The sequence below is a fragment of the Scophthalmus maximus genome, chromosome 16, assembly GCF_022379125.1.
Source record: "Scophthalmus maximus strain ysfricsl-2021 chromosome 16, ASM2237912v1, whole genome shotgun sequence".
In the NCBI taxonomy this organism is placed as follows: Eukaryota; Metazoa; Chordata; class Actinopteri; order Pleuronectiformes; family Scophthalmidae; genus Scophthalmus; species Scophthalmus maximus.
Window position 1 is genome coordinate 503,434 of NC_061530.1, and position 72,089 is coordinate 575,522.

The 72,089-nt window shown below is 41.7% G+C and overlaps 2 protein-coding genes across 5 annotated transcripts; both read left to right on the forward strand.

Annotated features, from left to right (window-relative positions):
* Positions 1 to 1,113: 1,113 nt before the first annotated feature.
* On the forward strand, positions 1,114 to 12,866 carry pxdc1b (PX domain containing 1b). The gene is made up of 5 exons (XM_035611637.2): positions 1,114 to 1,657; positions 9,335 to 9,426; positions 9,560 to 9,677; positions 9,788 to 9,899; positions 10,368 to 12,866. The coding sequence occupies exons 1-5, from the start codon at positions 1,402 to 1,404 to the stop codon at positions 10,489 to 10,491; spliced, it is 702 nt and encodes a 233-aa protein (XP_035467530.2). The 5' UTR covers positions 1,114 to 1,401; the 3' UTR covers positions 10,492 to 12,866.
* A 1,371-nt stretch (positions 12,867 to 14,237) lies between these two features.
* Positions 14,238 to 54,169, forward strand: LOC118287539 (protein disulfide-isomerase TMX3). 4 transcript variants are annotated; one of them, XM_035612837.2, is made up of 18 exons: positions 14,238 to 14,391; positions 14,564 to 14,621; positions 17,308 to 17,347; positions 18,401 to 18,524; positions 20,989 to 21,034; positions 22,531 to 22,611; positions 22,978 to 23,077; positions 23,269 to 23,346; positions 23,668 to 23,734; positions 28,421 to 28,519; positions 30,881 to 30,938; positions 31,149 to 31,202; positions 35,431 to 35,520; positions 35,710 to 35,766; positions 41,534 to 41,663; positions 42,985 to 43,053; positions 43,317 to 43,363; positions 52,802 to 52,941. In XM_035612837.2, the coding sequence occupies exons 1-17, from the start codon at positions 14,358 to 14,360 to the stop codon at positions 43,332 to 43,334; spliced, it is 1,203 nt and encodes a 400-aa protein (XP_035468730.2). In that variant the 5' UTR covers positions 14,238 to 14,357; the 3' UTR covers positions 43,335 to 43,363; positions 52,802 to 52,941. The 4 variants fall into 4 exon arrangements, with proteins under 4 accessions (XP_035468730.2, XP_035468729.2, XP_035468727.2 ...); XM_035612836.2 differs by lacking the exon at positions 43,317 to 43,363 and having other exon boundaries at positions 52,806 to 53,010; XM_035612834.2 differs by lacking the exon at positions 43,317 to 43,363 and having other exon boundaries at positions 14,240 to 14,391; positions 52,802 to 54,169.
* Positions 54,170 to 72,089: the final 17,920 nt, after the last annotated feature.

Consider the following 72,089-nt stretch of genomic DNA (forward strand, 5'->3'; position numbering starts at 1 on the left):
TCTGAAGGAGCTCATAATGTAATATGATTCCATTCTCGCTTTAACAACCACTGACATGAGTGATCATGTCATCTTGTAATCATGCATTGCTTCATAGCATTTGAAATATTAGTAGGACATTTTCAATAAACTCAACTGTCATTAATTGGGAGTCTAGCACCACAAAAGTGAATGCAGAGATCACATTTTGTCACACCAACCAAATAACACTGAACATATGTTTGAAACTTAGATTTTGTGTTAACACGTTACTTCAGACATTACTCGCATAAAGTAAAATGAAGATCTTCAATTTCACTATTTATCTCATCTCTATTAAGAACACCATTCACCATCATAAAAAAGAGCCCTCAAACGCTGGCCGCGTGCTTTTCAAACACACTGTTATGTATATGAGAACCCTTTCACTAAATGGTTTACATTTTCTCAAAAGGGGCATGTGGGAAGATAAAATGCATTGTGCCCATCCGAGCTAGATCTGTTTATCTGATCTCAAAATTACATGTGGCACAGATTTTCTGCATTCATACCAACACATTGACTACTAAACTAAACCAGTAGGCGACATGCGTGCATTTGTTCGGTTTACAGAGCATAACATTATTTCCTGCACTGTACTGCTATATGAATTATTTTAACAGAACTGTTTGCAGACACTGCAGTAGTTATTTATCCTTCGGCTGGATTCTTTCACTTCCTGTAAAGCGCTGTAACACCACTAAGGGAAACTGAATCTGGAGACAAATTGTACTGTCTACAGTGCATGTTTTCACTGTCGTGATATTAGGCCAACAGTTATATGAGGTCACAAACCACTGATCCTGATTTCAGTTGTTGGACGTGTTCTTTTCAGATTTTTATTTCCAAACATCTTATTTCAAGATTAAGTGTATCCTACTGATTTTAGGGATCTTCTAAATACAGGCTCACTAGCTGTCGGTGAAAAACCAAGGGGGAAAGGAGAGTGAAATAACCTCTTTCCTCTTCTGATCATAAATAAGGAGGACGACAGTTTTGTTTTTGCAGCCCGTGGCAGTCTGTGCGTAATAATACCCTGTTGTCAAGGAGGGAGGAGGGAGGAGGCAGGGGAGGGGAGGGGAGGGGAGGGGACGTTGCTTCTTCAGACAGTGTAAAGTGAAATACTGTGGAAACATTCGAGTGGTTCTTTTTAATCATCGTATGGGTGCTGGGGGAGACAGATACTGTCACGTTCCCTCTGCGTTATGCCACGTTGAGATCGTGCTGCCTTCAGGGACCGCTGCAAGCTGCGTTCACGGACCGCTGCAGACCGCTGGAGAGGACTCGACAAGAAGTTACCCAAGTCCTTTTTTATCTGTTGTAATGTTCCAGTTTGTGTGCGCCTGACCCCCTCGGCCCCCGTCATGCGGGACTGAGGGGCGAATGGCATCGTCTGTGTTCCAGGGGACGTCGCTGGTCAACATGTTTGTCCGGGACTGCTGGGTCAACGGCATCCGGAGACTCATCGTCAACCAGCGGGGGGAGGAGGAGGAGTTCTTCGAGATCAGGACCGAGTGGTCTGACAGGAACATTCTCTACTTGCACCGGAGTTATTCCGATCTGGGCCGGCTGCTGCGGAGGCTTGGAGAGTCCTTCCCTGAGGACAGAGGGGACCTCACCAGGTCTCCACTGACAGAAGGTCGGTATGAAGGGGAAGGCCATGGCAGGGACTGATGCAGAACGTTGGTTACAGAGACATCTGTATCTAACTGATCATCAGGGGCATGAGAACTACAACTTGTGGGGCCACATGTTCTCCTGGGCTGCAACTAATGATGGTTCATCAAAATTTACCAGAGCTGATGTCAAATCAACCTACGTGCTTTCTCAGGCTAGACCATCAAACTTTAACAAAAGAACACTTTGGTCAAACTCGACCTGGACCTGCTCTGGAACACCCCTGCATAATGATCCTTGTGTTGACATAAGCTGCAACAGCTGCTGATTTTCCAGATACATCAGCTCTCTGTCCCATGCAGACGGAATTTGGCACAATCGCATTATTACGAGAGCCTAAAGTATTGAAATGATGTCACTGATGGTGTTCGAAGAAGCTGCGTGAAAGATGGAAAGACGTACTTAACTAAATCAATAGGGTTTTCGGGCTAATCTGAACAAAAGTGCTTCGGATCCTATGTATTGGGTTTTGTTTGGATAGCTTAATAATGAACAAAGTCCCCTGTGGGATGTTACATTAGCAGAGCTATCACATACCAAAATGCTGATGGCATGTTTTTAATCCTTTTAATCAATATTGAGGACCTAAAAGTCTGGGGCATCTGGAAAATCTGCTCTTTTTTTCATGCCTAAAATTTGGATTCATGAGGAATTACTAAAACTACCAACACCGATTTCCATGTAGAAATTTACTCTCTGCGTCATAATCGTTTGGGCTTTTCGCACAGCTATACCCTGGTGCTCAACCCCCGTTCTGAGGTCATTACATCCATTAAAGGGGAGACATGCATATTTTGCACAGAAATGACCACGGCTCTGATAAACTGCATACCCAGTTGTGAACTAACAATTATGTGTGCTGCCCCAGGGTCCGACTTACCCTCTGTCCACACTAATGGAGACATTTCGCAAAACAAACATTTTCCTCTGCGTTTGGGCCTCTCATCGGCATGCAAACAGCCTTTTAAGTAACTATAATAGATTATTTTTCTTAAACAGCTTCTAAAGTGCATCCATGTATCCATGTTTACATGTAAAACAGAGTTTGTGATGATGTCACAATTTACATCATGCATACCCATTGTTGCATTGTGTAATGGGCAACACAGTTTACCTTCTGAGAGTGGCAGACCAGTAACAAAGTCCATAGCTTTGTGTGACCATGAATGGCTGGGAACAGGCAGGGGACGCAGCAGTCCAACTGGTCACTGGTGGGATGAAGGAGCAGGTGGACATGAAGGCTTGGGTGTCATGGGACATTGATGGCTACCAGGAGTGCTGTTTGATGAAGGGCAGCAGGACGGCATGAAAGTTTGGAGGAGCTGTGTTCTCTGCCGCAGACCTTCTTTTGATTTTGTTGTTTCTGTACCCTCTAAGTTTATCCTTGAAAAGAACAAGAGGGGAATTTGTGACTTACAAACGGAACGCGACTTCAAGAAACAAGCAATACAGGGCAGTAGGCTACTAGACGGCACCAGCCACCGGCCAAATGTTGGTAAAATATTTGGAGCTTGTTACGGGTGAGCCACCCCAAATCTGGTACAGCAATACAACTCTACCGTGTCCACTCTGGCGTCCTGGGTCTACTGCCCCACAGAACTGCCCAGAAGGCCTTGAGCTTGATTGGTATAATTACCTTGTTCACTGTGTCTTTTTTAAATGAGGAAACCCTTCACTTTATCTGAGTCTTCTTTGTCAGGATACTATTCCTAAAATGCCACCAAGTTGTCCATATGACAAGACTCCCAGTAGATGTTTTCTTGGGCTTTCATCACCTATTGTAATGTCACTCTAAGTAGCAACTCCACCACATCATCAGTCAACACAAAAAAACACATTTGCCTTTCGCCATAGCACTTAGGACCTTGTGCAAGAAAGATGTTGAATAAATTAAGATGCCATAACAGATGTTATATGAAGTTACAAGCACCAAAGGAGAATAAGATCACCACGCATGCTCAGAATTTGATGTATCGTTGATGTAGACCTTATTGGCACCTACTGGCCTCATCTGGATGGAAAGATTTAGTAAAATCAAGACACGTGAATAGAAGGAGCAAATATCTGCTCAAAAAAATCTGTATTAGTGTGGACAAATGTAAGACCACTTGACACTGCATCAAAGTTACCAGCAACACATCATTCTATCCAACAACACATGTACCCCTTTTTTTTGGAGTTCTCCCTTTTTTGAGATCTGAAACTATTCAACATTCATTTCCTTTGTAAACTGAAGAAACCACTTCTAAAGTCACATAGACGGTTTAAACCCCACCAGAAAGGGGATTTTAAAAGGTACTGCATATAAACTGTTATCTTTGTTCAGATATTAAATATTGTGTCAAGATGCCCAAGTCATTTTGTTTAGGGCAAATAGAATATTATCCTCAACCATACCTGAACAATAAATTCCTTCACAAACTGACATCTACTAGTGCCATTTGGTCCATCTGGTTGAATCCTGCAGCAGAGTTTAAAGTTCAGCTTTGTTCAGGTTTTATGTTGAACTGATGGCCCGCACAATTTGATTCTGGCACTATGGTGCCCTGGCATTGCCCGTGGGTTTGGCAGTGCTCCGTGCTTCTTCTGTGGGTATGACCTCCTTGGCCCATCCCTTTTTGTTTCTATGCTCTTAGCTTATATGAATGTTTTGTCATCATCCTTAGAAATTTTTGCGTCTACCCCAGACACAGAAATAGCTGGCAGGTTTGTTGACAGCTTGCTGCTTTGCCTCTGCCAGTACAGTGTGCAGTTAATTTTGGAAGGACACATTTCAGATCTCATGAGTCACTTTTCACTTCTTTTTTTGTCAGTCACCCGTCATATCATTACAGCTAAAGGATAAACAGGACAGTGATGTTATTTAAGTAGTGACTCAAGCAGGTTTGACAGTTTCATTAATTGATAGCAAATCAAAGGGTTAATAACATTCTCCGAATGGCATTTCCTTAATTCCCACCATTTAATTTGCATCCCTTCTACTTGCCACTCAGATTGAAAGTCCAAAAGAGTCAAAAAATAGCTTTGGCCTTTCTCAGTCCACTCTGCTCCACTCTTTGGGTCTGCTCATGTTTTCCTGTTCCTCTTCTGCACCCAGGCAACGGAGAGGGCTCGCAGTGCTTTTAGACTTATGTCACGATGAGAGGGTGGAGGGACGTGGACTTCCCATATTAAGTCCCTTTGGCCTGCAAAGGCCTTGTAACACTCACTTTACATGTGACCTCAGTGAACACACACGGGAAGGGATTGCTCACATGCAATTCCAACCAATTATTGGTGAGGAATGTAGTAATGGAATTGGACCGTGATCACTCCCACTTCCACATATTAGTTCTCCCTTAAAGTCCCCCTCCACTCAAACAGGTGTTGTTCTTCTGTTCCTGTCCCCTAAAATGTCTGACATTGACTACAGGGACTTGTATCTGAGCAAATGTTGTCACTATAGAGGTGTTTTGACATTCCTCTCCTGGAGGAGGAGATTTCTATGTCACTTCTCTGAAATTTGAAATTCAAGCTAGATTTGGTACGTCACAAATACAGAAAACCAATCGCTGTCGAATATGCAAATGTAGACAACAAGGCTCCAGACTGCAAGAGGTCTGTGAGTGATTAGTCAACAGTGGGTGTCACGTCAAAGATCTCAGTCACTACGATTTCTGGTCTCCACCACCTCCTCTGCCGTGTGTGCGGTTCTCGTCTCCCGCCTTGCCTTCCGTGTTCTCTTGCACCCGTAGTCGGCCTCCGGGCTGGTCCTTGTCCTGGCGCTGGTGCGGTTTAACCAGAACAGCGCGCTCTTTTAACACTTCCACCGCGGCTCCGTCCAGACCAGATGACTCTGTGTCGCTCCTCTCCTCTCCTTCAGTCCAAGAGTCGCACCTTGCCGGCCTGTTGAGGCGAGGGTGTTGAGGCGTTACAGCACAGCACAGCAGCAGTGGGGTAGGCGGGGCAGGCAGCCTGTGTTATTTGCATATCATGAATATTCTTAGTCTCAGAATTCCTCAAGGAGGGAGAGAGTGGATGGTTTCCAGCCCCATTTCAGAGGGTTTTTAAAAAACTTTTTAGGCATAGCAGATTATTTTAATATACTCTTTAAGAAATTCTTGATATTCTACACTTGAATGGTAATGTGATGTGATTCTTCTTTTTTTTCTCGATTGACATCTGTTTGGTTTCTGTGCGTTCAATGGAAAGACAGGACAGGGAATTATTACGTATGGGACTTCTGGAGAGACCCATGGAGGTGTAGGTTGAGGTGTAGCGTTAGGGGTGCAGCGAGGCATTAGGGAAAGACTGACACTTCACATGGGGTTAATTCCCTCTTTGGTGGACAACTTGGCTCACTTGGCGGTGGTCCAGCACATTCAACAGGGACACTGGAGGAGCAGCAGGGCATCTAACGGATGGTGACCCAACGATTCACCAGTGATATAGAACTCAGGAGACAGAAACCCAGAGCATGGCTCTTTCCTCCTCACTACTTTACCATGCACGGGGATACTTCCCCACCACTTCTGAATGAAATGACAGTGTCTGAGCTGGCCAAGCTAAGAGCCTGGTGTGGCTTAAAGACCGCGTCGTGGGTAAAGGACCCTCCGTTGGAAGACGTTGGGAAGTTCTGCTGGAAAGTATGAGAAAAAAGTGTAGATTCTATGCCAACACAAGACAATTTCCTGCTAGCTGTAATTTTACAGAGATGAGTGGTATTAATATTCTCCTCTAACTCTTGGCAAGGGAGTTAATATTCTGTGGTGTTTATTCAGCTCAAAATTTGCACACATAGTATGGGTGCACAGAATATGAAGGCCAAAAAAATGACATAAGTATAAATAAAAAACTAGATAAACAAACGCAGAATAAAAATTAAAGGCATAAATAAATTACTACATTCATTCATTCATTAGGGTTCAAACCCCGACAGGGGTAGAACCCCATTGCTTTTGTGTTGTCTATAGAAATCATTTTTAGTCCTATAACCTCAAATTCAAGTCAGGTGGAATAAGCGAAATCTACGAAACTTTCGCTATAACTGGAAATGATGTGCAGTAGCTTCTAAAAAGGTAATCATCGAAATCGGCTACATGGTGATGCTGTAATAAGGGTCCCAAATTGTTGATTTTGGAAAGACCACACCCCTCACACTGAGAGTCCGATTGACCTGAAAACTCCACACGCATCAACTTCAATGTGCTCTACAAAAGATGCTCATGGACCACTAATGTGCCAGTTGCAAAATGTTGTGCTAATTAGCTTCAACTGAAAAACATTTATATTAATAGAACTTTACAAATTTTGACTTTATCAACACCAAATTTAGCACACAGCATTACGGGATGATAATACAAATTTCTATTATTATTAATTTTTTATTAATTTTTTGACTTGCTTATTAATTAGCAAGTCAAAAAATTATTAGTCAAAAAACATGGTTGTTGCTAGCCGATAGCAGATAGCAGAGAGTTTGAACCCCTCCAATTGCTGCTTGCGGCTACATTTTATTTATTTATTTCTACATTTATTCCTACATTTATTTATTTATACAGTTCTACATTTATTAATTTCTGTATTTCTACATTTATTTATGTCTGCGTCTGTGTGTTTCTGCATCTGTCTATGAATGGTAATTAGGTAGGCAGGCTTAAATCAGCCAGATTGGTTAAAGCGTTGTGACCATCTAATCAAATACCTCTGTCTTGATTTCGTCAGTACGAGGGAGCTGCCTTTCGCTCAGTATTAGCCGCTTAGCTAAAGTAAAGTTGTTGATTATGGATTGCATTGTCATTATGCAGCTTGATATCATAACCGTGTTTGATCAGCCTGGTGGGGGGATGCTGAGGGTCAATGATGACAGGGTGTATTGCTTCTGATGCAACGTCATTTCTATGGCGGAGACGGCGTCCCAGTCCTGTTGTCTCATCAAGCTCGGGGGCGGGTGACATAAGGGGGCTGGATTTCGCCACTGGTTTACCTGCTATCTGGAAAGGAGTCTCTCTGTGCCTGTCTCAAGGCTTCCAGTTCAGCAGCAGCATAGCCTTCAGCTGTCACATGGAGCTGCTGAAGAACTGAAGTAAATAGCACAACCACAGCAGGTTGTCTCATCTCACTCTGTGGCCTGTTATGGGGTGAGCACAAAGGTTGAGGCCACTCCTCTGGTTGCTTCTTCAGGAATGCTGGCCTGTGGGCCCATCTGCTACCGTCACCTAGATCCTTGAGAGGGAGTCCCCAAGTGATGTCATCTGTTGGGTTGTCTCCTGATGGCACGGATCTCCACATAACAGATCCTGTTAGCTCTTGGATCTCCGCAGCTCGAGTGCCTACAAAAACCGAAAAATGGAGCCATTTTCACACAATTAGACATCAGAATTCGCCCCTCTTAACATGTCTGCAAGTTTTGTTAGCTTCTAAGCATCCCAAGTCCCTAAACTACATGACACAAAAGGGCCGACTTTCTGTTGGTCAGAGGTCATGGCGGCGGGAGGGTTATTTGTAGGTCTTGACATGATACATGTGCCACCCAAATTTAGGGTCTTCACTTTAGGGGACGCTATAGATGCATCATAGTTAAGCATGTTAGCATGCTAATAAGAACTAAATACAAAGTGCGATTGTCATTAGTTTTGCAGGTATTTAGTCTCAAGTATTGGACAAATCTAATTAATTTTGACCTGATGATAGATTGATGAATGATCACCAATGTTGTCAAAATTCAGGGACCAACATAATACCAAAGTGCCGAATTAAATGGCAGTACATCCGGAATTTCCCTGTTAGGGATCAATAAAATACATTCTCAGACTAGAAAAGCTCTCTATATATACAGTTCATTTACCATTTACTGTCTATCTATGCATCCACCTATCTATCTATCAAATAATAGTTTAGACACATCATTTGGGCAACGTTGCTATTGAGGATACATATGACACCTTTAAGTTCAATTCAATTCAATTTTATTTGTATAGCGCCAAATAACACTCTTCTATGTAAAGAGAGTGATTTGGAGCTTTATAAATAAAGTTGAATTGAATTGAACTTAAAGGTGGTCGAGACCTCACAATATCACAGAGAAAACAAAACAGTCCCACAATGAGCAGCAATTGGCCACAGTGAAGAGAAAAAACTACCTTTTAACAAGAAGAAATCTCTAACAGAACCAGAAACATCTACTGTGACCGGTTGGTGAGAGGAGAGAAATGAGGGAGAGAAGTGAGAGAGAGCGAGAGATGCATGATGGGAGATTCCCCAAGCAGTCTCGGCCTGTAGCAGTATCACTAAGAGATGGTTCAGTAAACACCTGAGCAGCTCTAACTATAATCTTAATCAAAGGGGAAGGTTTTAGAGATGTCGTCTGCCTCTCATTCTACTTTTACAGACTCTGAACCACAAGTAGTCCTGAGTTTACAGAGACAAGTGATCTATTGGGATGATATGGAACTATGAGCTCTGTAAGATCTGAATGAGCCTGATTATCAAGGGCTTTGTCACTATGACAACAAAACCTGAATATAATAAGCTTCACAAAGATATGGTTGATTGCAGATCTGTTATACTGAATAAGACACTTATACTTGATGAACTAGTAAATTCAGTTAATCTAAAAAAATAATAATATCCCATCCCTGTATTTGTTTGTGTGTTTCAGGGCTGGTAAAAATCAAAGAGGCAAATGACATTGAAGAGAAACTGAATGAGGTGGAAAGACTGCTGAAGAATGCTATCAACATGCCATGCAAGGTAGGTCATTCAACTGTTACCATTCAAATAAAATCCTATATCAGTACTTTATTAGCAAAAAGGTGGATGTTTGGAAACTTGCAGCTACGTAGACTATGTAGCTACGTAATCACTCAAAATGACAACTCTGCAGTATTCCAGGTCAGAGGTGATGTTGACATTCTTCGAGCGGTCGCCACTGGACCAGGTGCTGAGGAATGACAAAGTCCACAGAATCCAGCCGTGCTTTCAAAGTCCCATCAAGATATCAGGTTCATGTCTGGTAGCCTGTTCTATTGTCACACAAAGTTGTAGACATTCAGGGTGTCATCATACCTGATGTCATGCTTCATGTCACAATGTTGCTCTTTGCACTTCTCAGAAATCATGCGGTCGAATGGATTCTGTCTGGCCAATACAGAAACCATCGTATTTGACCACAGCCTCCCTACAGAGAAGGAGCAACCTTCATCCACACAATCTATGGAGCATACGTAAGTATTGCGATTCCTCCCCAACCTCTTTCTAGTTTCAGTCACTAGTAGAGCACATTAGACCCTGTAAGATTAGTTCTAGAAATTTGATAAACCAAATCACATAGGGGTCACATTTGCACTTAACTCTTGAAGCATAATGCAAATTCAATGCTTGTTTTCCACATGTGCAATTTCCTTATTTGCACTTGAGTGTTCAGTAAGTGCTTTGTTGAGTGAAGAATTCTTTCAATGTGAAACAACCCCAGGACCATCCACCCCCTTAATGCACCACAGGAAGTAAGTCTGTGCACCGCTTCCTTCCCTGGGTGTGTAGGAAACAAATGAGGAACAAATTCCTCTTGGTAATTCACGCAAAACAACAATGTGTACTGCTACATTCCTCAGACCAAGTGGATGCTCACAGTTAGCACAGGGTCCTGGGTTAGACCGTCCTTGGATTGATGTGTCCTGTCATTTTATTTACAGGTATGAGAATGGAACAGAGTTTTTGCCGATGGAAGCAGACATGTGTGATGAGGAAACAGAAGTGTATGTCACCAACCTCTCCTACTACCATCTGGTCCCGTTTGAAACTGACATCCTGGAATGAGGAATTCACCCCAGTGGACAGTTGATGTTGGGATTGTGGAATGAACTATGCAATGCTGCACATTGCAGCTCAGAGTTAATGCTGCTGCCAAGTTTAGCATCCTCAAGGGTTGCTTCAAGTTTTATATCTCATTTTAGAGTCAGGCAGGTGGATAATATGCACCAAAATATTGAAGGAATTCAACAGCCAAACCATTTAGTTTTACCATTTTCCGAGACATCACCAGTGTGCCTCGTCTACAGCCTTACTTAAATGTATTTAGACAAATTGAAATAAGATAGATGCATTAAGTCTTCAGAGGCGTTCAGGTGATGTATCCCACCCTGTGGCAGCCACTGTGGAGAGTCCAAGTCCTCAGCCATGTTTTGAAACATCCCGAGCGTCATTGTCTGAGGTTTGGAGTATGACTGCAACCAAGGGGTGAGAACCACATATCAAATTAACCTTATTGGACCATTCACTGTTACTCTTTTCTGAATTCACCAGCTCTCTTTTCTTTACAACTGAGTTATTTTATTTTCAGTGTTTGACGGTGCACAGCCAATTCTCCAGACGACTTCCGTAATAGTGCTGTTCAAGTGTACTAGGTATCTGTCATTTAGCTTGGTTTATTATCTTTCTTCCAATTGCCACCAGGAAGTTTTTTGTACCAGCTAAATACTTTTGTTGTTGCTGTGATAGGCAGTAGAAACTACCTCTAAGCCAAATGAATAGGAAACAAAGAAATTTAGATATCTTAATTTAAGATAAAAACAAACTGTTGTGTCTTAAAGTTGCTGATAAATTCAGCAAAAAATTAATCAGCTTATGATATTGATTCCTTTTTTTGTAGTTGTAGGTATGTGCTTCTTTTTGACTTGGTTCCTGGACTACTGTCAATTTACAGATCACGAAAGTATTATTGTCACTCTTTCCAAAGTGAGAACTTAATGCTTCCTTTTGGATGTTGGTGGGAGTATTTAGACAAATGTTGTCTTAACAATACATTGGAATGTTTTATTGTAGTCTAGCATGTAATGTTGCTTATTATAAAATAAGTTTGTTAACCAATAATGTCATGTATTTGAGCAGAGAACGATAACTGAATCATCTCACTGCTGAGGAGTGATTTCAAAGGGCAGTGGGTAAGTTCTGACCCGTTCTGTTAGATGACATGAGTGGGTTGTGCAGCTCGGCCTGCGGAGGGGGAACAAGCCTCTCTTTTACTAGAGAGACAAATAATCTTGCTGTACTTTCTATAGGAAAAGTGACTGAGTTAAAATTCTCGTCTTTTGAGTGTTTTATTGTTCCTCACACAATAGGAAAGGTGTTCTCACTTCTGTTACTGAAGTTGTGGAAATCAGTGGAGCATTACATAGGATTTGAATGCAACTAAAATGTATTAAAAAAAGTGTTGTCAATGCGGAAGTCCTTGTGGCCTCACGATGTAGGCTAACAGCTCGTGGCGAGTTTTCCAATCTTGGCACACAGGACTTCAACGGGACAGTTCTCTGCATGAGTCTGCTTTGTAACACAGTCATGATCAGTGTTCACCCAGTGGGAAAGCAAAGCTCCTTCTCAGGGTGGGAAACTAATTCATGCACCTTTTTTATGTCTTTTATCTGAGAACAATGTCTTGAATTGATGACATCACTTGGACAAAAATGGACTGTATTTATATAGCACTTTTCTAGTCTTATTGGCCCCTCGAAGCTCTTAATAATACCAGTCACATTCATACAGCGCTGCTATACACAGAGCTTTTTCTATCACACATCATTCATACACTGCTGGCACAGCTGTCAGGGCCAGTTCGGGGTTAAAGGTCTCTCTCAAGGGGGACGACCATCTCCACCTCCTGAGCCACACCCGTCACTAGAAGTTTAAATATCACAGAATATTTAAAAATTGCCACTCGCCCCTTTTGCAAGCTTATGCAGTGCATTATAAATATTCTGCCACAGAATATTTCCATAGGGGCCTAAAATGGTACTCAGCTGACAGGAATGAGTAACAGAATGCTGGTTCTCCAGTCTCAGTAGTTTCAGTGTGGTTTGGCTTTTTCTTTTTGTGGTTTGTTTTAACCATATCAATCTGTGTCAGCCTGGGCTGTGAGGATTCAGAGGAGGTGATAATGACAGATAATATGAAAATAATGTATTTTGTAAACTCCAGTCACATTCTATGCAACCATCCATTCTGTCTTGTAATGCTTTGTATGCTTGTGTTTCTGTGTGTGACGTGAGTGGTTCTGGTGTGTACTGACTGAAGAGGATTAGAAAACACAGTGTATGTGGCCAGATGTTTGACAACTGTAAATCTATTGGGACAGTATTAGATACAAATAATTATTTTCAAAACTTCACAAGACAAATAAATATGTTTTCAATAAAAAACGTGTATGGTGTATTTGTGATAAGCATGATACCCTTGTTGGACAGATATTGCGGAACATAACTAAGATACTTGGAGTTTAAATTTTATTATAATGTATTTCTGTTGATTTTAAAGGGACATTCTGTATACTTACCTACATTTATCTAACATTAACATATTTTTTTCAAATACGTAGTATATCTTATAGTACAGTACAATACATTGATACAGATAAAACTACTCAAGAAGCACAATATGCCCTTTGCTAAAAAGAACTGCTGGCCCCATTTGGGTCCCTGCCCCTGAGAATATTACTTTAGGTATAGTAATTTAAAATAGACAGTGATTTTAGAACATGCGCCATAAGAACAACATTGGTATCCTTTTACTTAAAGATATAAATAGGTTTTTGCTGGTCAAAAAGCAGCGAATGGTTTGACCTGTTTCCCATTGTATTTGTCTCAGAGCGCCATCTAGTGGTGAGAGTCGTTACTCATCAAGTCTCCTCATTAAGTCAGTTCATATTTATTCAGCCCACTAACATGTTTTATCAGATTATTCTGTGGTAGACTATTTAGATGTAATGTAAGTACATATATAAATAACGTTAAAAATTATAGGCTTAACAATTAAGATATGCAGTTTTTAAATTCATTCACTGAACGATGCAATTGAAAGCACAGTAACAACTCATGTTACTCAAGGTTGAGTGTTTAATGTATTAGGAGAAAAAAAGTCAGATTGATGCATATATATATATATATATATTGATATACAGAAGTTTAATCTAAATTTGACATTCAATGATGATTATCCGTTTAAACAGTTGTAAGGCGTGTTGTAATAAGAGTCAATTCATAATAAGAAGAAGAAATTGTATTTATGGGCGCCTTTTAAGGACACTCAAGGACACCTTACATGTACAAGATAAAAACAAATGCACAACAGTACAAACAGAGCAGACATAAATACAGAGCAATAAACAACAACAACAGACCAAAAGAAGCACCGTTAAATACTAAAGCATTATGACCTTGTTGACACCAACTGAACTTTAACCTTTATTCGTCCCACACTGGGGACATTTGGTCGTTAGAGCAGCAAAGTGGACAGAATATAGAAAGAAATAGGTATGTACAAAATATAACAAAATATAAAAATATAAATACTATATACAGAGCAGTAGCAACTAACATATAACCTCTGTGCAATATTTTCTGAACACATTTTCTAATACACAATAAACATATGACATAAATACATAAATACAACAGACTTACTGTCACCTGGGTGACGTCATGTTTATACATCTATTAGCATCTATCATTATGCTATGATGTCCGATTGTTCCATTTCTTCATCCGTCCAGCTGACAGCCACCGCGTCGCCACGACAACACGGGGAGAAGATCACGCGTCAGCGTGAGGCGGAAGTCTGCGTAACGCCGCGCATGCGCAGGAGGACCCGATTTAGCCGCTGCATTTCCTGCTTGCCTGTTACCAGTCGGAGCGATGGCAGGAGTGAGAGCTTCCCTGCTCGGTGGAGGTACGTTCCCTTCTTGAATGTCCACGTGTAAGCTCGACCCCGCGTGCTAGCAGGTGGCGTGTTATCGGCGGGGGACCGGAGTTAGCCCCGGGGAGCCTCGTGTTAGCTGCCGAAGCTGCGGTCATGTGGTTCTCAGGAGCGATGTGATGTGATGTGTCTGTTTGCTCCACAGTCGCAGCGGCCCTCCTCGCCTCAGCGGTGCTCGCGTTCGTGGAGGATCTGGACGACACGTGAGTGACTGTCCCAGCTCCCTGCACAGCACTGTGCACAGTGTGTGTGTGTGTGTGTGGGGGGGGGGGGCTCTGCTCCCCTGACCCTCTCCATGTTGAGCATCATACAGGGAGACCAGATCACACAGGCTCCCAGAAGAGGAGATAAAGTCAAACGAGCTTTCAAAACTGTGCAAATAGCATCAATGTCTTGTCAGCAACACGTCCTCCGGTCCATAGAATGTTTTGCCATATGCAGAACAGTCAAGCGTCATCAGTAGAATCACTCATTTGTTGATGTCATGATGTCATGTTGGTGCTGATGATGGAACGCTGTGATCACAAGGCTCCGTTTCATTATAAGATGTACTACAGAACACCACGAAGCACATTAGAGCTGAATCAGCCGTTTGAACACAAAGTGGCCATTCCAACAATCCGAAGGCGGGATCTATTACAGGACCACAGGTCGTACGTTCTGTTCGAGCCAGATGTACCGAATAAACTGACTGCTGAGTTTATTATCGGGGTCCAGGCAGCTTGTTTCTGAAGAAAGAGGAGGGAAGCAAGGAGGACCGGTGACACCAGAATGAAAGGTCTTCCTTTCTCAAAGTCACAGCCAGGGGGTCACTGGTAGATCCAGTCAAAAGGTGACTGTCTAAAGAGTGAGGAACCAAAAGTACGTCGTCAAGTTATTGTCTCAGCGGAAATTCAAATTCAAATAAAAGCCAAAAGAAATGGCTTATGTTCTCTTCAACTTGAAACTAGTCTCCACCTTGTTAATAGCTATTTTCGTTCTTGGTTGTTGTCTTCAGTGCGACCTTGATACTGGAATTTGACTTAATCAATCTGCCACGGACTGATCTCTGACTTGTAATAACCAGGGTTTTCCATCATTTTTCTGTAATCAGCAGCAAAATGACCACAGCGCATCTCTATCCTCCACAGTCTACAAAAGAACTCTCACCAGTGCCAAACATTCCATCTCTGTGTGCAATTCAAACAGCTTAGGCCAAGAATGCAAAAAAAAAGGCCTTTTTGTGAAATATTATAATGCCATTTTGATGTAATATTGTCGCTGATCGGCAGGATATGGAGCAACATGCTAGCTGTCACACACTGTGAATGGCAAACATCGATGGTTACAGTAGAGAAAGTGAACATTTTCCATGGGCAAATCTGACTGCAAAACATGCCTACTATAAATCTGAAGATAAGCACCAGCTGTTTGAGGAATGTAAGTGAGATACGTGTGCTGTGACAATCAACATACACATTAATGGGTTTCCTCAACGCAACCCTTCAGTAAGGCGTCATACAGGCTCGGACCTGGTGCCTCTTTATTCTATCGGGTGGAGCCTGATCTATTTCTTCCTTGGTCCCTTGTGCATCATCTTTTTGAATATATAAAGTTACATGTGATAGCACAAGCCTCGCCAGCCAGACCTCACATCCTATTTCTTTTGTGAGGATAGAGGAATTTATTTGTAATTATAATCTTTGAATTATTTTTATTGTTACTATTCCACAACGGGTGATGGGGACCTCTGCTGGTGACTTTGTAGATGTTCTTTTTTTGGGTAGGGAATACTAAATCGGGTTTCCACAGTACTTATTATTAACTATGTATGATACTAACTAAATTGACTACTATTACTTTTTCTTAATCTGAAGCTGCAGGCCAATCAATTATTCGCACAGTGCCCTGTTCTCCTGACAGTAACATTCTCATTAATGTTTTTGTTTTGTGATGGTTCAAATTTATTACCGTTTGGCCTCTTGGCTTTTATTTAGAAATGAAAAGCCAAGAGCCTTCCGTGTCACCTGTCCGCCTTTCTTCATTCAACAATTCAATATGTAAATATAACAAAAAGTTTTTATTATCATTGTTGTTAAACAAAAAAACTGCCTGAACATAAGCTTTAGTTAAATGTAGTGCAGTAAAAAGTAGAATATGTGTCACTGACATTTGGTGGAATAGAAGAACCAAAGAAGCCTAGAATGTAAAGTCTCAATTCCCTAAAAATTGCACTTAATCACACGACGTGAGTAAATGTAGGGGAGGAGGGGATTCGTCTCCGGTGTCCTGATGCCTGTGGTGGGAGGTCTCTGGAGGTTATGTCTCTTGTGTGTCTCTGTGTTTGTGTTGTTGTTTGAACACTATACGGCTTAATATTATTCGGTTGGAGGGGAATGATTCTTTCTTGAATAAAAAGTATTTGTAAATCTATACCCTTATCTTCTCACCAAGAGAGAAGGGAAGATTTAAGAATTTTAATGAGGTAATTTTTTTTGTGGGGAAACCATAATAGAAACAAATTATTGTTCCAGGTATTTTTGTTGTATGTCCAAAAAAAATGTTAAACACTCCCTGATTCCAGCTTTTCAAATGTGAGGAATTGATGAATGCCTTTGTCGTAGAACATAGTGAATTCATATTTTTGTCTTCTGGACCGATGGTTGGACTAAACAAAACATTTGAAGACATCACCTTGGATAATTGGAGCATTTTCTGACATTTCATAGACAAAACGATTAATTGATTAAATAATGAACAGAATAGTTGATAATGTAAGGAAAATGTATTTGAAGCCTTGATGATCATTATAGTGTTTATATATCCACATCTACTTGTTATTCTGTCATAGCTTTTATCTTGTAATGTGTCTAGTGAACTGTTATCAACCCCTTTGTTTCTTTCCAACAGATTTAAAGAGACTAGAGTAAACGACATCTGGCTGGTTGATGTAAGTCTGACATTGGGAGCACAGTGTTGTGAGGTGTGGTCTGCACCATTCTTTTGTGACTGACAGAGAACTAACAGGTAGCGGACCGCGAGGAAATATTTTTACAAAAAGTTCAAAATCGCTCACTGCCCCTTTAACCCTGGGATTTCCTCAGGTTACGAGCGCGTTCATGTGGAAGAGAAGGGGCTTTAATTAAAAGCAACAACAGGGCCAAGAATAACGTCTTTAATATGATACGAAAATAAACGGCGATACGTGCACACATGAAAAGTCTGGAACAGCAACATGATTACCTTCATTCATAAATGTCTGCTGTGCTTTATTATTTGTCAGGTTACTCTAAACTCTTTTGTCCCAGTGAGGATCCTGTAGAATGACTCTGTTCTCCAGTGATCTGATTAGTCAGTAGTTCGACATTTGACAGGATGGACGACCCAGAGTTAAACCTGAAGTTACCCCGATAACCACAATTCCTGCTTCGTAGTCCAGGCCCCTGACCTATTCATTACTTCACTGTTCTGATCATCCCCTGAGGAAATGGCAGCAGTTGGGTGGGATGTAGCAGAGCGGGGGCTGGAGCCAGGGTGCAGACTCTCCTCTGTGTTTGTGATTAGTGAAAGAGAAGTCATGCATGCCAGGCAAATCCAGGGGACTATAACAGAGTGGAGTCTGGGACAAAGCTAGCTCGAACACCCAAAACTGCTTTCACTGCTGGTTGTGGCTGCAGGAATGTGACACTGGGGAGTTTCAGTGTGCTGATGACTGACTGATTCACAACCACACAACTTTTTGGGTCTGGATCAATTCACCAGAAGAGGAAACTGAATCCAAATCATGAACTCAGCAAGTTTGCTGTATTTTGAATAACTTATGAGTGAAACTTCACAACTTTGTATTTTTAAAGCTCCACTAATCAATATGTTGAATAATTTCTTATAATAGTTACAATGATGAATCATGTGGAATATGAACGGGGTCAATTCCCCAGCCAACTCGGCAGCTGTCTTGTATGACTGTATCTAAAGATTGCTTTCTTCTCCTGCTCCTTTTCAGTTCTATGCACCTTGGTGTGGTTACTGTAAAAAACTTGAGCCGGTATGGAACGAGGTGGGACTTGAGCTGAAAAGCTCTGGGTCGCCGGTGCGTGTGGGAAAGATGGATGCCACTGCTTACTCTGGTTAGTGAATGATTCTTGGACCATGTCTGTCCCCATGTATTTTCTAATGCTTGAGAAAAAGGTTCAACATAATTGACTGTTTTGTTAATAATCATGATTAAAGCCAGAATGATTTATTTGGTTGGCCGTCTATGTACACAAAAGGCTTATTTCTCTCAAATATTGTTCACAAATCTGTCTAAATCTGTGTTAGTGAGCACTTCTCCTTTGCCGAGATAATCCATCCACCTCACAGGTGTGGCATATCAAGATGATGATTAGACAGCATGATTATTGCACGTGTGCCTTAGGCTGGCCACAATAAAAGGTCACTCTAAAATGTGCAGTTTTATCACACAGCACAATGCCACAGATGTCGCAAGTTTTGAGGGAGCGTGCAATTGGCATGCTGACTGCAGGAATGTCCACCAAACCTGTCGCCCGTGAATTGAATGTTCATTTCTCTACCATAAGCTGTCTCCAAAGGCGTTTCAGAGAATTTGGCAGTACATCCAACCGGCCTCACAACCGCAGACCACGTGTAACCACACCAGCCCAGGACCTCCATATCCAGAATCTTCACCTCCAAGACCAGCCATCTGGACAGCTGCTACAATCGGTTTTAATAACCATAGAATTTCTGCACAAACTGTCAGAAACAGTCTCAGGGAAGCTCATCTGCATGCTCGTCGTCCTCAACAGGGTCTCGACCTGACTGCAGTTGGTCGTCATAACCGACTTGAGTGGGCAAATGCTCACATTCGATGGCGTCTGGCACTTTGGAAGTGTTCTCTTCACGGATGAATCCCGGTTTTCACTGTACAGGGCAGATGGCAGACAGCATGTATGGCGTCGTGTGGGTGAGCGGTTTGCTGATGTCAACGTTGTGGATCGAGTGGCCCATGGTGGCGGTGGGGTTATGGTATGGGCAGGCGTATGTTATGGACAACAAATACAGGTGAATTTTATTGATGGCATTTTGAATGCACAGAGATACTGTGACGAGATCCTGAGGCCCATTGTTGTGCCAGTCATCCACGACCATCACCTCATGTTGCAGCATGATAATGCACAGCCCCAAGTTGCAAGGATCTGTACACAATTCCTGGAAGCTGAAAACATCCCAGTTCTTGCATGGCCAGCATAATCACTGGACATGTCACTCATTGAGCATGTTTGGGATGCTCTGGATCAGCATATACGACAGCGTGTTCCAGGTCCTGCCAATATCCAGCAACTTCGCACAGCCATTGAAGAGTGGACCAACATTCCACAGGCCACAATCAACAACCTGATCAACTCTATGCGAAGGAGATGTGTTGAGTGAGTCAAATGGTGGTCACACCAGATACTGACTGGTTTTCGGACCCCACCCCCCCCGGACCCCACCAATACAGTAAAACTGCACATTTTAGAGTGACCTTTTATTGTGGCCAGCCTAAGGCACACGTGCAATAATCATGCCGTCTAATCAGCAGCACGCTCCGACCACATTGTTCACAAAGCTCTCGGCCCTTCCCGAGAATCTTTGGTCACAGCTAGAGTGTTTTGCAGATTCTCAGCGGTGTATTCGTGTTTCCACAATCACCAAAACAACAATGTACTTGAACTGCAGACTCTAACATGGTTTATTGCATTTATTTTATTTCATTTTTACTCCTCATTTGATTTATAGAATTAACCATATTTTAATGTGAAGCCTCGTATTGACCCACTCTGGATTCAACCAACATGTAGAAAAGCGATAGTTTCAACTGTTTAGTCCATAGTCTGCTGCAGACATGTTATACAACCCACAGCACGGCAGTTAAGCCAATAGCAAATTGTTATGGAGAAGCTCAAACGAAAGCTGTCTGTAGTCTGAGTGATTGTTAGTTTAACATGAATCTGGTAAACTCTTATAAGGTGGGGGTCTCTACTGTCTGAGACAACCCACCCCCCTCCACCAGCAGTGAGAAGGGGAACAGAAGACTGATACTGACCCACGTCTGCTCTTCTTTCACTATAAACTTCACTCAGGAATATTTTTTTTTCCAGAGACATTAAAACAACAACATGATTCATTTAATTGTGACTCTGCTGTTGCGAACATTGCTGTTGCTCCTACCGGAGCATACTGGAGGACACCGAGAGAGACAAGCTTTCTCCAGAATCACTTACTAAGTGTAATGTAAGACGCTGACATTCAGTGACCTTATTTACGTTCCACTGTGCTTTTGAATTAATAGTTCAACATTTTGGAAAATGTGCCTGTCAGGTTTTAGCAGAGGGTGGGATTGATACCACTGTTTAGTTGCCCATTGAATTCAAGGCTACAGCTGGAAAGACTGTCCCCTTCTATTTCCAGTTTTTATGCTAAACCAAGCTAACTGGTAACTTACTCATGTCACAAGACTATTCCTTGAATCACAATTGTTTCAGGTCCGTTTTTATTTGAACCCTTTTCACTTTCTGTTTGGGATGATATTTCTTGTCTACGTTGCAGGAATGTCATCAGAGTTTGGTGTCCGTGGTTACCCAACAATAAAACTGTAAGTGTCTCTTAAATTTTGTACAAATTAGTGTTGTTTCAAATCTTTGTTGTTTTTTTAAACCCATAAACATAATTTTGAAATTTGAAGGCATTTAGTTTGACTGACACTAACCTTGAATCACATTTGTCCTTGCACCTTTTAATAGGCCTAAAGAAATCAGGTTAAAGGGCAGACATACAGGATCTGGTCACAGTAATATAATTAGTCCAATACAATATTTCTGCGATAAAGTCATCAACGTGAAGCTTCTAATGTTTCAATACTTAGAGGGGCTTACTCCTACACTGTTGAGACTAATTTTTGATTTAGTCATAATATTATATTGTGTATTGTCATTTAGACTTTGCCCCCTACTTCAGTTTGAATTGTGTTGTTATCGAAATCCTTCTCCCCACTGTACTTTTTCCCTTGAGGTTTGGCCTGTTGAGATGACTAATTCAGGAGAGATTCATGTGTTGCTGCTGTTTGCTAAATGCATAACTAAGTGACGAACTGTATTCACACAGTTGGGACTAAAAAAAATTTATGTTTGACACTTGGATGCTGTTAATGACACATTCCTTGGGTGATAAATTGTGTTTAAGATCAACTTTAGCAATGTAGCTTGTTGCTTATGTTGGTCTTTATCAGACATGACTCCAAACCACTTTAGTGGTCTGTGTGATTTCTTCTTCCAACACTGAACTATATCATCTAATATTCCTCCTGTAACTTGTTACAAATAGTTTCTTCCAGTGCTAGTGACATTGTATCTTATAAAATGAATGAGCCTAGGTAGATGCCAGCTGCTCAGCAGCAAAGCTCATGTTGACTGGAGAGAAAGGATCATTTCACATGACACACACAGTTTCCTCCATAAATTTGATGCCCAATCATTCATCTTCACGCTGCCATAATGGGCTCCCTATTTGGTTTCATCACATTCATTTGGGAAACTGCCACAGGATCACGGCAGGTTTCATTACATTAAACCAAGCAAGTGATGAAATATCCAGTGAAGAGCACGAGATACCTCCCCCGGTGACAGAGGGGGACTTGATTTAGACTTCTGTTTCCCCCTGAGTTCATTAAACCCCACGGGCTGATGCAACCTTAGCAATCCTTAAAACATTCTGCTTGTGGTAGGAGCTCAACACGAGCCGTCTCCCTGGCTCAATTATTTTTTTTTCTCTCCCCCATTTGAGCTGCAACAATTGAGATGAAGTTGACCTTTGGTGAAGGACCTTTTCTTGTTTCAACAGAACAACTTATAAGAGTCGTCATGTTGTTGCCATGCTCAGATGTCAAGAAAGACTAGGACAAGCTCTGTCTTTTTATTCCTTATTATTTTAATTATTTACTTTATTATTATTAATCTGTCAATTATAATTTTGAATGGTCATTAATTGTTTAGTCTAAAATGTGAAAATGTTTCTAACACGTCATCAATCTGCAGACTGAACTGTACTGAATGCTTCTACAGTGGAATGATCCGCCTTTCACTCTTGTCTCAGGTTAAAGGGCGATCTCGCCTACAATTACAAGGGACCAAGGACTAAAGATGATATTGTGGATTTTGCAACCAGGGTGTCGGGGTAAGTCACAGCCTACAGTCACCACTTCAAAAAGAAATGACATGAAACTGCTAAATTAGTGGAACATCCCCTTTTTTCACAGGAACACATGCTTGTCGATGCAGGCCATATGTGTTCCTGCCCCTGAGGCTCCAGTTTAAGCCACTGTATCAACTGAGCCTGACAGATGGGCTCTTGCTTGAGGGAAATCAAGTTAGATCCATGACAGAGGGGTTGATCAAAAGCTTGGCTCTGATTTGAGTCCAGGGCTGCAAGTTGTTGAATCCCCACTGGGTGGAACCAGCAGCACACAAATCAAGACTGGAATGGGTGACCTTTGAATACTCATTTCGAATCAACTAATCTCTGTGAATTGTATTCACCCAGACCGGCCGTCCGAGCACTTCCCAGCAAGCAGATGTTTGAGCACATGATGAAACGACATGACGTGCTTTTCATATATGTCGGTGGGGAGTCTCCCATCAAAGTAAGCACGATTTATGCCACCCAGACACTTCAATTAATTCTTTTTATTCCAAGCACCCAGCCTTTTCAGAGCAGTGTCAGTGCTAAAAATTTATATAGATTGAATGATCGAAAAAAAAAAAAGGTTGTATGTTACACCTTGCAGAGATTCAGCTTTTAGTAAGTATTAACATGTGTAAATTGCCTTTGCAGGAGAAGTACTACGATGTAGCCTCTGAGCTCATTGTCTATACTTATTTCTTCTCGGCTTCAGAAGAAGTCTTACCAGAGGTAATGCCATGCATTCTTTTTTGTCTTTTCTGACTGACATTGAAAGCATTTGTATTTTGTCATCATATATTATTGGTACATTTGTGTGTTGTACATCCAGTTTCTATCCTTTCCATTGTTCTACCTTGAAGTAAAGTAAATGGTTACATTCTTTTAGCATAGTTGTCTTCCTGTAACTGCATACAAAGATCCCTGGCTTGCATGCTGTCTTTGCAGTATGCAAAGAGGTACAGTAGTGAAGATTCCCAGTTCACTGCAGTGCCGTTCTGCCAACAGTCCTGTTTTACATGTGGAAGTAAAAGTCCTTTTTTTTTTCACCAGTCAGTTACTTTGCCAGAACTTCCTGCGGTTGTAGTATTTAAGGACGGAGCCCACTTTACCTATGATGGTGAGTATGGTTTTCTCTTCATCTACTATTGTCTTCAATTAGTCCAGCCATTGTGGCCAGCAGGGTGCCATGTCATCCACTGTTCTTCCGTGTGTTCCCTCTTCTCTAGTACTCGGGTATAATCCCTGTAACTGGAGCTCTGTAACTTACGTTTTCCCATCCCTGTTGTTGTTCTTTGATCTTCCTCACCACACAGAGTGGTGGTGTGCCTGGTCCATCATTAAGTACCCAGGGCTGTGCCTGGGTACTATTGTGTGTGCGGTGATGTTCTGGTGGTTTCTCTTTGGGCGGACACACATAGCAACCCGGGGTGGATGGACTGGCCTGTGTGGGTGTGATAGACCACAATTTAGAGCCGGTGCTGTATATAGAGTCAGACAAAGCCAAGAATTCAATCCCTGAAGCAGCCATCAAGTATTATCAAAAAATCCATGTTTTTTTTTCTCTGTTGTCTAATTTGAAGCTCTTCACCGCAACAACGTGAGTTCACCACATTCCTTCATGATGTTCTCTATTTTGCTGCCGCTGAAGGCTTGGGATGGGAGGCGGAAACCAAAGTGAAGCGCATCGAGGCACAATGTCAACACAAAGGGCCCCCAGTAGTGGCTGTTAGGTAGATTTGGTGCACGGTGTAGCACCTGGAGAACAAAATCCATCTCCGCCACCGTCTGTGAGCTCACCTCTGTCTGTTCAACCTGACCATTACGGAAGGCGGGCTTCCTGCACCAGAATTGCAGCAGACGAGGCTCGCCACAGCAGACCTTAATGATAAGAATTCCACACTCTGCAGAGTCCTCCAAGACCCTGATACGGAGGTTGTGGTGAATGTCTTGCATTGCCATGGTGACAATGTATTAAGCTTGTCAAGGACTGAGAAGGGGAGCAGCATGCCAAAATGACTCGGGGCCTTCTTCATTTGGTGGATTTCTCCTTTTCCTTTCAAGCCTCTAGAAATTGGAAAACAAAATAACTCGGGAGGTATTGAGAGCAAAATGATCTGAGTGTAGCTCACTAAACTCTCACCTCCAATGATTCAATAAGAAAAATGTCTCCACTCTGCTTTACAGTAAGTAGTATTCCTGGTCTTCCTTTTTCACAATCTGTGGTCTGCAGCGTCTGGCTTCTTCTGTCCAGCTGTGCTGGTCTCACTGAGAATCCACTGGTTGGATTAGGAAATACATAAGGCTTAGGCATTTTATATGGTTTTCTATCATGCTCACTTTGCATGATGTTCTGTCAGAAACTTTTTTATCAAATGTTTGTTGGCTGAATTTCTGAAGACATTTGCATAGGCACCCAGTGGCACAGTATTCTGACACACTGGTGTTCATTCCAGTATGTGGATATTAATATACGTAACACACATATTGTTTTTATCAACTAGTTTCTGAAGCTGGCAGTTCCCAGAATATACAAGCAACTTTTGCCGCCTACCCCATGGTATTTGTTTTTAATCAAATGTATTGTTGTTGATGTTCAGATCTGTCTCGTTGTGTTTTCAAAGAATGCACGCCACCGTTCAAAGCCACAGTCCAAATATGGCCTCTTACTTTGTGTAAAATGATATTTGACATATTGTTGTTCAGCTTTGATCACAAACACTGGCATTCCTTCTGAAGAGAGCTGTTAAAATAGCACAGCACAGAGGCTCATAAATATTTAATTCTAAAATTCTCTCATACTGCTGCACAGGTTTGTACTGTTATTGTGCTTTCAGAGCCCAGATCTTTTTGATCACTGTGTGTCTGCACTGAAAGCTACAGGGCCACGTGTTAGTGCTGGAAGAAACAGAAAGATAATTACGATGAATGTCAGAGTACACTTCTGGCAAATGCCTCTCTCGCCAACTCGGTTTCCTTCAAACTTGTTTCTGGATGTTAATATGCACTAGATAATACAAAGAGATTCACTCAAAACTTCCTGTTTCAGTGGTTTATGTTTTGCCCTTGCCGCTCCTACGGAAAGATACTGTACAGTGCAGCCAGCTGTGAGGCAGAACTATTTTGCATATGTGAATTGGGACAGGTTAAATGACAGGCCAATAAACAGGCCATGATTGTGATGACAAGATGGGATCACACTTAAAAAGGTGATAACACAGAGAAGACATTTTATTACATCTGACGCCACTCAATGCTCAAGGTCAGTAAAGATGACGAGGTTGGTCTGAATGATACTGGAAAGAAAACTAGGAGTTGGTCATACACGCTGAACATATTTCCCTTTGTCTGTATCATACCTGGTTAGGTATTCTTTACTTCCATGTCATTCAGTTCAATTAAATTTTATTTGTATAGCGCCAAATCATAACATACATTGTCTCAAGGCACTTCTCATAGTGAGGTCAATATTACAATATTACAGGGAAAACCCAACAATCCCACAATGAGCAAGCACTTGGCGACTGTGGATGAGAATGAACTCCCTTTTAACAGTTCAATTTTATTTGTATAGTGCCAAATCATAACATACATTATCTCAAGGGACTTTACATAGTGAGGTTGAGACCTCACAATATTACATGTTGACCCTAAACTGCTACTTATTGTTTGTATGTATGAATGTAAGACATTCTGTGAACTTTTGTATGCACGACATTTAAATAACATATTTATGTGAAAAATGTAAGAAACGTCCACCAAATAATAATAATAATAATACCATACCAAGTAATAGTAGTTCTTCATGATAAACTCCTTGCGTTTCTGTAAGTAACTGGCTAATTTAAGTGATACGTATATGACCACTCAATATTCCTGCGTCATCCATATTTACGAAATCAGTTTATCTTTTTAGAAATGCTATTGGTTCTGTGAGACTGAACTTGGGTACAGTGGTGCTAACATGCTATTGTTTAGTGTGTTCACTGTGTGGATAACAGGATATGGTGTTCAAAGATGGCATCTAGTTCATTCCAATGAAAGTTACTTAGGGGGCCTGTATTCTGGAAAGCTCCCACCAGGTTTCTGAGGACTTCCTCCTGGTTTGAAAGGATTTTGAAAGGATTTTTGACCCATAGAGCATGTGAGTCCTTCCTCAGTTAAAGGTGACATATTATGCAAAAATAACTTTTTCAGTGTTTGTGCACATAAATGTGGGTATCTGTAGAGCCTTCCTGCCTACAATCTGAGCATAATGTATCCTTTAAAGCAACTGAGAACATACGAAACTGACTTCTGATTGACTAATAATTTAATAATACAGCTTAATTAGACTTTTCCATTGTTATTGGACCAAATGGATCAAATTCAGAAAATAAAGAGTTGTTTTACATGGTTTGTGTGATTTATACATTTTTTCTATTTTGCCATTTACAGATGTCATACTTTGACAAACTAGTCGATCAGATCGTCTTCAAATTTGGAAAAATATTTTGTAACTTACATTTACATTGTCCAATCTGCCCCAAATTTCACATCAGCATTTACCTGCACCACAGCCATACATCGGGGTCCGTTCAACGCTGCATGCAGCTTCAATTTGTCGCTTTTTCTTTTTGGCAACTAGCAAAAGCACTTTTCTTTATACAGTAATTAAAATGACAGGAGAACCTGTTTCACTTCCTGAGCCCTACGTTTCTGTTAAATACATTGATCTTTACCTCTTCTATGTGTCGCCCTCTGGTTTTGTTTCCACTCTGTTCCATATCGTCTTGGAGGTACTCTGTGCCATTAGCATTCATCCTTGAAATATGTCAGAGCTCCACTGAACAACCCCCCCCCCCCCCCCCCCCCCCCCCCCCCCCCCCCGCCGCCGCCGCCGCCCCTCATCTTTCCCTCTTCTTTCCTGCTGTGTGAACTCTGGGCTGACAGACTCCTATTAGGCTGCATAGAAATTGAGAGCCTGGCGCCCAGGAAAAGAGCAACTCTAATTTATTTCAAGGTGAATCAGGATCAGTTGGTGTAGTGGTTCATTAGGCTGTACGATCCCAATATGGGGCCGTTAGCTCTCTCTCTCACTTCTGGGGGAAGCATGTCAGGGCAGCTGCATGCTGTCTGTAAAGCAAGAACATCTGTGGAAAGAACTCTCTGGAATGTCTACAGATTAACAGACTCTGCAGCCTTAACAACTACACAGCAGCAGCCCTGAGAAAGGGATTGCATTCAGATAGTTTTATTTTAATACTACTGTAAGCTACGACCTTGGGGTTTTAAAATAGTGTTCCAGGTTTCAGGTTGTCATGTTTGGTATATTGTTCTTGGCACCTTTGGGGCCCTGCAGCTTAAGCACCATGTAAGAGTCATCAGTGTTCTTGTAATTACTGTAATGGTAGCAGAAAGGTCATGATAACTTATTAACATGTCACGAGGTCTCGGCTACATTTGACATCAATTATGAGCAACCTGTAGCGTCGCTCAGCCAGTTTAAGAAGCTTCGCTGCACCCTGTTTATACCTCCAGTGACAGACTGGTTCCCGTTTGTATTTTGCCTCGAGATGTTAGGGGAGCAACAAGATGTGGTTCACATCCAGGGAACAATCCTTGCCTTATTGTTATTAATTTGTTGCACTTGATCACTTTTTTTTTTACTCCTGATGCATTATGAATTACGCTCCATACTAAACACCGATCTTCTTACACTCCAGACATTACTACACTGTTGTGCTTTGGTTTTGATATAGATAGTGCTGAATGTCGATTGGCTGTTTTGTGCTTCTCCTTTAAATTCTTTCCGTCTGTGTTGCAGAGTATGCGGACGGTAGTTTGTCGTCATGGGTGAACAAGGAGCGCTTCCAAGGGTACCTGCAGATAGATGGCTTTACACTGTATGAGCTTGGAGAAACAGGTAGTGTATACATCAAATTTGTTCTTTTCTAACAAATTTTATGTTCCTTTATTTTTGCATATATATATATATATATATATATATATATATATATATATATATATATATATATATCGATAGCACTGTCAAAGTAAAGGATAAAGTAATGTGATTAAACCTCTAGATGGTTACTCAAGCCCAGTGCTGAGCCCCAGTGCGGCTGCGTAGCCTAATTACATGTTTGGGTGATGAATACCAAAAAACCCACTGGACTCTTGAATGGCTCGTTTCACTTTAAAAGACTCCCAGACGGTTCTGTTGACGAGGCTAAAGTGACGTCAATGGGAATTTCACCATCACCGACGTAGTTTGAGCTACCACCTACAAGCTAAACATACAGGTGCAGCACAGGTCAGTCAGGCTAATGTCAGCGGGCAACCGCTTCACCAAAGAACCATTTTAGAGTGTGTGAATGGCCGCAGACCCATGGATGAAATTACACCTAACAAGGTAACTATAGTGATTGTGTTTGAGAGTCAGGGGGCTGGAGCCAATCCGAGCTGACAATGGGGGAGAGGCAGGGTACATCCTGGGCCGGTCAACAGCATTCCAGACCCTAACCCTATTACGCAACAAATCAGACTAAAAAGCAGATTTCACGACACAGATCTAACTATCTCAAAGTAAACGGAGTGAAATCAAAACCTAATTAACTACTCCATTGCAGTAAAAATCAAAACATATTGGAAAAAGCACTAATACACTGGATGAATTTAGGGGGCCCAATAGATGAACATTTATGAGATATTATGTCAGTTGGCTTTTACAATTTTACGATTAACGATCACCTCACAAAAGCTAATGGCTCTTTCTGTAAGCCTTTACTAGAGGAACTCGAGCTTTAAGGGCTTAAAGGCATAAAGCACAGGAGAACTCAGTGATTTAGAAATTGTTTCTGAGGTTAAATGAGCTTAATTCAGATCCTTGTACAGGACCTTTCTGTGTGGAGTTTGCATGTTCTCCCCATTAGGGCTACAACTAACGATCTTTTTCATAATCGATTTCTCAATTAATCGATTAGTTGTTTGGTCCATAAAATGTTGAGTAATTGTGAAAAATGCCGATCATGTTTCCCAAAACCCAAGATGATGTTTTGTTTTGTCCATACACCAAAGATATTTAGTTTACTGTCATAGAGGAGGAAAGAAACAGGACATATTTACATTAACATTTTTCATAAAAACTACTTGAACCGATTAATCGATTATCAAAATAGTTGGCAATTATTTTAGTAATCGATTAACTGTTGCAGCTCTACTCCCCATGTCTGCGTGGGTTCTCTACGGATTCTTTGGCAGTTAGGTGGCTTGGAGATTCTAAGTTGAGGTGTGACATGCAGCCAAAGTGATAATATGAGTAATATTTTAATGTTTTATCAGCATTTATAACATAATTACCATAGAGATCTGGCCAAAGGAAATTTGACAACCTGAGACCCGAAAAGTTGTTCTTTGGAATGCCTTCCAACAGATCTCTTAAGCATGAGTAAGTTATCCATGTACAGTAATTAAAGTTATTAGTTGCAACCCCTTTACCAAGGGTGTGTTTTTTAGAAATTGTTGTTTTTCTCCAAAAAGTTGAAGAGGTTAAACACTAATTGTCCTGTAGCAAGAGCAGAGTGGCTCTCTTCTTCTCTTCTTACTGAAGATAATGCATATGGCTGTTGTAAATATCAAAGTCTGTAGTAAATTTAGGTAAATCAGCAGAGTAATCTGTGCACCAAGTGAGGTTGTATTCCCAGGAAGGGTCATTGTATAGAAAGAAAACCCACACAGTAATAGGCATGCAACCATGTTGAGGTATATACTGTTCATTGCAGAGGCTATGAATATGCCTTTCATTAACGGCCCCTTCCTTTTCCACTCTTGCCACCAGAAATTTGGTGTCGTTTGTATGTAAAACATTATGCTTTCATGATTCCAAACTGTCTAGTGTCTTCACATAACCTTGACCTTGCTACATAACATCCACGAGTGAACACCAGGGGGCAGGCTGGCACTCAACTAAGCCAAAAGGGATTTATTGCATCAAATAAAGCCAAGTCTGAATAACAGACCTTTTAAGTTGTGCTAGTTTTTAATTTAAGTGTTGTTGTTTTATATCACAGACGTAGCTCTCCTACCAGAAGGTGACCACCTTTTTCCTGTTCAACCAAGTTGAAAGCCTAAGCTAGTTTAATTTTTGAGTGATAAAAGAATTAAGGATTTCGGCGCCTCTTCCTTTTCTCCCATTGAGATGTGATGCTTCTTATCTGCCTGCCCTTGTCTCATCACCCTCTTTTTGTGTGTGAGTGTGATTTGTAATCCCTGTCTGCCACCTCAGGCAAATTGGTGGCGATTGCAGTCATCGATGAGAAGGACCCCACAGAGAAGAGTGGCAGGTACAAAGAACACTGAAATTAAAAAGCATGGCTCTATGTAGAGCACTCCCATACACCCCCACACCACAATAGTTGTGCTTAAGTGCAGGGCTTTTAAGTAAAGAGTCATGCTGCCATTGTTGGGATCTTCCCTCAAATTACAGGAACTGGCTAAAAAAAGGTTAGACTCCAACTCATGTGGTATTTCACTCTCTTCTCATTTGCTTTTAGATTAAAGACCTTGATTCAGAGGGTGGCAAAGGAGTACAGAGAACATTTTAACAGGTAAGGCATGGATATGTGATGAGGTCAAAGATAAATATCCAATTTATACATTTATTCTGGGATGGTGCACTCACAGGGGAATGCTGCCTGTCTATTCACAAGCAAGTTTCTGCCTTTGTCGGGGCACGTCTGTTTTTGTTGAGGTTCAGCTGAAATGTAATTATGCAAAATGTCAGCTTCCAAATATAGGTCTTCTTTTCAGCTGTCAGTCAAAAACTCACTTTGGCTTGTATTAATGAATAATTTTCCGTTTTCTCCCCGTTCAGCTGGGCAATAACAATCGGAGATGAGATGTTTATGTTACATACTGCCTTGTTCGGCCTGTTCTATTACTGGAGAGGAAATGATTTGACAAGGCACCAAATGCAAAATGTAGAATTTTGTAATGTTCTAGTTGCTATTTTAGTTACTAGTTGACATTGAAACTAGTAAAGAAACATGATGGACAAAGAAATGATGTAATGATGTGCTCAGACACCTACATGAATGAAGTGCTGTATGTGTTCAGCGGGATGATTTAGTGGGCAGTCTGTAGGTTTTCCTTCAGCTGGAGATCCCAGTAAGAAAGCAAACGCGTGCTCTGCTGAAGAGGCTCCAATTAATTTCCTCTCCGGCTGTTCTGTAGGTGACCCTTATCTCTGATCAGCACGTAGGGTGAGAGGCGACAAGAGGCTTCTCCTCATAATCATTAATACAAAGATCTATCCATTTTTCATCGTTATGTTGTGCATAAGTCCCTCAATGTTCCCCATTATTGACCATGTTGGTTCATCAGATAAAATTCTCAAACCACAATGATCAAAGTGTTTCTTGGTCTCCAGGCATTCCCATTAGATCCCGATAAAAAATTTGACTTCTGTTCGCCACAGCGGCCACACTTCCCCGACCTGTTTTTTGTTTTTGTTTTTAGATGGCACTGAGATTACAGCTGCCTGCAATGTTCCGACACACCTAAACCTTACTTTAATAGACAAGTCGCAGACCCGGTGGTGGGTGGAGGCAACGCAGTCAACAGATTATAGGTGGTGAACTGACGCCTTTTGAGGCAGTAATAAATGTTGTGGTATTTAGCTCAGCCACCGTTTGTAGCGTCTGGGTGTGTGCGTGGCACATGATCCCAGCTTCCCCAATCCACATGCCGATGAGTCCTTGGGCACCATATTGTTTCAACAAGATCAATAAGTAACACAACCAGCCTACTTATCAATGCTACCGGACTCTAGGTTATTTGTTCAGATTGGGGTTTTACGTTTTCTTTACGTGGCTATGGTCTTTGGACAGTAGCCACGCTGCTAACGCTGCCACTAGTAAACACCAGGAGCCAGGAAACGAAGAAGGAGCTTCAGTGAACAAGCTTCTTTCTTCTCCTCAGTTATCTCCAAAGTGCCGTAGGAAAAGTACCTGTGTCTTTACTATGTCCTGCTACTGCAACGTCTTTAAGACAGCGACCGAACAATGACACCACCTAAAACCACTAGGGGCATGGAAGTTGTATTTTGCCTCTTTAACAATGGCTCAAATGACTGTTGTTAGATCCCGAGTAACCCCTGTACAGGAGGTACTGGTCCAGCTCTCCGTCTAAAGGGTCTGAGTGCAGGTCCTATGGAGTATTACCCCGATAAGTCACCTGTACTGATTAAGCTGGTGGTGAGGAGACACGCCTAGCTTCTCACTGCCTACGTCCGAACGTCTTACCCCACTTCTGCTTGACAGTGCAGCCGGCCGAACAGCCCTGCGCGTCGGCTCTGTCAGCCACGTCCGTTAACGGCAGCTCTCTCGGGTGATCTGAGCTCTTCTTAAGTGCTAGGATAAATTTTAGTGACCAAGAATAAGGTCCCAGGGATCTGTTGCTTTGGTCGGCTAGAACAAACTATAAAAACCTTAAAGATGTTGTATTCGAAACTCCAAACTTTTTACTATCATAGAAAAACTCAGTGTCCACACTCTTTCCTTTCTGTGCAGTTAGATTATTCATTGGAAGCTTTGGCACTGGTGAGCACAAAGCAAAAATGGTAAAAATGTAAAAATAATTAAAATCAACAAATCAAAAATCACGGAAATCCAAACGATACTCGCTGATTTAAGTATTAAACTCCTATTTCTAAGTGCTGAGGCTGTAAGCATAAACCACTTCTCCTTTTGAGACGGAAGGAGAGAGTGAGTCTCTCGGCCGGGGATGCCGCACCCTTCCCGCTGGGGAAGTCCAAAGAGTCCGTATCAGTCTCTATCTCGTTTCCAGCAGAGTGAACGAAAAAAGATCTTCAATGTCCAAATTATGATTCACAGCTTTTCTGGCAAAAGTGGTCAGTCCTCTTATCCGCTTTTCTTTAAAAACTGTGAAAGATTTATTGAAGTCTTTTCTCCGTAGATTGTAACTGACAGTTCACATACTCCGTCCGTATCCTAGGAAGAGCTCCAAAGACTAACCGCCATCTATTTTGTCTCATGCTTTATATACTGTGAGCATGGAAAGACTAAGAAAACTCATGACAACATCCGATGGATGTTACTTCCTCCCACGCACAGAGAGCTTTTCACTCCATTAATGGAAATACTGAGTAAACTTACGCTCGCCATCTTCCAGCGAACGTGACTTCCTCATTTATCAGTGGACGTGATTACGTGACTTCCTCATTTTGCATGATAAATGGACATTAGAGTTTAATGCTCTATTTACATTCTTTGATTATTCGTTATAATGTTACATTTCTTGATATAGTTTTATTACATTCATTTCATAATCAACATAACAATCAGCTTTGCTTTTAATAGCATTTCATATAATTCAATCAACTTTTATGATTTATATTGACTCTTTGTGTCATGTATTTCTCTGTGTTACTTCGATTAGGAACTGGACTATTTATACTGTCCATACCTTTTGTAGATAATGTTTTTAAGGTCAAGATCTCAACTTTTTTTTGACACTGTGTAATGCAACAGTGTTTTCCTTATGTTGACTAACCCACAGAGAAATATCAGCAACTTTACATTCCCCTCATCTCTACTGAGGTTCAGCTTATTGTTTTGATTGTACACAGCTTTACAGCCTTGGTTCACTCTCCCCACTCTCATCTGATAAACTGGATGTTGTGTAATCATCCCAGCAACAAATGACACCAGACTGGTGAACATAGTGGAGCAGCAAAAGGCCCAGATATTTTCCCAGGGGTGGATTAAAAGTGAGCTAAGTGGAGGGAGAAACAATGTAACATTGGGTCAATAAACATCTACGTATTTGTTCATATTTCAGTTGAATGGATAAATAAGGCAGTTACACATTGCCCATGTGAACATTTACGTTCCTTGCCATAATCCCCTATTTTTGCTAAAAATCTGAGAGCAACCGACAGAAAAATGCGTTTCATATTCTTGCCTCATGGCTCCTCTCACATATTGTACAGCTTTTGTCTTGCTGGGCTGACCAACCAAGAGGTGTCAGTGGGAGGATGGACATACGTGGGAATGGGGAGAAGTGGCAAAGAATTTATGATGATAAGTTACATTTAAATTACATGGTTATGTAGAGGTCGTGGCCATACACAACTGAGTCCGGTTCTGTGAGAAAATTGTTCCTGTTAAAAGAGTTTTTTCTCTCGACGGTCTCAGGGTGCTCATTGTGGGACCTGTTGTGTTTCTCTGTAATATTGTGAAGGTCTCGACCTCACTATGTAAAGAGCCTTGAGCCTTACATTTAATTTTTACATTATACTTATATCCCCCTATAACTTTTGGGAATGTTGATAATTATCCAACTAATTCTGATCCATATCTGCGCAAGTGCTGCAATGTTCAGAGCTAAAGTTAAAAGCAGATTTTTTAATTAGCATAATTACCAGTCGGGCACGTTATTGCCTGCTGTATAGCTGAGCAATGCCACCGCAATGTGGGTATTATCACTAACACAAAATGGTTTTATATTGCATCCACTGGATTAATTATATTGTTCAGACTCTTCATATCCATGTCAGTGGAATAAGCACAGGTTGTGCTCTTTCGCACCCAGGGGTAAAACGTGCTAGATGTGGCTATGATTCAATATGAATATAATATATACTGTATGCAGAAGCCCCTGTAATCAGTCATTCACCAGAAGTCACAGGCTTCCCTGGACTTGTGCAGCTCCCCTCTCGTCTTCCCCCGGTACAGTCTGCTCAGATGTAGGGCAGTACAATGAGATAAACATTAAATTGAATTCTCCCCCTGCCTTATCTTTTACCTGAATCAGAGTGTTTTCTGTGGTGGAAGAGATGAGGAGGAACAGGAGACGGCATGTGACGGAACTTTGGGGAACAAATATGATCCAAGGCTTTTCACGGCAAGAACACACGATTCCATTCAGTTTGGTTCCATATTTGTGCCATTTTGTGCAGAGATTTTTGTGTCCCAGTTTGTTCTTGGTTATGCAGTCCACAGAGACAGGGGAAACTGCTCATATTACTCTACTGTGTTGGTTTTGATGCACTGGTTCGCTTTCTCATGCCACTGATTTGTCTTTTACCTCCAGAGACTTCCAGTTTGGACACATGGATGGTAATGACTACATTAACAGCCTCATCATGGGGTAAGTGTCTCATATCCAGCCTCCCTTTCTCTACCTCGTGTTACCTTCTGTCAGCTGCTTATACAGATCTGCGCTGACTTGTAATCCCAACCTCCGACATCAAAGAGGCTCTCGTGTTGAAAAGTCAATTAGCAAGGTGGACTGTCATTTCTCTTTTAGTGCTCTTGGCATTTCAACCCCCCGCCATCATGCACACACATGAAAAAAAACCACACAAAAATGGTTGTTTAAGGGTAGGATACTAAGGAATATAATGGGAATTGAGGTTATGAAAGATGAAGTTATGCGTGGATTAAATCTATAGCTGTCATGTATCTTAACAGCCTGCCAAAGAGCTGTGGTAATGATTCAGTACGACCCTGCTACAGTAGCTTTGCTCAGAGAGGCCCTTCTACTTACATCCAACATTTTTAATTAGATTGTTACCTGCTAGTGTTACAGGCCAGCAGGGTTATGGCAGTTGGCATGTCTGTTCTGTGTCTACCAACCCACAGTATCTAATTATGTGTGTCTTTTGTATAATATTATGTTTGTGATTCGTTATTTTAATTTGAGCATGGTATTGTTTGCATGAGGGAGATTATAGTTTTGTGTAATTAAAAGTGAGTGTGTCAGTGAGTACAGTAGCATCATATTGGAAATATAACTACATTCAACCATAACACTTTTGGTGAACGGCAGAAATGAGACAGACAGTGTTTATATTGCAGGTTTAAACAGGGATGATTAGCCTTCCTAATTTTGTATGAGTGCATACAATATATATCTCGCTGGGTTTTACAGGACTGTATTTGGCCGCTATATCACAGGATTAATTGCCCTCCTTTGAGGAATGAAATCCTGGCCTGTCAATGTCCACTAATCCTCTCCCTTAGGAGGGCTATGGAAATAAATCTGATGGCTTGTTATCCCTCTTTCTGTCATCACAGCGATTACTGTGTTCTGGCAGCAGTTTGGTGAAAGCAGGGGCAGCTTTATGTCAGACAGACACACACATGAATCCACACATACACACAAATAACATGAGCACCACTCGTTCGTCCAAGGCTGTGTCTGCTTTTGTTTAAACGTAGGATTATCGCTAACCCCTCATATAGATGCATTCTGGGCCTTCGAAATAATGTAAAAGTGATGTGAGGTGACTGGAAACTGGAAACTGGAAAATCTGTGTGAAAGGAAGACACAGAAAGTGAATGGCTATAAAGATCATCAACACCATGCAAACTAAATAGCTCATTTGATTTATTTACTTAAGAATGGAACCTTTAATAAATCTATTGTGGAAATATTCACTATACCATACTTACTAATAAATGTCAATTCCAATTTGTTTTGTTTTTATTGCCTTTATCAAAAAATACTAGGGTCTGGTCATGTCCCCATGCTTTCAAAATGTGAGTTTCCCCCGGAAAACAGTCATAATCATTTTCTCAGTTTAATTATTGCTAGAAGACTTGATTAAATACTCTAAAGCTTGGAAAATGCTTCAGGTAATGGAGAGTCAAAAAACTTGCAGAAAAGATCTAATGAACTGCCGATAATGAGTCTGACTAAGTAAAATGTAACAAAAACACAAAAAACACCTTTTTAAAGTGATGTTGTGAAAGAACCTGCCTTTTTTCATACCTCCACCGCGATAACGAGATAATGTTTTCATTGCCGTCTGTTTTTAAGTTAGCCGGATTACAAAAAAACTACTCGACTGATTTCCATGAAATTTTGTGGAATTGTGTAGCGAAGGAAAAAACACCTGTTAAAGCATTTTATATGCAATAGTGAAGTTTTGAGAAGAAGGCTCTTCATAAGACTTCTAATAAATACAAAATCTCCATCTTAAAACCCCACAATCCATGGTAACTAACACGTGATGAATTGATACAATTACCAGCAATAAAATTACATATAGTAAATATCACAACAAATGGAAAACACACACATATATATATATATATATATATGTTTCATTAATAAAGCGCAACAGTGACCGACGACTTTTTCATTGGCTCTGGTTCCGGAAGTGAATTTCCCATTCATTTACTACATTGACGTTCCATAAAATCCTTATACAAAGAGTTTTAAGCCTGGAACCATGCGAATAAACTAAGAGATGAATCGTTACCATTAAAGGGGTAAAGTAAGCGATTCTAAAGCTATTAGCTGTTGCTTTTGTGTTGGGTTTTTGGCTCAGCCCTGGGCTTTGTAACTCAAATGGTGAAGACCGCACCACACAACACTGTGCAGTTTGTAAACATCAGCCGTCGACACCTTGCCCCTTTAAACAATTTATTCGGCGCAAAAACATTTGAAAACGGGGAAGAAAGGCAAAGGTACAAGACAAGTACATAATTATTTTAACAGCGAAGGAACTATTAAAAATGCCTTTCCAACTACTTCCAACCAACAGTTTAGCTTCTTCTTGAATTTAACCTTCATCATCATCACTATAGTGTTTTTGTTGTTGATAAGAGTCTCGTAATGTAGCTTGTGTTTTGTGTGTGTATATAGTGAATAACGATCGTAGAGTTCAGTGGGGGCGGCGGTAACTCATGCTGTGTTCCATTACATCTCAGAATTGGAGCTCAGAAGTTGGGGTTGGTGGGCTTCCGCCGACCCTCTGAGTCAAATTCCGACTCCAGAATGCATACCAGTTGCAATCTCCGACTTGAAGCTCTGTAATTTTGAGTTCTGAGCTTTAAAGGACGACAACCTGAAGCCCGAGTTCAATGGAACGCAGCATCACTACCGACATTAAGTTCACGGGTGTAGTAATCGTTTCCATTTTAACAGCAAGCTCCACCAATCAGAGACGTTGATGTTATACTTTAGGATTGTGGGTAGTGTAGTATTTCTCATCGACATCACAAATAAGATACAACATAAAACAAGTTTTTCTTAAAATAAGGTAGATTTCATTCAGACTTGTGGCTCCTGCAGGTGCACATACCACCGTTTCGCAACCTTATAGCTCTGGTGAGTCTACCTTGGATGGTTACATTATTATCGCATCTCAACCACTGCTCTCAAACCAGACCTGGCCTGTGTACTGCAGTCCAGATCTCATTAGTGTCACAATGTCCCCTGTTTCTTGTTCAAATGAAATTCATATATTCTAGTGCAAATAGTATCATCTGTCACCATTAACACTTAAAAGTCAAAACCACAATTATAAATATTTGCACTTGGACTTGTTATGTAACTGTAGCTTTAACAACATTTAAGTTTCATATGAATTATTATTTCTGAAAGATATCAATCTGGTGTTCGGACAAATCACAGCACTGATACAGCACTAGTCAAGGTGGTAAATGATCTCAGATGTAATATGCTACCTGCCAGCTTCAGAATCACTTTTAAATTCCTTTTAATGATTTTTGAAGCTCTTAAAGATTTTGGTCCTACTTATCTATCAGATTGTTTTTAACTTATGAGCCCTCTAGAACCCTTCTGGAAGTGGCCTTTTAAATTATTCCTGAAGTCAGAACAAAAACTCATGGTGAGTTCTTTTATTACTATGGCCAACATCTGTGGAACAGCCTTCCTGAAGATCTGTGGAACAGCCTTCATGTAGACCTGTGGAACAGCCTTCATGTAGACCTGTGGAACAGCCTTCATTTAGACCTGTGGAACAGCCTTCATGTAGACCTGTGGAACATTGCCTTCATGTAGACCTGTGGAACATTACCTTCATGTAGACCTGTGGAACAATGCCTTCATGTAGACCTGTGGAACATTACCTTCATGTAGACCTGTGGAACATTACCTTCATGTAGACCTGTGGAACAGCCTTCATGTAGACCTGTGGAACATTGCCTTCCTGTAGACATGTGGAACATTACCTTCATGTAGACCTGTGGAACAATGCCTTCCTGTAGACCTGTGGAACATTGCCTTCATGTAGACCTGTGGAACATTGCCTCCATGTATATCTGTGGAACAGCCTTCCTCTAGATCTGTGGAACAGCCTTCCTCTAGATCTGTGGAACAGCCTTCCTGTAGATCTGTGGAACAGCCTTCGTGTAGATCTGTGGAACAACCGTCATGTAGACCTGTGGAAAAGTCATCCTGTAGCCCTGTGGAACAGCCTTCCTGTAGATCTGTGGAACAGCCTTTGTGTAGATCTGTGGAACAACCTTCATGTTGACCTGTGGAACATCCTTCCTGTAGATCTGTGGAACTGCCTCACTGTAGACCTGTGGAACATCCTTCCTGTAGATCTGTGGAACTGCCTCACTGTAGACCTGTGGAGCAGCCTCACTGTAGATCTGTGGAACAGCCTTCATGTAGATCTGTGGAACAGCCTTCACGCATCTAATTATGTTAGTGAACATCAAACCTGTCTATATGGCAGCTATTTTCTGTAGTGGAGAGGGTATTTCCAGAGTGTTTTCTGACAGCTGTAAGTCAAAAGAGCTCAACAGTGAGTTTCCAGAAGTGAAAATCCCATTCATATTTTAAACCAAGCATTTAGATTTTCAGCCATAATCGAAACCATCCAAGGTAGACTCACCACGAGCTATGAGGTTGTGAAATGATGATATTTGAACATGTAGAAGCCACAAGTCTGTATGATCATGATCTGTATCAACCATCTTTTGTTGTGTCATACACACACAAAACACATGCTCCAATACATTACAAGACAATATAAACACTATAGTGATGATGAAGGTTAAGTTCAAGCAGAAGCCATAAACGCTATACTCAGTTGGAATAATCAGTTGGAAGTCATTGGAAAGGCATCCGCAATGGTTTATGGGATGAGTAGTTCCCTCATCTTAAAATAATCATGTAAATGTACGAATAAAATGTTTTATGGTTACGATTCATCTCGTGGTTTATTGGCTCAGTTCCAGGCTTAAAACTCTTTATATAAGGATTTTGTGCGTGTGTGAGAGATATCTTAGCTGGACAGAGTAGTAGGGTGTTGTGCGGCTGCACTCCTGGGCTCAGCTCACCAACCAGGAAGATATTACTCAAAAAGTGCAAGAATCAACAGACATAAACATTTATCAAACAGGCGAAATCAATCAACTGTCAGTGTGAACAGGTGAGTTTTCAGTATGCGACAGAAACATTGAAGGGATTCTACTGTCCGGATGTCAATTGAGGAACCAAGACAGACAGAATTTGGTTTAGCGGTGGCAGCCCACCCCTCGCAGTGAGTGGACGGGGTGTAAAGTTTGACCATGTTCTGGAGGTAGGAAGGGCCTGAGCCATTCCCAGCATGGTAGACGAGTACCAGTGCCTTGAAATAGGTATGAGCCACCACCAGAAGCCGGTGCAGATGAGCGTTGTAGTGTGTATAGTGTGTCTGCCTCTGTTTCTGTATTTTCTGTTCACTGGATCACTGGGCTTCTTTGTATATGTTTGAAGGGTGTCTAACCATGGATGCAGAATTACTTTCCTCTGGACTCCTCTCAATTCACTTGGCAGCCGTAATTTGTAAAGGTCTCTCTAACCGTGACCGGCACAGACCCATAAAGCCCCTGAGTTGCACACCTCTTTGCATAAAAGACAGAAGAAATAGGCCAGGCTGCATTGCCTTCTTCCTTTTGAAAAAAAGAAATCCTTCCTCTGAAAGAATGCCCATGGGAACAGTTAGGTTGCTCTGAGCACAAAGGGTTTGTTTATCTCACTGTATTCCCTGTGAAACAATTTGTTCTTTAAGAAACAAACAATTTGTTACCATCTAATGATGCACTTCGATAATGTGCAAGGTGCTGAGGTTAAGAAGATTTAACTGTTTCCTGTTGTTGTTTTTCCTCAGTGAAGTGACAGTGCCCTCCGTTATCATCCTGAACACATCCAACGAACAGTACTTCCTGCCCAGTGAGCCCATTGAGACCATGGAGCAGCTGGTCCAATTCATCAGCAGCGTTCTGAACGGTTCTGCACAGGTCCAAATCTTCTGCTTTCTGTTCAGACATTCAGCTCAGTGTGGCCCTTTGACCATCCCCTGGTGTTGTACCATCGTGATCACACTAGTAGTCTCATTTAATCAAGCATGTTGCCTCATATTTTAGCTCCTCTATGGAAAATATTTTCACCACATGAATTATTTTTGCAATCTCCCTTTACATGTTCAGATTTGATATTGCTGTCCTGTCCCCTCTGAACAGATTATCTGCAGTAATTCTGTCTTCTAAACCAAGCACTGAGATTACTTCATGTCTCTGTATTAGAGTGTGTACACTAATCTGAAAAAGAAATGCCACTGCCTCCCTGCACTGCACTCACCAGATGTATGAGACCATAAGCCAAACAGCCAGAGGTCCCGTCCTTTTTTTCCAGGAAAGGTCTCGGCTATTTTTTGCTTGGCAAAATAAACACCTCCCTCCAAAGAAACCTCCATGTTTCTGCAGTTCCATTCCAGTTCCCACTTCTCCTGTCATGCTGGCCATGTCTCAGGGCTGTTTGATGCTCCGTGTAAAAATACACAGAATTAAGTGTGGCAAGTGCATTAAATGAAATAATTAAATGAAGTAATGCAGATGGTAAGACAGTAGTTCCCATTTGATTTGAGGGTGTTCTTTTTTTGTCTTTTTCTTCTTGAAAATGCAGAGGTGAATTTTTCCCCATGTGACCGCTGTAAAATTATTTTATATTTTTAACAGCCACAAAAGTATGAACACTAAGGTTCACAGACCTTTGAAGTATGAACCAGCCAGACGAGGACAGAGTTGACGGCATGTCATCTTCTGGTACATAGGCCAGCTTTAGGTTTTAACCCTTCTGTCCTTTGCTCTTTTGTAATTAAGAAATAACTTAAGCAAGATGCACAAAAACCTCTTAACAGCTACTTCCACAAAAATTCTCTCATGCCCACCTTCCTTCACAGAAGTCTTGCTTGGTCAGAGCTCACTAATTGTCATCCTGATGAATTGGCATCAGGACAGATCACTTATTGACTGTGTAGGTGCTTTTGTCAGAAAATGAGCTCAGACTGAGCAGAACTGCTTTACAGTGAACAATCCAGAGCCTTCTGTGCAGGAAGGTGGTTACTGAAACAATATTTCAAATGTCTGTGATGTACTGAGCACATGACTGGATACCTTGGTGTTTGATTGACATATTGAAAAATGTTTAGTTGTTTAGTGAATGACCCAAAGTACGTGTAGATGTAAAACTGAAGCATTTGCACTACACATGTGGTGAATTAAAAGTTGGGAAGAGACCAGAAGCTTCACTGTCTCTATTAAAGAATGTGTCTCCTTGCAGGCACATGGAGGTGATGGCATCATTCAGAGGATCAAACGTGTGGCCTTTGATGCCAAATCCACCATCATGGTGAGTCGCTGCAACACGGAGACACACACATCTATACAAGTGCTTAAATCAAATGCACATCAGGTTCAATTTAAACCATTTTTAAAATTCACAATTACACAGTAGTTAAAAAAGTAAATTCAATTTTCAATTCAATTTTATTTGTATAACGCCAAATCACAACATACATGGTCTCAAGGCTCTTTACATAGTGACAATGTCCCACAATGAGCAGCTCTGAGACTGTGGAGAGAAAAACTCTTAACAGAAGAAATCTCTAACAGAACCAGAACATCTGCTGAGACGGGTTGGTGAGAGGAGAATAGAGAGAGTGAGTATTTGTACAAATACAAATAATGACTAAACTAATATTGACACTTACAGATGCAGTGATGTTATTATTAATAATAATAGTAATTAAAGCTGCGAGCAGCGATGATCGGGCCCTCGCACTCTTGCCGTCGGGGACGCGCCGGCAGCCGCTCTCCACGCGTCCGCCGGGTCTCGCGACGGCCGGTCGGGACGCGACGATTTCTCTTCCCCACCCTAGGGAAGCGGGCTCCGGAAACCGTCCAGTGGCAAGAAGCGGCCCATGTCGCGGAGTGGACGTCCCCAACCCCCCCTTGCCCGGCTCCCCGGGGGTCCTAAAAATAGGCGGCGAAGTGTACGTACACTTCAAAATACCTTAGAGCTGAGGTCAGGGTATTCCAACTGGACAAAGGCAAGGTGGTCTTTTCCACCCGGCCAGCACAGTCCTCCTCAGTGGGGGGAACATGTCCACTCGGTGGAAGTGCAACCTACCCCAGGGGCCCCCAGGTACCCCCTGGGGGCCCCTGGTACCCCTGGGGTACCCCCCGGCACCCCTCGGGCCCTCCTCCCAAAGTCGGCAAGTGAGTTTTGGGCCGATTGGACTCTTGGACAAGGGGCCCCCGGGGGCCCCTTGTGCCCAAGCCCCCGGTGTCGGCAAGTGAGTTCTGGGCTAATTGGACTTTTGGCCCCCGGGGGCCCCTGGTACTCCCGGGCCCCCCTCAGGCCTCTCCCCCCGATGTCGGCAAGTGAGTTCTGGGCTAATTGGACTTTTGGCCCCCGGGGGCCCCTGGTACTCCCGGGCCCCCCTCAGGCCTCTCCCCCCGATGTCGGCAAGTGAGTTCTGGGCTAATTGGACTTTTGGCCCCCGGGGGCCCCTGGTACTCCCGGGCCCCCCTCAGGCCTCTCCCCCCCGATGTCGGCAAGTGAGTTCTGGGCTAATTGGACTTTTGGCCCCCGGGGGCCCCGGGGGCCCCTGGTACCCCTCCCCAGAGTCGGCAGGCGAGTTTTGGGCAAAAGGGGGCCATTTACCCAGAGTGGACAAATATTCCTCCGATTGGACATATTTACTGTACCGTACTGTACTACCATGACAAGTTCTGCGATGTCGACAAATGTACCACGAAGCGGACACCCAAAAATTTACAAAGTGAATGAAGTGGACAAAAAGGTCCATCAGTTGGACAGGTGTACGAGTTAGGGAAGTGGTAGGGGCCCCTGTGTCCAACGGCAATACCCGGGGCCCCCCCCCCCCCAGCCCAGAAAGGAGTGATAGCGCCACCGACAGGCGCAGTGGCTTCAGCACACTTTGCGTCCAATTCGTGATCTTAGTCACAGCCATATGACACCCTAACAGGGACGCAAGTCCATTGTGACGACCTTTGACCAATGGCAGGAAAATGCCCATTCATTCTCAGCCACGAAGTGGAAAATTCCCTTACCCGTGTCCCGTAGGAGGAGTTCGTCAAAGTGCGTCGCCTTTCGTTCACTGCTTACCCCAAGGTAAAATCCAAAATGGCTGACTTCCGGTTGGGCGGAGCTAATTGCTCCGAGAGGCTTTTTGGTAGGTCGTCGGGAGCTACATGAGCCGACCGAATTTGGTTCTTCTAAGTCAAATTTAAAGGCGTTAGAATTGACTTTGAAATGTTGTAGGGGGCGCTATGGAGCCATTTTGACACAATTGGACAAAAGACACATATCAGACATATTGTCTTGCCACTCTGAACATGTCTGCCAAGTTTCATGAGAAACAAAGCATCATAAGTGCCTCAAATATGTAACGTATTTGATGGCGAACAGGGCGTCACCATGGCAACAGCGTTTGACATATGGTCAAAAATTTCACAGTACAATATCAGCCATGTCTCACAACTAAGCTGACCAAATTTGAGGTTTCTCCAGTGAACCTGCGAGGCAGAGGACGTAAAAGAAGAATTTCAAACTTCCTATCACCATTAGGTGGCGCTATGACTTATGTCCAATATTGACATGTAGATGTGTTTAGGGTGGGACTGTTATCACGCCTGAGAAGTTTGGATCAGATTAGACCATGTAGCTTTGATTTGAAGCAACTTCCTGTTCATGGTGAATCACGCCTCACCGCGGCCACGCCTTTCGATGTGGAGTAAATCTTTTGATATCGTTTGATCCGGATGGCCTCCTCTACGCGTTGCTAAAGTTTGAGGCGGATCCCATGAACCGCCTAGGAGGAGTTCGTCAAAGTACGTCACCTTCCGTTCACTGCTTACACCAAGGTAAAATCCGAAATGGCTGACTTCCGGTTGGGCGGAGCTAATTGCTCCAAGAGGCTTTTTGGTAGGTCGTCGAGAGGTACATGAGCCGACCGAATTTAGTTCTTCTATGTCAAATTTAAAGGTGCGATAATTGACTTTTAAGTTTTGTAGGGGGCGCTATGGAGCCATTTTGACACAATTGGACAAAAGACACATATCGGACATATTGTCTTGCCACTCTGAACATGTCTGCCAAGTTTCGTGACAAACAGATTATCATAAGTGCCTCAAATATGTAACGTATTTGATGGCGAACAGGGCGTCACCATGGCAACAGCGTTTGACACATGGTCAAAATTTTCAAAGTATCATATCAGCCATGTCTCACAACTAAGCTGACCAAATTTGAGGTTGCTCCAGTGAACCTGCGAGGCAGAGGACATAAAAGAAGAATTTCAAACTTCCTATCACCATTAGGTGGCGCTATGACTTATGTCCAATATTGACATAAAGATGTTTTCAGGGCGGGACTGTTATCATGCCTGAGAAGTTTGGATCAGATTAGACCATGTACCTTTGATTTGGAGCAACTTCCTGTTCATGGCGAATCACGCTTCACCGCGGCCACGCCTTTCGATTTAGACAAAATCTTTTGATATCGTTTGATCTGGAAGGCCTCCTCTACGCGTTGCCCAAGTTTGAGGCGGATCCCATGAACCGCCTAGGAGGAGTTCGCGAAAGTACGAGGCCTTCCGTTCGCCCCTTACGCCAAGGTAAAATCAAAATGGCGGACTTCCGGTTGGGCGGAGCTAATTGCTCCAAGAGGCTTTTTCGTAGGTCGTCGGGAGGTACATGAGCCCACCGAATTTGGTTCTTCTACGTCAAATTTAAAGGTGGGATAATTGACTTTTAAGTTTTGTAGGGGGCGCTATGGAGCCATTTTGACACAATTGGACAAAAGACACATATCGGACATATTGTCTTGCCACTCTGAACATGTCTGCCAAGTTTCGTGAGACACAAAGCATCATAAGTGCCTCAAATATGTATTCGTATTTTATGGCGAACAAGGCGTCACCATGGCGACAGCGTTTGACATATGGTCACAAATTTCATAGTACCACGTTAGCAACTTCTTACAACTTAGCTGACCAAATTTGACGATGATGTGGTCAACCTATAAGACAGAGGGCGTAAAAGTGTAGACACATGTTACTTCCTGTTGCCAGTAGGTGGCGCTATGACCTATGTCCAATATTGACATGGTAATCTGTTCAGGGCGAGACTGTTATCATGCCTGAGAAGTTTGGGTCCGATCGGAGCATGTACCTTCGATTACGAGCGACTTCCATTTTCATGGCGAGGGATCGAAATTCGCCACATTTTCGCCACGCCGTCACAGCATGGGCCTCTGACGTACACTCAAGCTTTTGATATCGTTTCATCCCATGGGTCTTTAGATGACACACGACAAATTTGAAGTAGCTCATGTGAAATTTGTAGTAGTAGTTCATTAAAATATGGCACGTGAAATATGGATTTTGACACAAAATGGCCGACTTCCTGTTGGTCATAGGAAATTTTGCCAAGAGGTTTTTTGTCAGGTCCGACAAGATGTATCTGCCTCCCAAATTTCATTTATGTAGGATACTCCAAAAATTTTTTTCCTATACCTGCTGATTTTTCCAGGGGGCGCTGTGAAGCCCCTGGGCCACACCCAGTGCCGGGCCTCTAGGCCTGAGTAGCGGGAGCAGTTTCTGACGTGTGTGCCAATTTTCATCCGTTTTCGCATATGGGAACAGGGTGTAAAATGAGTGAACGATGCTGAATAAGAATAATAATAATAATCCTTACGGAAACAATAGGGCCTTGCACCTCGGTGCATGCGGCCCTGGTGCATGCAATGCCCCAGGTCCGCGCACCTCGTGCTCGGGCCCTAATAACAGTAATAATGCTGATGAATTTAGATCATGCAGCTCTGGAGTCAGCGATATACTAGGAGAGAGAGAAAACAGAGTTAGTGACATGTAATGTAAACATATTATAAGAGAGAGAGAGAGATGCATGATGGCAGTTCCCCCAGCAGTCTCGGCCTATAGCAGCATCACTAAGAGATGGTTCAGTTAACACCTGAGCAGCTCTTACTATAATCTTTATCAAAGAGGAAGGAAACCTGGTGGCTGAAGGCTCTGCCTCCTATTCTACTCTTGCACACTGGGAACATCAAGTAGTCCTGAGTTTACAGAGACAAGTGATCTATTGGGATAATATGGAACTATGAGCTCTGTAAGATATGATGGAGCTTGATTATTAAGGGCTTTGTAGGTGAGGAGCAGGATTTTGAATTATATTCTGAATTGTACAGGAAGCCAATGCAGAGATGCTAACACTGGAGAAATATGATCTCTTTTTGTAGTTCCTGTCAGAACTCGTGCTGCAGCATTTTGGATTAGCTGGAGGCTTTTCACAGACTTATTGGGGAACATCCGTACAGTAATTAATTACAGTAGTCCAGTCTAGAAGTGACAAATGCATGGACTAGTTTTTCTGCATCCTTTTGAGATAGGATGTTTCTAATGTTCTTGATATTGCACAGGTGAAAGAAGGCTGTCTGTCCTAGAGACTTGTTTTATGTGTGAGTCAAAGGACATGTCCTGGTCAAAGGTAATTCCAAGGTTCCTCACAGTTGAGCTGGAGGCTAAAGTAATGCCATCTCAGGGAACTATATGATCAGATAATGTTTCTCTGAGGTGTTTAGGGCCGAGTACAATGACCTCAGTTTTGTCTGAATTTAGAAGTAAGAAATTATAAGTCATCCAGGCCCTTATATCTTTAAGACAGTCCTGAAGTACGTCTACCTGATTAGTTTACAGCTGGGTATCATTTGCATAGCAAAGGAAATTGATGTGGTGTTTTTTTATAATATTGCCTAAAGGAAGCATATATAAAGTGAAAAGTATCAGTCCTAGCACAGAACCTTGTGGTACTACATGTCTTACTTTTGTATGAATGGAAGATTTGTTGTTAATGTTAACAAACTGAAATCTATCAGATAAGTAGGACTTAAAGCTGCTGTCAGTAGGATTGAGAGAAGTGTGGACATAGTCTCAGAATTCAAAATCCAACGACTCCAGCTCCCTCCCCCTCCGCTGCACCTCGGTTCCTCCTCCACAGCTCCTCCCAGCCCTCCGTGCCCGTGCACGCTACTATGGCAACCGAAGCCAGGCAAGGTACGTAACATGACATTCCTACCGGTAAGAAGCTAACCTGAAGCTAACACAGACTACTGTCCACATATAGACTATAACACGTCTTTTTAGTTAACGTTGCCTCACGTTATTACCTGTGACTTTTTGTGAAAACAACATCGTCAGTGTTTTTGAACGTGGGCGACCGTAAATCAGTTTATATTAGCTTGTTTACGTACCTAGCGTTAGCTAGCTCGTTAGCTACTGCAGTGTTACATGGTAGGTCTGTAAATTAAAAGCTTTATCTTCACATACATCATTTGTTGCTTTGCAAGATGACTGAAGCTTGTATCTATATTTTATAACATTAGAGCTTTGAGACTGGTACACTGGACTCCAATGAGGAAGTGAACACGGCTGCTTCGACAAGTAGTCGAGCGAGGAGAAGAGGGAGTCGCCTACGAGGCGCACCGGGCAGCGGCCATGGGAGACGGGGCAGAGGTCGGCGTGTTGGCCCGACACCTGGGAGCCGAAGACAGCTGATCTTCATGTGATGAGCCAGTTGGTCCCTGCCGCTTGCACTGGTTTCATCCCAAGATGGTTTAGCTTCAGACTGCGTTATATGTAAATATTGTGCTTTGCAATATATTTTTTTCATTTCATTTATTTATTTCAAAGTTATATTTTAATATTTATGCAATGAAGTGTATTTTGAAAGTGATTGGTTTCTAAATGTACAACAAAGCAAAGATTACTTACTACTATCAATATACCTTTTGAATCAATTCAAGGCCTTACAAATATATTAATTTGGGGTAATCAGATTCACTGGTTCAGTACTACCGATGCAGTAGCTTAAAGAAAAGCATAAAAAAAGTACACAATGATGTAATATTGTCAAGCTTTATTTTGCACATGAATAAAATACAGTAATTGTGTTGAATATTCCTTCCTCAGCTGTTCCCCCAGCAAAGTCAGCATCTGTGGAGGAAAGCAACATGAATAGCGACACATACTTAGCATTTAGCATAGCACGGGATGCTACGTTGGTGATAAAATAGTGAAGCTAACTAAACAGTACGACACAGATGTGGGAGCATTTTTTTCGCGAGATCACAGACAACGACACACGTCTGGAAAACTCTCAAAAACAGATTAGACCGCTTTGACACGAACATATTTTCAGCTATTATGCTACAAACACCGCTAACCAATAGCCGTAGCACTGTGGGCCGAGCAACTAGCAGCCTGATTAGAACAACACAGTAGCACACGGTCACAGAGTGCGACGATAACATGGAAAATATGAAACAGATAATTACCGGTCAAGCAGAAGGCATCGTTTGTGAACCCTGTCGGTGTCGTTGCTTCTGTGGAGCCGCTCCAATGTTTACATCTGCTCGATCTGTTTCCTTCTTTTTAGCTCGTTTTTGCTCCTGGTCTTTGTCGTATATGCAGTGTCTGGCAAAGGAGCCGGGCAGTTTTTTCGATGCTTGGCGTTTCTCTGCCGTGGTGTTTTCATACTAACTCTGCTTCTGCTGCAAGTTCCTCATTGTGAAGACGGGAGCTTGGTCGTGACCGAGGCAGTGAGGCTGTGCACAGGTTCTGCAGCACTGAGCCGCTCGTACCCGAATGACTTGACAGCGGAGAGACGCCCCCTGGCTGTGATTGGAGATTTTTTGCTCGGACGCGGTGGATTCTGGCAAATGGCATTAAAGGCAGTAGAGGGAGCTGAATGACCCAGAGTCTGTCACAGATGATCTGTCTCACATATCACTACCAGCATATAGCGACAGTTTCAGCAAATATGAAAAAAAGTTATTTTTGCAAATCCTACCGACAGCAGCTTTTAACCATTCTAGTGCTGTTCCTTTAATCCCAATGTGTTCGGGTCTCTGTACCAGAATCTTGTGATCAATGGTGTCAAATGCAGCACTAAGATCTAATAGGACGAGAATAGAAACATGTCCACTGTCTGAGGCCATGAGAAGGTTGTTGGTAACTTCAGCAGTGCTGTTTCTGTACTATGATGTTTTCTAAACCCTGACTGAAAGTCTTCACTCAAATTAATAGTCGCATAACTGGTTAGCAACAGTTTTTTCAAGGATTTTAGAGATAAAGGGGAGGTTTGATATGGGTCTATAGTTAGCTAAGATATCTGGGTCTGGGCCTTTGGTACGTAGCCTGTTAATAGAGATAAATTGATCTGATCTTATATGGAACTATTGATGAAAGGTAATACATCCTTAAATAGCCTTGATGGAATAGGATCTAAAAGACAGGTTGATGGCTTGGATGAAGTGACCAGTGAAGTCAGCTCAGCCAGATCTAGGGGGGAAAGCAGTCTAAATATGAATTAGTCGATACGGTTGGTTGTGAGGCTACTGTACTGGACACTGTGTCTGTGCTATTAGTGGGAAGAAGCTGATGAATTTTATCCCTGATTGTCAGTCTCCATCACCATCATAATGAAAAAAAATAAAAAGATTTGATTGATATTCAGTTCCCTAAACTTTCCCAATCTTCATCTAAAGTAAAGTTCCAAAACCCCCCATGTTATTTTTAACCACTTAGGAGGACCACAACAAGCTGTGAAAACAAAACTGTCATAAAGACACCTGGGAACATATACAGATATATGCATTCTTATATCTTCACTACTTTTAGCTCCCGAGGGGAATCTCTGGCTCTGGAGCTGCTAAACGCTCCACTGTGTTGATCAGCCTTCATGTACAATGAGTTGAGTTCTGAAACACTGTTGATGAGAGCAGGACCAAACCAAAACCAGCTGAACCACAGAGGTGAGAGAAACTGCACAGTTTGTGGGTTTGTCACTGCCGGCCTTCTACCAAGCTGAGATGAAATATATTTAACCTCTATGATTGATATATTTTTTATTACTACTGTACTGAACTCCATACCAGCCATCAGCTGTATGTCAGGAAGCTGACGTTGCTTTTACTCTCAAGGAGTTGTTTCTTTTGGAAGAACTGGTGTTTATTTGACCATGGTTGTGCCATGACCATGTAAATAAAGCTGGGCTGTAACCGTGGGTACAGTTTTACTAAAGGAAAACTAGATGTTACTGAGAAATAAGCCGACGTAGACGTTTGAATTGTTTTGCTGTCAGACGAGGTTTGACTGTTGGGCTTTTGATTGAAAACGTTGTAAGAATAACATGAGCAGAGTGCAGGGTTTTTAATTCATCTCTTATTTGCAACTGCTTTTGAGATTTTCTTATTTTTAATTATTTCAGTTCAAACTCGACAAGAAGCAAATGATAAAAGGTTCAAACTGTCCAATATGCTGATCGCTGTAAAACAAGGGAAAATCACAGTACAAGAGAATGACATAATGAATTAATACCAACGCAGCATCTCCAATAGAAACATGAAGCTGCCTGCAATTCTTCCCTCAGATATTTTTGGCTCTGCCTCTAAATAGGACTTTAGCAATGGCTGTTGAGAGAGATGTAACATGTTTATACATATGTGGACAGGCTCACTGTTAGTGTGTGTTGTTGAATAAGTCATAAGGTCAGTCAATGTTTGCACGGGGTTCCTCAGCCTGCTGTTTTATTCATGTCAGCTGATTGTTGATTTAATATGTTATTATTTATCACTATGAACAATACATTCACAGAGTTCATTTGCGTTTGTCTGTAAATCTGTTTTTTGTTCCATACCTTTAGTTTAGACTCCCACAGTGGAGGTTAAACAGAAATGGTGCAGTAGAGCAAACAAGCTACGATAGTTTCCTCCATTTTGGATTTCAGAGTTGATTTTGTATTATTTTTTTGGTGTTGATGTATTCTGTTGAACCCTATGCTTGGTTTAATTTCACCTCAGTGGAATGAATCGAATTTGCCATTTTAAATACTCAAATATATATTTTGCTAGTTATGTATTTATCTCAAGAGCAAAGTGAGAAACTAAGAAATGGAGTTTTAAAATGTCTCAAACGTCATGTGCTGAATTGTGAGAGAAAGCACATATATCGTACGTCCTCTCTTATTATCTCATATGATCTGTCTCTTCCCAGTCAGTGTTCCGCAGCTCTCCACTGCTGGGCTGCTTCCTGTTCGGCCTCCCGCTGGGTGTCATCAGCCTGATGTGCTATGGGATCTGCACAGCCGAGACGGATGACGGTTTGGACGACATGGATGCGCTCAAGAGGGAGGGCCTTACTGACGAAGAGGAGGAGGAAGAAGAGGAGGAGAGGCCACTTGTAGCTGAGGTGGAGGGCCCTGAAGAGGGAGAAAACAAGGAAGAGGACTTTGGAGAGAAGGATCCCGAAGAGAAGAAAACAGATTAACACAGGGGCTCCTGTCGGGTAGAGGATGATGGGCCGAGTCCAGTGCATTGAAATGAAACTCAAAGACATATCAATGTATTATTGTTGTGCTTCTTTGTTTTTCATCTCACTCCCCATCAAAGCCCGTTCTCCTGTCTTTGAGTTGTGTGTCTGTGTGTGAGGTCAGCTTCTCAATGGAAGTCATCACGAGTCATGTTCGAATCAGTGTCACACATGATAACAAAGAGCAATGGAATACTGAAAGATCGTAATAAATAAAAAAGTAACAGACGCGGAATAAAACCGTTTAGGCACAAAAAACCTGTTAAGTAAAAAAAAACAAGAACGCACATAAGCGCCAGGCAGAAAGTAGATTGTTAAGTTATTCACTGCAATCATAAGATGGGACGGCTTTGAACCAAACATACCCCTTATTTATAACCATGTTCCATGTGTCATGTGGCCTCTGACACCGTTTTGAAACCACTTCATTCTGTCTCTTTATTCTCATTCCAATCTCTTCTGTTGTTTTTATTCTAATTTACTTGAGCCTATAGTTGTGGAAACGGAGAGATCCTTTTTCAAAGTGAATTGAAAAGTACCCTGCGATATTTTGTTTACCCCCACCCAAAGCCAAAGTGTAGGCTTGTCATATATAGTGATCCCTGTGTGTAGAAAGCATAGGAAGTGCCCAAGAAAGAAAATCTGCCATTAATGAATTGTGATTTTTCTATGGTCTGTTATTGCCCAAAATATTTCATATAGGAGCAAAGTGCCAAGACTGTCCCACACCTCATGCCAGACACCTGTTGGTGTCCTTTCATGCAGACTGGACTCAGTCCATCTGATACCAATTACTGAAACCATATCAACCCCCGAACACATGCTCACAAGTCTTACTACAGACGAGTGGACTCCTAGAACGTGTCCTTGTTTCAATCTGTCCTCATCACTGTTTCTGTATTGATTCCAGAATCCCGATGCACTGAGACATAGACTAAGCATACGAAACATTAGGACCGTCTGCCTACTAGTTTGCCTTTTTGTTGTTTGTTTTTTTGTTTAAATCTATGATTGTCAGTTTGTTAAATGTTTATAAATCCTTTCCTGTTCCCATTTCCTTGTGACTTAAGTTTCTGTAATAACTGAAATATTACTTTCTCCTTTATTCAGCTGGCCACCTATTTAAAACAACAACTTCTACACTGAGTCTGATGCCATTCTTATGAAAAATGCACTGTACACAGTGCACCTTGTTGGTTTTGTGTTCCACTGTTGCCTCATTGCCAACAAAACCAAATTAATGCAGCAGGAAACATGTCTCATGATCTTCATTTTCTACTGTATAAGGTTATTTTGGCTAAAGAAGGAAAAAACGATAAAGGTAACTAAAAACTTGATTTAGAACGGCATTTCCGTGGCAACAAAATTCAATTTACCAACGACTATTGTGAGCTTGTCTTGCATGTAAATACTTGACATTGCCTTCTCGCCCCAATACAGCCCTGCCTACTTCATGCACAGTCCAAACACACAATAAAAACCTCTTGTCAATGACCTTAGTTATTACTTTAAAGCAGTAGTTCAGCATGCTTGGTATACAACGCTCACTCTTCCTGCTGAGAATTAGTTGATAGAATGAATACCTCTCATACCATGTAGAGCAAATTAAGCATTAAGACTAGAAATGGGAAAGATAACAAAATCTTGTTTGTTTTTGAGTTTTTTTTTATATCTGGTCAAGAACTGAGGTGTGGACCACACTCCTGGATGACGCTCTGCCCGGCAAAGAATAACAAGGAAAGAGACAGACTGGCACAAATCCTAACTCGAGGTCCAACTGAACAAACTACTGAGGAGTTTGAAATGATAAAGAATGTTCTATCACTGAGTGACGGGACATCTTTCACGGGCTACTCTAAATTATTTAAGACAGCACTCTACCCTCTCAGATGCAGTGGCTGGAACTGCTTCTCTTTGGCGAGCTGTCTGTTGGCAGATGGTGGTTTTGACTGAAACCAGCTGCAGCATCATCACCACCAAGTCCTCACATCTGGTAGGACCGGACACACGCGCGTCTAATGTGTGTTACGTCTGATGTTTCTATATATCAGAAGTTTACTCAGTGATGCTTCTTGTAGACGAACAGTTTTTTCCGCCACTCAAATTCACACTATATTTCTGAATGAGGTTTCATCTTCTTAGCCATTAGCTTGCTCACTATAAAATTTGCCTGTGCAGTCTTGTGAAAAGCTTGAAAGCTGCTTGTTGCACACCAGACCTCGACGTCTTCATCTCGGCACGTTTGTCCTTACAACTGATCAAGTTTTGCTACAATACATCCAGCTGTAATATTGCTCAAGATTAGCCAAGATTTCCATCACTATGAGAGCATCACTGCTAACTAGATGCACTGGCTAATCTTTTACTAAAAGTTTATCAATTTATCTTAGAAAGTATGATATTGTGCGTCTTCATGCAGCTTGACAGTGACACATCACCATCATCATCCTCACGTCTATTATCAAAGAAAAAATGAATCTGTTACAAGAATGTTTTTCTATTTGTGAAATGGCTGGCAGGCTGCATGCAGCCGCTCAGACCTGCCCCCTGCCCCCTGCCCTCACACTGAGTGGAGCTGAGTAATACGATGGCTTCATTGTTACTCATTTCATTGTGCTTTTGCAGCTTAATAAAATCTTGTAAGTGGATTGATTTCAAGCACACCTGTAATTTTTTCATACAGAGCTTTTCTTTATTACTATATTACTATATTACTGTGAAACTGCACCACAGGAAACCATGCCCTCGTCTTGCCTTCTGGTCTTTGTAGTGGCCGACCTTTCTCTGACAAACCTCCTGTTTGGGTTTGTGTGTAGAGTATCACACTTAATTACAGGTTTGGAAGATTGAAGTAAAGATTGTCTTCTTTTTTTCTTGTTGACTGGTATCTTTTTTCGATCACTTTTTTCAAATGATCTGTCTGTCTTCCATTTCAACACCTGTTTCTCCATCTTTCACCAACTTTTTTCCCCCCAACAATATCATATTTGGTAGCAGTATTTCTACTCAATTAAGGCTGATTTAATCACATTTCGGAGATCTGGGTTCAACCGTAGCTGGTTGCATTACTTGATGTGAGAGTCATTTAAGGAACAACTGTGCTCACAATTCAAACTCCGAAATGTGACCTTACATATTGAGAAAATGACAATGTCAAAGCATTCTTCCCGAAGCCTGACCCACAGTTTGAGAAATAGAAAATAATCTTTTTTAATTAAAATTTAGTTGCTTTCAGCTTTGATAAAGGAAGAGAATGCTCATTTTCCAATTAATGCCATTGTGGGGATAAATTAGGCCACAAAGGGGAGATAATTTATTACTACATCAGAATACAAAAAGTCATTAATTACCTCGCTACAGTTTATATTCTGAGAATAGCAGAGTTTCCTCGTGTGGCCAATGAGGAGGTCTGCTTGTATACTAGACAAAGGCAATTACACTTTGCTGCTCTTTCTGATGTCTGTCTGACCTCTGCCTCATATGGGAGGTGATTGATGGTTTGGGGTCAAGGTGAAGAGATATATGTTATTTCAGTCACTGCTGCTCAGTGTATTTCAGAGGTGTTATGTCACACAAGATGAAGAATTGACCGTTAAGCTTTTAGTTCTTAGCAGATCCAGTTAGAAATGCACTATTTTTCATTATGGCTGATTATTGGTCCATACCTTTACTGTCACTTAAAAAAAAACTCTTGCCTAATGACACACATTGTTGGAACATTTGTCCTTTTGCGATATAACATCTCATCAGTAAAGGGCTTGTGTGTGTGTGTGTGTGTGTGTGTGTGTGTGTGTGTGTGTGTTTCTAATTTGTTTCCATCATCAGCAGTTTGATTATCTCTCCACACTGTCTCTTGCGACTTCACATCAACAGTCGGAAGGGTTTAATAGCCACTTGTCTACTCATCAGTCGATAGATGCTAGTCCTTTTTGTTTTCCTCTGAACGGCCTGACATCTTGGAAAACTTCTCTTCAGGGCTGTGTGAAAATGAATGTGTGAAGATGTCTCAGGCCTATGAAAGCTCTTACAACAAAAATCATCCAAAACACACACACACTCACACACCGGTCACACAGCAGAGAATAGTAACTGCCTGTAGAAGAAGAAGATACGGTTACAACATATTGGAGTTAAAATACACCATGGTTCCGTGAAATAACAATACTGTAGTACAAAAACTATGAGTATCTACATAATGCATTAACACTTGATTTTTCTAATCAGCTAACTGGGAAAAAAAATAATATCATTGTGTTGTTACATTTTATTGCAGTTTAAAGGCTTTTTTATGACCATGAACTCGTTATCAGTGCCCCCTACATTAAGGGTCTCATACAGTCAAATCTGCAAATAGCTTTTAGTTATTCATGAAGCAGACGCTTTTGTCCAAAGCGACTTACAGTAAGTGCATTCAACCATGAAGATATTACCCAAAAGTGCAAGAATTATTAGACATAAACATTTTTTTTAAATAAATAAATTCAGGGGGTAAGGTGCAGTGTGTACAGGTGAGTTTTGTCAGTGTGGAACTCGTTCCACCATTGAGGAACCAGGACAGAAAGCAGATGTTGCATAACGCACAAAACAAACAAGACAAGAAAACCTGTAGTTAGTGATTGTAGAGTTCAGTAGTTTTCAGCAGATTTTTCAGTTTGACTTTGAAGATTCTAATAGAGCTACAACTCTTTATGTCATCTGGTAAGGCAGAGAAGGCTGACTGGTCAAAGGCAGCGTGGAGAAGGTACAGTACAATCTCATATGGAAGCTATTCTAGTGGACCTTACTGAGTCAACCGGACGACACTTAACAAAATCACGTAATGAAGGCGAAGCCAAACCTTTTAAAATGTTATACAAAAGAAACACAAAGTTAGTGAAATTTAGTAAAGTGAAATGAATACAATGGCTGCACGGTGGTGTAGTGGTTAGCACCTTCGCCTCACAGCAAGAAGGTTCTGGGTGCAAATCCCGGTTCAACCAGGGCCTTTCTGTGTGGAGTTTGCATGTTCTCCCCGTGTATGCGTGGGTTCTCTCCGGGTTCTCCGGCTTCCTCCCACAGTCCAAAGACATGCAGAATGGGGTTAGGTTCATTGGAGACTCTAAATTGACCGTAGGTGTGAATGTGAGAGTGAATGGTTGACCGTCTCTGTGTGTGGCCCTGTGATAGGCTGGCGATCTGTCCAGGGTGTACCCCGCCTCTCGCCCAATTTTAGCTGGGATTGGCTCCAGCGACCCCCTGCGACCCTTAAATGGATAAAGCAGTAGACGATGAATGAATGAATGAAATGAATACATGAGAGAGAAAGAGAGAGATAGATGCATGATGGGAGTTCCCCCAGCAGTCTAGGCCTATAGCAGCATCACTAAGAGATGGTTCAGTAAACACCTGAGCAGCTCCAACTATAATCTATAATCTATGTAATCTACTGGGATAATATGAAACTATGAGCTCTGTAAGATATGATGGAGCTTGATTATCAAGGGCTTTGTAGGTGAGGAGCTTTTACAGAAAAGCTAACTTGCTAACTAAAACTAGATCAACTGGAGGCTTCCTAACAATAATGGTTTACTGTAGTCCAGTCTAGAAGCGCCAAATGCACCAGCATCATTTTGAGATAGGATGTTTCTAATTTTCTGAATATTGTCCAAATGAAAGACCGCAGTCGTAGACTCTTGTCCTGGATTCAAAAGACCCTTCCTGGTCAAAAATAACTCAAAAATTCCTTACAATAATGCTGGAGGAAGTGGTTAGTGTAAGTATCTTACATCTGTCTGCTAAGAATGACTTACATGTGCTGTTCCTTTAATCCCAATCACATATTCCAATCTCCGCAATATAGAATATTGGGATCGACAGTGTGAAATGCAGCACTAAGAATATAGACATGTCCACTGTCTGAGGCCATGAGAAGGTTGGTAACCTTCAGCAGCAACAGATTTTTCAAGGATTTTAGAAATGAAGGGGAGGTTTGATATGGGTCTATATCTAGCTAAGATATCTGGGTCCAGAGAAGGCTATTTAAGCAGAGGTTTAACTGCTGTCACAAGGCCTTGGGCACGTATTCTTTTAATAGAAATAAATTGATTTGATCTAAATTGTATGATTAATTTAAGATCAAACCCCCTCATGGTGCTCAAATATCAGAGAGGAAGGTTTTAAGTCTAATCTTAAATGTAGAGAGGGTGTCTGCCTCCCTGACACAAACTGGTATTCAAGTATTTCAACGGAGGTGACTGACTCGTATTATTTGCATCACGCTACTCGCACCACGTCTTACTTTGCATTGACTTTGTGTGTAATCTACTTGAACATGCCCGGTGTGAACACACCCTTAAACAGTCTTGGTGGAATGGGATCTTAAAGACAAGTGGATTGTTTGGAGGTAGAGACCAGTGAAGTCAGCTCAGACAGATCTATGGAGGAAAAGCAGTTTGAGATACTGTTGACTTTAAGGCTACTGTACTGAATTCTTTTCTCTGTTGCTTGGAATTTCATTTGTAAAGAGGCTCATGTAATCATTACTGCTAAAGTTAAAGGAATAGATGGTTCAGTAGAGCTAAGACTCTCCATCAGCCTACAGTGCTGAAAAGGAACCTATAGGGTTGTTTTCATTTTCTTCTTTTAGTGAAGAATAATTGGAGCTTCTGGCATTCCGCAGGGCTCTCTTGTATGAAATGAGACTATCTTTCAAGGCTAAGTGAAATTCTTCTAGATTGGTGGAACGTCACTTCCTTTCCAACTCGATTGTGCCATTGAGCTAACGGGGGCAACAGTGTTGAATGTGATATGCAGTAAAGTTTTGATAGTTGTCCTGTATTGTACTGACACATTGTAGTGCAGTAAATAACAAGGGAATTCTTCCATTAAATTTGCTGACAGTGTTGTATGATAGACACCTGCTGTAATGGAGCTTTTCTTCCCAATTCAGTGTAGTTAATAATTAAAAATTCAAATGTAAATAATGGTGTGACAGAGGAGGTTTGGGGAAATATTACTACATTTAAAATTTTTATGCCGCATGTCAGAACGAGATCAAGGGTGTGATTAAAACAGTGAGTGGGTTTATTCACATGTTGAATAAAACAAACTGTGTCTATTAGTGAATTAAAAGCAGAACTAAGACTGTCGTTGGGAACATCCACATGAACTATAATGACTTTATCTGTGATAAAAACTAACTCAGAAGTCTGAGAATTCAGAGTAAGGGGCTGGTGCACAATATACATTAACTAGTAAATCTAATTAGAGAAAGCTGTTTGTTCAACAGTATCAAATTGCTGGCTGCTGGAACATAAACTTCCCCAAATTCAATTATAATTCGGTTCCATCCTCCGCACATTGTTTTGTTAATGTGGCCTGTAACTCCACACATGCATGTATCTTGGCCTTAGACAAAGCTCTGGGTTACACCATGTCTTCCTATAGGGTACAGCGTCAGAGGATCAAGGGGTCACGGTGCAGCTCAGTGCCAGATCCATAGTCCATATCTTTGTTTGTGACAAATCTTTATTTATAGCTGAAGTGCAAAATGATGTGCTTGTTAGCTCCGTTGAGACTAACAAGTACATGGCCCATATTATCCCTGTCTAAGTGCACTCTAAGTATTTCCCAGTGAAGTCTTTCACTCTGCCAAGGAGCTGCTGCCACACAGCAACAACTGCCTAATGATATTGGTCAGGTTGAGATCATTTACTGAAGGGACCTGTCCCCTCAGGGTGGTCGGGCTGACTCTCAGAGCCTGAGACGTAACTATTTCTAATGGAGGTGACAGGTGCCCGAGCGCAACTGCTGATGCCGTCACTCCCGCTGTTGCTACAGGCGATCTCCATCCTCCAACCTGATTATCCAGAGGATATAAATATCAGTTTGTACAGTCAAGGAACATAACACATGGATGAGTTTTTGCAGTATGTGTTTGTTTGTGTTTGTGTCTTCCTTCATAGGTTGTGGTTAATCTGATCCTTAATCTCTTCACTCAGATGTCCAGGGTTGTTAAGTGACTCGCCTGCTGGGCCCAGATCTTACCTCCAACACCCTTGTGGTGACTGTCGCCAGCTGGGTTTTATTGATGGTACATTCAAAACACTTAAATACACTCATGCACACTAACACTCTCACACACACACACACACACACACACACACACACACACACACTCTGAATCCCCTTAACCCCTAACGAACTGGATATCTCAGTGAGTACTGAAGCAGGAGCTAAGTGCTATTTTCTGAGGAGAAAGTTGGATTTATTCAAGTTGAGGGCTTTGCACAATTATCCTGTCAGGGGCCTGTCTGGAACATTTGAGTGGATATGGCAACTAGCTCAGAGGAGCCGGCTGTCTATATAGTATAATATCTTATACACGTTACAGATACCACAAAAGGAAATTTGCAGACAGTAAGACAAAATTAGATGTAACAAAAGACATACAAATTAACCTACTAAAGGAAAAAATAAATAAACACCAGACAAGGAAATTAATGTATTGTTAGAAGAGGACACATGACAGGAGAACACTTCCCTGCAGCAGTCCCGGGTGCCATGATTAGGCAGCTCACTGAGAGCGTCTCCTGTGTCTTTGTTCCTGTCCTGAGTCGACCTTTAATTCCTGTTTACTTGTTTTCAATGAACCTGTACATATGGTTCATTAAGTTAATTGACATACTCTTTATTTGATTACTGTTTGATCAGTTATGATTCTGTTTGCTATACTGATTCTGATCATAGTTTAAACTGTCTTGAACATGAATGTGATTTGATTGTATACTTTTGTTTTATTGTAGAAATCAAACCACTCAACCTAACCTGCCTAAAGACAGAAAATAAATGCTTTAAAATGTAAATGATAAATATATATATATACATGTATATATATATATGCCTCTGTGCTATCTTTGATACAGATAGAGGCATATAATCATGGCAGCACGAGAACAGGTTCTGACCACAAAATCAACGGAGGGGTCTACCACACCCGACAGGACCCCTGGTGCAGGCTGGTCAAAGATGCCCTAGAGACCAGCACATGACAGAGAGGTGTAAGATGCAGGGATGGCGTCCGATCGGCCCTGCTACTGCCAAACCGCTTGCTACTCCCTCACTGTGAGGGGTGGGACGCCACCGCTCCACATTGACATCAGGAGAGCTGAAACCCATCAATGCTTCAGTCATAGACTGAAAACTCACCTATTCAGACTGCACTGTAGTCCATGTATCATTAAAACAGAAAGAAAAACTGTTATTAAATGGAGAACTTGAAGCCGTTTTGCCTATTTGATAAATGTACTCTCTTGATTATGCACTTTTTGGGTAATATCTTCATGGTTGAATGCTCTTATTGTAGGTCGCTTTGGACAAAAGTGTCAGCTAAATAAACACTTTTCCAAATGAAAGAAACCCTTTTTAGGCCAAGACTCTGCATTTCTCTTCTGGTAAAAGATAGGAATAAGCCTACTGCCCCATAAGGGAGTCTTGGAGGAAAGAAAACATATTTTTTCATTTTGAACCAAATTTGGACTGAATGAACAATAAAATGGCTGCAGCAAACATTTCTGATTGCTTTCCATCACATTTATATAGAATATCAAATGGAATGATCTCATTCATTTACAGGCCAAGTTCCTCCTTGAGGGTGGGAGTCCTGGATGAACAGTTGAGCCAAAAATCTGGATTGTGCAGACAAATAATACAGTCTAAAATTAGGAAGTTTCAACCCTCCTTTAGATTAATTTAGGTTGAGTTCGTCTGAAGTACCCTTGGGAATTTACCTCCCCGGGTAAACCATGTAATCAGCTTGTCCAATGAATACAAAAGGCAAAAGGAATGTGAATTAGAAGAGAATGAAACAATTTCAAAAACTTGGTTAAAATTGTCATTATTATCATATTAATTTGATCCAATAAGAGCAAGATTTATTCACTGATCCAAGTCATTCTCCAGTTTCTGCAACAACAGGTTGATTGTGTATACTGTAAGTTGTTAAGATCGTTATCCACCAACATACCCAGGTATTTAAGCCAACCTGGTGATTGCTTACAGAAAAAAGTATATGTCTATACGAATATATTAGAGTTTTCTCTGATTGCCTCAGCCAGAGGTTAAATAGTGAGTGTGTAGAGAGCAGGGCTAAGCAGGCATCCCTCTCTGTTGCCCCTATAGATGGGGAAATATAATTATTGCATGAATTTAACGAATTGCTGTTTCTAGGTTCTTGGAAAATAAAACATGACCAGATTTTTGAAATCTTTCCAAGTTGAATAAAACATGATTTGACAACAGAATGCATATGCTTATTGAAATTGAGATGGTTATAAAAGGTAATAGGTTTCTACTGAGTTAGTCATGTCAGATTAAAGTAGACCAAGATGTAAGGAAATAACATATGAGATGAGCCTGGACCTGTATCAATAATGTCAGATTTGTCTGTTTAATTGCAGAAAATTTGATGCCATCAAGTTATTGATACCCACAATGCACATGTGGAGGTATCTTAACTGATTGGTGTCATTGTTGTCAAAGGATAAGTTTAATTGTGAGGGTCATCTGCATAGAAAAGTAACTGATGGTGTCTGTTGATAAAAATGACCTAATGGTCGCATGTTAATGGGATCGAGCAAGGATCCCAGAATGGAACCCTGTGGAACTGCACATTCTAATGGCACTAGGGTGGATTTACTAAATGACTTCCCAAAAAGATAACAGAACCAATTTAAAACCAAACCTGAAAGGACCAGCAAATTTTTAAGACATTCAAAAAAATACTAGATGTCAAATGCCGCAGACAGATCCAACAAGAGTAAAACAGTGTCGACCACAATCAGCTGCTCAAAGAAGATCATTTAAAGCTCTAAGGAGTGCAGTTTATGTGCTATGGATGTTCATGAATGTTATGAATGGTTACTCACATGGGCAGGATTTCTGTCTGACTGTGACAGGTGGTCAGTATATTTGTAAGTGAAAGTGAAAGAGAGATGGCAAGAGTGAGGGACAGAGCTCTACAGCTCTACAATGAAGCAAAATGAAGCAACAGCACAGAGCTCTTTTATTGTGTAAAATTAATTATATCATTATAAAACTATGGTGGGATTAATTGCACTATGACGGGCTGCCACTGTCAAGGTAATAAGTAAGAAGCATTGCAGTGTGTGTGACACAAAATGTATGGTAACAATTCTATATAATTTTGTTTGGTTTCATTTTCATATATTTTTTTTAACGAGAGAACTGTGTTAATATGAGCCATAATGGTCTTTTAATAGCTTTTCGGCAAGATTACAAATCTTCTCGGAGTATTTCAGTAGGAAGCAGTGTGCTTCTCCCATGGACTCTATGTGAGCGTGTCACAGTCAGCTCACCTCCGTACTGGCTCCAGTTAATTTCCACACAGCCCACCTTTGCTCCTATCTGCCACACCCACCTCATTAGTTCATTCCCCTCACCTGGTCTCTCAGCTGCATCTCATCCACAATCAGACCCAGTATATAAGCCTCTCCAGTTCGCAGATTGTTCTTTGCATCAATGACAGACTTTCCAGCGTTTGGACTGATTTCCCGACTTCCCTGCCTCATCTCTGCCACATCTCTGCCACAGTAAACACCTCTGCCTTCTGCCTTCTGCCCCTGACTACGAGCTTTGTCAGTGTGTTTCTGGAGCACTGTCTGCCCGTCTCCTCGGCGGCCTGGCTTCTCCCCGTACCTGCTCTTCGTCGTGAGTTTCCAGCCATCAATGCTGTGGGTTGCCTCATCTTACAGACTCTAAGCTGTGTTACACCCTGGCCATTTGGACTGCTCCTGGGTGCCTGCTCTTCCGCCTGGGATACGCTACAAGCTGCCTCTGCCAACCTGCTGATCTGCTGCAATAAAAGACGTTGCCAACTCTCCCTGTGGTGTACTGCTCTTGGGTTCAATTCCCCCCGTTACAGAGCGACTCTTGTTCCCCTACCCGAACCAGGGTCTCCCTTACTTGAACCAGGGTCTGTATCCCACCCCTTACTCTAATCCCTACCCCTGCCCGAACCAGGGTTTGCATCCCGCTCCCTTCTCCTCTTTTCTCCCCCTCTCTCTTCGCTACCCCTCTTTCTGCCCACCTTTTCTCTCTCACCCAAACCAGTATTCTTGTAATTTGAAGTCTGGTAAAGATTAAAGCAACTGTCATACAACGCCTTTCGCCTCCCATATGTTTACATTACATGTCACTAACCCTATCTGTGTTTTCTCTCTTCTAGTGTTTCTCTGACTGCAGAGCTGCAGGACCCAAATTTTTACAGGTTGTTAATGTTTCAAAACTTGTATACTACATACACATGTAGCAAAGTGTTTAAATTAAAAGTTGGAATCGATTTTGTAAGGTTAATTAATTCATTTTTATTTGTTTGTGAACAAGAAGATAAAATGCTGTTTTCCTGTCGGGTGTGGCCCAAAATGGCAACAGCTGTAAACTTTCATTGGGAACACAGTAAGGTCCAAGCATGTTCTAGTTTTTGGCTTGAACATTTGTTATTGTTCTTCGTACACCAGTTTGTTCCATGTGCAGGGTATGCATTGTCTCTCTGATGCTTTCTATTTGATTCTGTGCAAAACATACATACACGCTTAACACATAAAAATTATAGAGCACCTCTTCCAGAGTACACCTTTCAAAAGAGTTGAATTTACATTTCAACAATTTGGGAAATACACTTATTAGAGGAAATAAGAATGACACCATTGTCATAACTGCTTATTAGCTACATTCAGTAGATGATTAGCTTTGCACTAAATGAAGGCTAGCCTGGCTCTGGGCAAATGTTCTGTGCCAGACTACTTTATTGGCTGAATGATTGAAGTATTCACTCACAATAAGTGAAATACTTTATTGCACTTATTGTAAGTTGCTTTGGGCTAAAGTGCCTGTGAAATTAATGCAGTAATTTTATGAAGTAAACCAAACTTGTTGCCTTAGGCTTAGCTGCAACAGGGTGGTTTCATACATGGCCTGCAACTCTGAACTTCTCAAGCTGTTACCCAGAGGAGCTGTATGTCTGAACGCAACTGTCCAAGTCAGTTAAAGGGGCAGAAAGCAAATTTGGAGAAAGCTTTTTTCCTCGTGATTTTACTGCTGTGGCCAGGCCGCGAACCCGCAGCTTCGGGTACGGGAGTCCGATGCACTAACCAGTAGGCCAAAACCACGGAGTTGCCACTACCCGCTAGCACGTCTCAAGGTATCGAAGAGTGTTGTTAACAAACTGCACAGTGTTGTGGTCCACACCAGTTTTGTTTTCGATTTACAGGGCCTGGGCTGAGTCGAAAACCCAGATTTTTTTCGATACACAAAAGTGACAGCTAGCTGATTTTTTTTCAAAACGTGTTTTGCTTTAGAATTGCTTTACTGCCAGCTTTCTATTATAAAGTCTGTGTAAAGTCCAACTGAGTCCACGTGGGAATACAGCTGATAACTGTCAAATGAATTACCAGTGAACTTTTAGGCACCTTGATGACATTTCTATTATTTCTCCACAACCTGTGGCTCAGGAGGTCGAGACGGTTGTCCACTAACCAGAAGGATGGCGGAGTCCACATGCACAAGTGTGCTTGGGCGAGACACTTGCCAGTAAATTGCCTCTGCTTTTTTGGCAGTGTATGAATGTGACTTGTACTGTAGTGGTCAATAAGACTAGAAAAACACCATAGAAATACAGTTCATCTACTATTTTACTCAATTCACTCTCCTCACCTAACATCACCAAGTAGAGTATCACCCACTGGAGTATTTCCAGTCGGGGATAAGGCATATCACACGGACAATCCTGGGTTGTGTGCTACATCCAATGCAGCAACGTATCCCCAAGCTAGCTGCTAGCTTCAAATGATTTTTAAGTTATTTTAAGGTAAAGAAAAACCCACAAAATTACATAGTGTTAGATATGACAAAACACCTAATTTTCCAGAATGTGAAACACTTCATTAAACGTCTGTAATTGGTCCACATAGAAAACATTTGAAAGAATGTATACGCTGTGCTTGAAAGATGCTTAAGAGACTCTGATGACTGTCTATTGTTTAGCATGCTGAGTCAGACCTGACAGACCTGACACTGCGCAAAACTTTATCATAAACAATTTATTCACAATTACTTAAACAAGTGAAAAAGCAGGAGAATGTTATTGTGTACATCAAGCAGGCTTAATTATGGGGTTGCAGGGGGGACAATCCCACCCTTGAGGCCTACCCCTCTTTGCACACACCCCTGCATCACTACAACACTACAAAAAAAATTATGAATTGAGAATTTACCAGATTCCTTAAAGAGTTAGTGTGAACGATTACAAGTCAGGAAGCGTTGATTGCTTCTCATGTGCTTATATTTGGAACAGCAGTGCAAAAATACTTTAAGTGGTACATTACTGAGCCCACTTAAGCATCCAACACCAAAGTGGAATAACAACAAAGTGCCTGCAGAGAGCAGTAACATCTTAGTGCTCCTGTGGCCACATTTGGCTCAGGCCAGGGGTTAACTTTGCAATCTAATAGGAAATGTTTTCTTTGCAGCTCCCTCTGATAGCTTATTAATTGCTTTCAGTGAGGCCGTCACCTCCCTCCGTCAGTACGCTGGAGATCCTGTTGTGTTGCTACTTTGAGGAAGAAACATATTTTTAAATAATCATAACTAGGAAAACATAATTGTGAGCAGTTATTTGGTTTAAAGTGACCCATAGGTGCAAACTAATTTCCTAAAATACATTATTGTTGTTAGTAGCAGGCTTGAGGACTGTTAGGGTTTGTACGGACCAAAACAATCAAATGCAACACTCCTCTGGCCTTTCTGTTAATACTTCTGATGGAAACCTTCTGGGATTTGACAATATGCAGGACATTTTAATGAAAACCAAGAGATTCATAGAGACAGCTAAATTTAATTTTCCTGTTTTCACCATCTGCTGTCTGTTGCTCGTGCAAAAACAAATAAAGGTTCAGGCAAAGGTTTGCAGTTTTTTGAAAATGAGTTGTTCTGTGTTGCAGTTAGAGTTGTCAGCCTTTTTTGTGTAAATTGTCAGAACTAACAGATTGTCTATGTTTTGAAATGTGGATTATGCACTGGTCAGTGCCAAAGGAGCTGTCACCCTGCTACATTACCTCAAACGAAGTCTGACTCACCATATATGTTTTTGTATTTGTGATTAGTCTGGCAATGCTTTTGTTTATTTTTTTGGCAGTTCAATGTGTCGAGTTAGTGTTGCTATTGAGTGTTTCATTGTTATTTTAATAATGCAATTATGAGTTGAAGTTGGTGAGTATCTTTTTTGTACGTGGTGCAGCAGTTAATGGGGATCCAAATTCATTCAGTGGCCTTCTAAGTTTCAACCAGAAAATGTCTAACTCTGCAAACAACTTCCTCAAAACTGTTACCAAATAAAGTGAATACCAGATAAAATGAAACCTAGAATGCCACTGTCAGACAGCATTGCTTTTTAAGGCAGTGACATGTGCTCTCTATGGGGACATGAGCAGCCTGGCTGAGTGCTGCAGAAGTTGTCAACCATTCAGATAAATCTTCTCTGCGTTGACCACCCAGGGGTATATAGCCTGGAGGTTCGTCAAGGACAGCCAGATGCAGATTTGGAACTGGCCCTCAGCCCTGTTTTTGTTGAGTTAGGTTATTTCCAAAACAGGGTAGTCTTCTGTGTGTCTCTTTCTTTGTGTGACGTGCGTGCCCATGTGCTATAGCTGCATATAGGGCAAAGATTGTCTGTCATGCTTTATCTACCTATCTGCATTTGGTTTAAACAGAAGTTAAAGTGCTGCTCATTGTCGACTGTGTTGCTCAGGCCTGGCTCATGATGACAGGGGGAAAAGATGGGATGCCACTCCTGGAAGAATTTATAAAATAAAAATGAAATAAAGCTCATATGTAACATGAAGGGTTCTGCAGGATCACAGCCTGCCACAGCCACTCAGAGGCTGTACTTTTCATAAGCGAAGAACATGGAGTAAGCAGGCAGCATTGTTCTGCTGCACCAGTTTGTATCAATCAGCTTGTCCTGACAGCAGCATGAGACAAAAAGGGAACTTTCCTTGCCTTTAAAAAAGTGTATGTGTTAACAGCAGTCATCAAAGATAGGGTCAGTTTTCAGTCTACTCTCTTGTCAAAGGTTTTTTTTCTTCGAATATGCTATCACTATGTTATGTTATGCTCTTTGAGTAAAAAAGAACTCGCTGTACTACAAGTAAAGATTACATTTCCAAAGCACTCAATTTTGAGAGGAAGAAAATAGTATGGGTTCAAAACTTTGACTGTTTGCTTTAGCCCCACCACCTGTCAGCTTTTCATTGTAGCACAGCAACAGAATGCAGGTTACCATGGCAACTGTGGCAGATCTACCACTCAAAATTTTCAACAATTTCTGATATGATGGGTGTTTGATTTTACACAGAAGTGAACAAAAACTGAATTTCATCACAACCAAGTGACTATGGATTTTGTCAGACAAATTTTTAAATGTCAGCTGCACATTTTGTCAGGTTTAGCGAGCTACTGCAAGCTAATGATTAGGGATCTACCGAATGTTCAGCCACCGAAATTATTCATTAATTAGCAGAATGTGAAAAGACAATATATTTTACAGAACGTGAGGTGCGCGCAGCAAACATGTCCGAGAATGACGCAAAGACAGCCGTTTGCAGACACTGTTCTGCTAAAACAGTATATCTAGAGGGGGTACATCTGCAAAGGGTTACAGCACTACAAGTTTGATTTGTCACTTGAAATTCTCATGATATCAAGACACCCTGAAGAGCAATGCAGAGTACAAGAAAGCGATGGCAGCAGCAAAAAGAAAAGTTCCTCCTCCCAGGCCCAGCGCACCCAGTCCGAGCAAATCCACGCCATCTCCCAGTCCCAGCAAACCCACGCCATGGCTGATGTCTTTGAAAAGGGAAAAAAGTTTGCCAGTGACAATGCCAAAGCAAAAGGGATTACTAAAAAGATAATGGAATTCATCGCCTTGGATGATCAACCATTCTCCGTTGTAGAGGACTTTGGACTTCATCGGCTTATTGAGCATATTGACACCCGTTACACCATGCCTAGCAGATGGCATTTCTGAGACGTGTGCTTACCCGAGATGTATATCGTTCCAACTCATGTCCACGAGCTCTTGGCTACAGATTTTGCCGCCCTCAGATTCACGACAGACAAACGTCTCCCAACATGACGTGAGCACAAGGTGGAACAGTACGTACTATATACTGGAAAGCCTTTTCGCACAAAAGTGAGTCCTGGCTGCCTACGTAGCAGATTATGATCTGCCCGCGACATTCACTGCATAGCAGTGGCTGTTAATCGAGAACATTCTCTTCTCACCCTGTTTGAGCAGCTAACAAGGGAGATAAGCTCATCTGATGCATCTGTAGCAGAGGTTATACCCTTGCTTGCGGCACTAACGCGTCTTCTCACCAAAGTGGATGAAAGATACCACGGAGTGCTTGGATGTGTGGAAAAAGCAGCGTGCAAGAGAAATGATCCAGGCTGTGTAGGATTTGGGAAAGCCGCTTGGTGATGGGACACAGCGCAGGAGACAGGGGAGATAAAAAAAAGCCCCCACTACAGATAAGCCACACACAGCACCCTCGCTGTATGACATGTTCGACGAGATCCTCCAAGAGAATAACCCAAATGCCAGGCGCATGACAAGCTCAACCGCTCAACAGTTAAACGGTTATCTCTTAGAAGTCCCAATCCCCTGGAGCAACAACCCTCTCGAATATTGGAGGACCAATCAAGGCCGCTTTCCGGACCTGGCAGAGATGGCAAGCAGGTAGGCTACGAAAAGATTTAAAGATCTTATCTATATTTTGTATTATGTATTTTGTACTATTTTCAGTGTGGAAAATAGGAGGCTCACACTGATTTTCAACCATTTCAGTATCTCTGAGGCATCATTGTTTTGAAATGAGCAACGGTCATTGTCACTGTCATTTATCCCCCTCCCCCCCTCCCTTTCTTAATTGTGTTTTTTTTTTCTTACTGCTACTCACCCTGTGAGTCTGCAATATGGATGGATTGAATTGAATGGTCTATGAGTTAAAGATTACGTTAAAAAAATGTACGGTATTAAATAAATATTTTAATTGTACTTGATTGTTTTCTTTGAAAAGAAAAAGAAAAAAGTAAAAAAGCACATTTAGGCTAAATTTAAATTATTGTTTAAGTTTGGCCTTCTATTGGCCTACTAATGATGAATAAATGATAAATTCAGTGACTTGGTTAGAAACCTTGTATCCAGCTGACTTAAAAAATATTTATTTTTCATACTTTGTGCTCAAAAAAGGTTAATTATTAGTACTGAGTCATGGTGATCCCCACAAAACATCACTATTGCCATGCCACTAAACCCCTGGATAATCCACAGACTGAAGCCCTGTCTCAATTCAGGGGAAAGAGGGTGTGGTCTACACAGCCAACCGAGGCCACCCGTCTTTGTCGGCAGTGTAGACCACGACAGCCAAACCAAAAGGAGATTGTCTGGTTTACAGCGGATTTCCTATTCGCTGTCACCAGTGTGTTCCGCCTTTACCACTGTCGCCTAGCAACGGAGCTGCAATTGCCCAGGGTTTGAAAGGTTGTCACCGGCATGCAAAGAATCCTTTGATAGGCTGGGAAGGATCCATTGGTTGCAGTTAATGGGGATCCCATTAGTTAGCCATGTTTGAAGGAGTATGAGGAGTTGAACCACTGTGCTGCAATCGGTCTTCAAATGTAGCCTCCAAAGGAGGCAGCCTCTGAGTTGGGACACAGCTAAAGATGTATCAATCTAATGCATCACAGGCTGCAATGCTGTATAGCAAAGCAAAAGAGACTTAATGCTACTTACACAGTAACTTTAGGGGACTACGTTTGTGCAAACCAAATCTACCCAGTAGCCGTCAATGGCTGTGGAGCCAGGGCGCCAGTCAGAGTCAAATTTTAATTTGAAGATGCAGCCAAAAACCCCACAAAC

Excerpts from the sequence above, each read along its gene's own strand:
- pxdc1b (XM_035611637.2), top strand. The coding sequence starts at position 1,402 with ATGGCATCGTCTGTGTTCCAGGGGACGTCGCTGGTCAACATGTTTGTC. Across the intron at positions 1,658-9,334 it reads CAGGTCTCCACTGACAGAAG|GGCTGGTAAAAATCAAAGAG; the intron begins GTCGGTATGAAG and ends TGTGTGTTTCAG. Across the intron at positions 9,427-9,559 it reads CTATCAACATGCCATGCAAG|TATTCCAGGTCAGAGGTGAT; the intron begins GTAGGTCATTCA and ends ACAACTCTGCAG.
- LOC118287539 (XM_035612834.2), top strand. The coding sequence starts at position 14,358 with ATGGCAGGAGTGAGAGCTTCCCTGCTCGGTGGAG. Across the intron at positions 22,612-22,977 it reads TTTGCAACCAGGGTGTCGGG|ACCGGCCGTCCGAGCACTTC; the intron begins GTAAGTCACAGC and ends GTATTCACCCAG. Across the intron at positions 35,767-41,533 it reads ATTAACAGCCTCATCATGGG|TGAAGTGACAGTGCCCTCCG; the intron begins GTAAGTGTCTCA and ends GTTTTTCCTCAG.